Below are 59321 nucleotides of genomic sequence, written 5' to 3'. Positions count from 1 at the left end.
CTTTGGCCTGCCTCAGTTTCCCTCTTCTGTATATGTGCACATATGAAGAGATTCCCCAGGACTCTTATATCATAGAATCAGAGAAAATTAGGGACCTCAGGAGGTCATCTAGTCCAACCCTTTGCTCAAAGCAGGACCAGCCCCAATTAAATCATCCCAGTTAAGGCTTTGTTTACCTGAATCTTCAAAACCTCTCTGTCTAGCCTGTTCCAGTGTTTTACTACCCTCCTAGTGAGAAAAATCTTCCTAATAGCTAAGCTAAACTTCCCTTGCTGCAACTTGAGACCATTGCTCCTTGTTCTGTCATCTGTCACTTCTGAAAACAATCCAGGTCCATCCTCTTTGTAACCACCCTTCAGGTAGTGGAAGGCTGTTATTAAATTCCCCCTCATCCTTCTCTTCTCCAGACTCAATAAGACCAGTTCCTTCAGCCTCTCTTAAGTTATGTGCCCTAGCCCTCGAAACATTTTTGTTCCCCTCCACTGGACTCCCTCTAATTTGTCCATATCCTTTCTGTAGTGTATGTGTGTGTGTGTGTGTGTGTTGGGGGAGGGGGCGGGGGGGCAAACTGGACACAGTACTCCAGATGTGGTCTCACCAGTGCCCAATAGAGGGAAATAATCACTTCCCTTGATCTGCTGACAACACTCCTACAGTGTTGCAGCCCAGCATGCTGTTAGCCTTCTTTGCAACTAGGGCACACTGTTGGCTTATCCTGTGGGGTTCAGCTTACCAACAGGCTGAGAAGTAGACTAGGTGGTCAGGGAGCCCCTGGATCCCTTGGGTGGTGAATTTATTGCTGTGACATCTCATTTTTGGTGACCTTGGTCCTGAGGTGGTTATGCTGGTGGAGATGTTGCAACGCTTATTTCTTCCCATTAAGATTTTTGTGGAAGGTTTGAGTTGCACATTGCACAACATTGCAGAACTGTTGTGCTAGCTAATTAAATCAGCATGATGGGCATACAGAGGACAGCATGGGAGCCATAAAAGTGTAATGCCCCCTATGCTTCCTCACTCTCCTTGCCTGGGTTGCTCTCAGTTCCCCACAACCTATGTGCATTATCTCCCTGTTTTTCTGAATTAGTCCCTCGTCTTATCTCCCCTCCCTGCTGTTTCTGCTTGTCCCACTGGCTCATGTTTCTGCTGCTTTCATGTGGCTTCATTTAAACCAAAACACAACCCACCCCTGAAATGACATAAGAAGCTTTGGTGAGTTTGCCTGTTTCTACCCACCTGGCATCAATCAGTGTAGTAACTTCCCCATGAGAACAGGGCTTGGATGCCTGGCGCTAGGCCAGGGCACTTCAGAAGTTTCTCCTAATGACCTTGAATTTCAGGGCTGGCCTGTACATCACAAGGCCTTTATACCTTCCAGTGATGAAAGACCAACAGGTCCTGGGGGGAAGTGAGGAAGACCTTGCACTGCAGAAGGGAAAGGAGCTTAGGCAACCACACGGCTGCAGGGAGAACCGTGCCAACTTTGCCGAGGAGGATTTGGAGGAGATTCCAGAGGAAGGATGAGCTGCAGTGCAGATTATCAATCCAAAGGAAGACCGCCCCAGTCCCCTGCCCTGCTAAATCCCCTACCTCACCTTTGGGACATGAGGTATGGTGAGAGGAGAGCCAGGGACTTTTCTAGCAGACCGTGACTGGTGTTCATAAAGACAGCCTACCAGAGCCTGCTACGCCCCCTCCCCTTTCACCCTGACCTGGATTTTATTAAGGTAGCTCCCCGGAGGCAAGAAGGAATCCTATCCCAGGAGACATTCCTTTCTAAGCTCTGCCTTCGGAGGGGATCGGAGAGCGGGGAGGGGGCAGGGCAGGGCAGGGTGGGGGCGTTTCACCAACACAGGTTTCTTTTGTGGAAAACTGGCAGGTTGAAAGTGCTACAAGACTGCACTAGCAGTCTTCTTACTGGAGGCTTGAGCCGTAGGCTGGAGCTGAGGCTCTGAAGCGTGCACCTTGTCATACACTCCCTACTTTTCCTCTTCGGTTCCCTCTCGCAGATCAGGTCTTTAGGTCTTGTCCAAACTGCGCTTTGAAAGCATCTCAGCAATGACTGTGCTGGTGATGTCCGGTTGGGGAGACTGCAGGGCCACAAGGTAACAGTGGGGCCACTGACCACGGATTTCATGTAATAGGCTTCCCAGGTGTAAAATACAATGGTTTCCCCAGATGCCTGTGCGTGCCTTGTTGACACAGGGGTTCAGCCCAGCTGAAGGACTCTTCTGATAGAAGTGAGACCAGCGTGTACTAAAGACCACCTCTTACAAACTTCTCTCTCAGCACAAGTCCAGGCTAAAGCATCTTGCCAGAAATAAGAACTGGCTCCCAGGCGTCTGGCTCCCAAGGGGAATTGTGGTGTGTGCTGAGCTTGTGCCAGGAAAGTGCCGGAAGATGAAACTCCATTGCAAGCCAAAAGACTTGAAGATGAATGTGTTTTCCTTTGCCGGCTTATCTTGCAGGCAGCATTTGTCAGTGGAGCTGTGCAGTGTTTGGGCGCACTCCGCTCCTGGCACTAGAGAAGGAGCTGATTAGACAACACAGGGCAGTTGTGGCCCACCTGAGTTTGCAGCTTACCTTTCCCATACTTACCTGGCAGGGGTGACATCATGATCACCCAGGTGGTTTTCCCAGGGCAGGTGATTGTCTCTGATATGTCCTCCATCGGAGGTCTATATTGAGCAGATTCTCTTTGGTGTTGGGTGGTGGAACTGGAGCTTGCTCCATCCACTCCATGCATTGACCTGGTATTGCAGTGCTTCCAGAACCGGTGCAAAAAAACGGGGGGGGGGGGGCAAAAAAAACCTTTCCCATGCAGCAAGCCACAAGCTAAACAGTGGTTTGTGCACTGTGGGGAAAGCCACCCCCTCCTTTGAGGCACCAGCCAGCTCCAAAGCAGTGCTGTTGGTGTAGCTGTGCAGAGATCCAGCTTACCTGAGGCATCATTCCCATCTTCACACACTGGAGAACGATCTTGGAAAGATCAATCCATGGGGTACTGCTGAGAGAACAAGAAATAGGGTAATGCAGAGAAGCACATAGGACAGAAGCACATCTGTCCTGAGGTCCTGAGCTGCTCACCCCACATCTGCCCAGGAAACAGATTGCCACCTGGGGCACAGAGCCCAATGCAGAGTTTGAAACCAGCAGCAGAGAGGAAAGCTGTGAAAGTCACACTATCAGGCAACAAGACCTGGAAAAGGCTTCTGACTCCAGACAGGATGATCAATTTTAATTTGATGAATTAGCCATCATTTCCCTGCTTCTACTTTTCTGTCACCACCAATTGTATCACATAACTTCTGCCTGAAATGTAATGGGCCGATTCTGCTTGGACTGACACCATCTTCAGTGACGTGGCCCTCCAGAGGAGGGAAGAGGCATCCACTCCCACTTCGTGAGAACAGGTTCCTGCCCTGTATCCTCTCTGCTTCTACCTTCTCTTCTTCAGTATCCACATTACAGAGAGGGTTGAGAGCACCCTCCCTCAAGGCATCATCCTCTGAAGCAGCCACACCAGTCTGTCACCTTCAACAGCTTTTAGCTGTCTATGCATATTCCTACTAAGCCCCATCTAAGCAGACCTTCACTCAGACCTGCAAAGGGAGGAAAGGGGTGGGAGGTGGAGACTGGCATTTGAAAAGTGTACTCACTGTGGGGGGTGAGGCTTTTCCTCGATCAGTCCTGACTATGCAGCCAAATGAAGCACATGGCATTACGGGATGAAACAGCCTGCCTTCACATACTGTCTGATGTTAAGGACCTGTTGACACAGTAGAGGCCAGGCCAATAGTCATTACAAAGACCCATGTGATGAGGCTGGAATTTGGGACTCACAGCAGAGCAGAGTAACTGCTACATTGTTGTCATTGATGCAGTATGTGACATGGTAAAAGATGAAACGTCCCTGGAAAATATCCAGTCAGAGGCTGGAATCCTGTGAATCATGCTCAAGTTTTAGCCAAATGGGGATTATCCGGAAGAGTTCATACAATGGCTGAGGAAGGAGAGCAGGAGAAGTCTGTCATGATCTGGCAGGAGGGAAACCCTCCAGTCCAGCATGTGTGCACATGCTTTCCATCCTGCTAAGGACCATGCTGAGCCAACACCATTTATTTTGCATGTGCCTTCCTGCAACAGGCTCAAACCCAGGTTTTCCTAGATGCTTATACCCCCCCTCCCCAGCTGCCTCCCTAAATAGAGAGGGACAGACAACTCACTCTCTTTGCAGGGTTGCATGGTAACTGAGTCATGCTGATGGGTGACAGTGCAGCAAACTGCTCCCCCTTTTTTACCACTTCTGCCTCAATATCTTTGAATCTTTTTCATTGGAGGTGAATGGCATCAAATTGTCTGCAAAGAGCCCTGGTTAATTTAAGCCCCCTAAAGTGAATACGACAGAGTGGAAATGGAGACACCCAAGCATGCCTTACCCTACAGAAGTCCTTTTTATTTGTATACCACCATAGGTGTTGCATGGCAGTTCACAGGCAATTACAAGGCATGGTCCTTGCCCCATGGAGCTTGCACATATAATACATGTACAGTGCACTACATGACAGTACTGACGATGCCAGGCACAGCACAAAAATATTGCCCTCAGCTGAACAGTTTAGTGACTGTGGATATTACACTGCAGTGGCTCTTGGTTTTCTCCAAACTCAGACCCCTTTCCCATGGCCTTTGCCATACTAGGGCCCCTCTCCCATCTATGTGGGATCTAGGCAGGCCCCCCCTCTGATTCAGCAGAACGAGAAAGACAAGATGGTAACAATGATCCCGAGTGAGAAGTCCATTAGGCTTGTACAGAGGAAGATAGATCAGTTAAACAAAGGAGGCTGTGGTTATGATTCATGGCTCCTCTGTACTCAGAGCTTGTGTGCAGAGCCCAGGAAGAATCCAGCAGTGAATCTAGATGGCTGTGTCTTCTTCAAGCTCAGATTAATATGCACATCGTTGCACCTCAGTAGCCAGATGGTCTCTTGGAGCTTGGAGAAGAGGAAATGGGAGATAAATCTCATCTGATTTCTCTTGTCAGAGACGAACACCAGGTTGCTGCAGTACTTGAACTCATGAACAACCCCAACTCCTTCAGCAACTCACAGGAGAGAGTTGGGTGGGAGGCCCAGGATAACACTGGCAACTCAGTAACTTGTTAGGACAGGAACATGTCAAGACAGTAGCAAAGCCAGGGGGCCAGGTGCGGAGGTTGCCGTATTGCTGACGTCAGTGATTCTGGATCAGAAGGGGCTGCGAGGACTCAGCCAACCAGTTGGCAACAAGAAGTGGGAGCAGCACTCTCTCAAGCCTCCTGGCCATTTGACAACAAGCAGGCCTCATGGGAAATGCTGAACAGACCCTTTGCATTGGTACCAGGCCATTAGTACCCAGGTGGCTCCAAGCCACTGACCTGAGCTGCCACCAGCTTGATTAAACTCATCAGGCCAAACAGCTGAATTGCATGCATCGCCCAGATAATTTGCTGAACCCCATCTGTTAGTCTGATCAGTGGAGGAGTCAATTTCCCTTTGAGGCCTGCCTGCTCCCTACACATCCATAGTCCTGTTGTAGCAATACTGGAGCACCCTGATAGCTGTAATGCGGCCTTGTCAGCTCAAAAGGCATCATCTTACTGGTAAAGAGTAACTCACTGTCACACTGGTGCGGATTCCAGCATTAGTTAGAAAATACTATGAAAGATGCAGTATAATTTACTCTTGCATCTGTGCAGGAATGTGAGCCCCTCTGAACCAGAAACACATTGGATATAATCACTGTATGTCTCAAACATGCAAGAAAGGTCTTATTTTTTAAAGGGGGACATCTGCACTACCACTGTTCTGCACCCCTTCAAGAGATTTCTGTCCCTGTACATGGAAAGATCTTGTCAGAGGCTTAGAAAACTCCTTCAGAGGGAGGTGTGGGCTGGACAAGCAGTGCACAGAGAATCGGGAGAGCAGCCAATGAAAGGAAAGATATTCATCCAGAGTCAGGAGGACTCCCTGTGAGCCAAGCTCGTGGATCTCTAGGTAAGGGCCAAGCACCAGTTTCCTCTTTACTGCCTCCATAAGTGCTACCTGCAATCCACTAACATAATCCAGAAAAGAAAATAGGAATGTCTCTGCACATAGGGGAAACTCATTTTTCTACACCATGGCCAGAGCCAGAATAGTAAGAGAAGCCTTGACCCTGCTGCTGAAACTCTAAACCCTTTGAAAATTGGCTCCTTCCATCCCTCCATCCAGCATCTCCTCTAGTTACTCACTTAGGGATGTTCTGATGCAGGGATGAAATCCAGCCCCTCGTGAGAAAGGCAAGCTACAATTTAGAAGCAAAAATGACAGACTTGTTCTCCATATCAGGGCACTCATCTTTCCAGTTAAAAGGTTTTAAGTTTTAGATGTATCTGCGATGCCATGGTCTGTGTGTGATGTCAGGAGCCCTGACTTTGACTCTTGACTCCGATAGTATTGTGCCAGATTATTTCACCTCTGCCTTTGTTTCTCCTGTCTGAATAATTCTCATCCCTTGTGGTGCTAGAGGATTTGGGAGTGAAAAACAGGATGCACGTATTGTCGAAATTTTATTTCTGCCTTTTGCATCTGTTAAGCGTATTTAGTATTTACATTCTAAATGTGTTTCACATAAAACAAAATATGAATAATAATAGATCACAGAAGCGTTACTCTCTAGCAGCAGCCAGTGGAGGCAGACCAAAAAGCTTTATTACTCACGTACATTTCTTGAAACAATTTGTAGTTAAACTCATTGTTCACTCTTAGGGGCTGTTGATAAAGCCCAGGACATCTCCCACTGTCCTGGGGCGGGGACATGAGACAGGAAAGCACAATTTTTACTTTATGAAGGAAACCTCGATATATTGCATGAAGCTGAAGATGACCCAAGAGTAATAAATAGTATGTTGCATACAGATGTACAGCATTATTAATCCCACTCCTTCATGAATTTGGCTTGGTATAGGGGTGAGGTCCTGTCTACACTACAAAATGGACTATGATCTAACTCTGCTGAGAGATACTAGCAATTGCACAAAAGGGTCTTTTTTAGAAACACTCCACAGTGCGCCCTGATTCAGAAAGATGCTTTCTGTAGCTCTTTTGACTTCAGTGAAACTCAGCAGGGATAACTCCCATGTTTGAGGATAGGCACATGCTCAGTAATGACCACAATGGGCTTATCCCACGTGGCTGGCTGTCATATGCATTAGAAACATAATCTAATGCCTCCACCCTCACCCACTGGGTCTGCATTGCTAGTGACCAAGTGAGGACCTGGATGGCAGCAGGAGCACTGCGGTGCGGTATGGCATAGACAGGACTATGTGGCTTTGCTGCTGTGTCTAATCCCACTCTGGAACAATCCTGGCTCAATCTAATATCACCAGGAAGTGAGCAGACTATGACGTGCTAAGATTGTAGTAAAGATTTGATAGGTTCTGTAACAAAACCCTACTCTGCAAAGCAGCTCTAGCTGTCCGTTCCCAGTCTGTCAAGATATGGTCTGAAGCTTAGCGCAAGAGCCAGAAGCCCAAGCTAATTCCCTGGACTTGCTGAAGTTATGCAGTGTGCCCATCAAGGGGCACCACCGGCACACTCAGAAACACATTCGGCATACTCCAAGCAGAAGGCAACACATTAACCCGAGTGGGGAAGAGGTCCAATAAGATACGATGCTCTTGTCCGGTTCTAGCTAACATCCTCCTCAGTGGCAGGAAGGAGGAATAAACAGCTAATGAAACTCAAGGAGAAACAGACTTTGGGAGAAGCTGAACAGAAAGGCCTTTGCAGCGCGATGTGGAGACAAGGGGCTGGTTGCTTCTCCGTCCAGCTCGGCATATCACCTTCACTTCTAGGGGGTCCCTGCTCACCCAAAAGCCCTAGCCCGCACGGGCGGGAGGTGAAGGGACGAAACGGGCACAGCCTGGCTCAGCAGTGACCCAGGCCCCGATCCCACAGGCCTTCACCCGCGCTGCCCCTCTGCCCGGACGCGAGACCCCGCAGCTTACACCTAAGCGAAGAGGGGAGGGGGTGACTACGGGTGGCACAAAGGGGGATGCGGGCAGGAGCAAGGGGTGGCCTCCAGGAAGGTACGCGCAGGCTGGATGAGCCCGGCTCGCCCAGCAGGACCACGGCAACGAGGGATCGGCTCCTCGGGCGCCCCAGGGGCCGTGCCGGAAGCCTCCTTCCCTGGGGGGCCGTGAAGCCGACGGGGCGGCTTGCAGGCGGCCGGCCAGCGTGGCAAGGGCTTGAGGAAAGCGCTCAAACGGGCGCCGCCGCGGCCCAGATCCTGCCTTCAGGCGTCTGGCCCGCCGCGGGCGAAGGGCTGAGGGCAGCTCGCGCCCCACCGACGGCACCAGCAGCGCGGCTGCCGGCCACGTGGGCGCCCGCCCCGCCCCGCGCCGCCCCGCGCCGCCCGGCCCGGCCCGGCCGCACCTGCTCCGAAACGGTTAACGCCGCCGTGTCCGGGCCGGGCCGGGCCGGGCGGCCGCGGCTGCACGAGCTGCCCCCGCCCCGCCCCGCCGCGCCGCACGTGATGCTGCCGGAGCTGTCACCGCAGCCCATAAACCGGAGCCCGAGGAGGGAGAACAAAAGGCAGGAGCGAGAGTATAAAAGGGGCCGCGGGACGCCCCGGCCCATGCCCGAGCCCGGCGGGACCATGGCTGCGGCGCCGCTGCTCGCCGCCCTGCTCCTGCCCTGCCTGCTCGGCGCCCCCGCGCCCCCGGGCCCCCGCCGCCACAAGGCGCTGGTGAGTACGAGGGCTGGGGGCCCTGCTCTCTCCCGCCTTCCCCTCCCGGACACCCCCGGAGGGATGCTGTCCCCCCCGGGCCCGTGTCCCGTCCCCCGGCGCTTTGCCCCTGTCGTCCCCGCGGGACTCGCCTTTTGCGCGCTTACTTCCCATTCCCTTAGAGCAAAACCCCTCCCTGGTCCAGACATGAGCTCCGGAGACTCTGTTCCTCCTGCAGGGGGACTCCAGACCCCTCCGGTCTCAGCCCCCCAGCAGACCCGTTTGCTTTGGGGCTGGTGTTTTCGGCGGTGTCAGCTGCCCCCTGGTTTGTTGAGCGGGGGACTCTGCACGCTGGCTTTTTGCATGCGGGGATACACTTAAAAACCATGCTCCTCTGTGGAGAGTGAAACAGCAACAGCGCTGGTGAAAAGGAAAGGGGGCAGAGATGACTGTAATTACTGTTTCCAAGATGACAAGGGAGGCCCCCCCCTTAAAGGTAATGCAACCCTCATGCTGAGCTGGCACTTCCCAGATGAAAGCAAGCGTTAAGGGGATACAAAAGTAAATAGATGAATAAAACATGCAGGCAGGAGGGAAGCAGCAGGGCTTTCTCTGCAGACATGCCTGCCAAATCCTTGCACCTGGGATGGGGCTGGGAGCAGCAGGAGGTGCTGATGCCGGAGAGGATCAGTGGCCTGTGAGAAGTCGGGGGATTGGAGAGGACAGAGAGGTCTCTGTGCGGTGGATGCGCCTGTGTGTAATTGGGTTATTATATACATGTGCTTCTCTGGCACGCCACACCATAGCGACACAACTGTGCCCGGTAGCGCTGGCGGGGATTAGCTGGGTTCTGCCGATGTTTTTATCATCATGCTGTCATCTGAGAAGTTTATAACTCGGCTGTTAAATCTGCCGTGGGCTGGAACTTGGCGAAAATGCTCTTGGCCTCCAAAGTGCTTTCATTATTCCAAGCAAGATGTCATTGACCCCAGCACAGCTGTGCCCCCGCCGTGGGGCAGGCCCAGCGCTCCTGCTGAATGGGGATGCGTTTCTTCACTCCCCCCCCCATGGCACAGCCTCAGCTTTTCACTCGCAGCTAAATTTAGCGCCTGGCTGATCCCTATTCCGCCCAGCCAGAATTAGCAATTTATAAACATGGAGCATGGCGCATTCCTGAGGAGACATGCACTCAAGTGGGGGTGAGGGGAGAGAGGTTCCCAGTCACCCCAAACCTCGCTACCTCCGGGAACGCAACGGTTGCCGTTTTTGAACGGCCCAGCAGTGCATTTAGTCATCCATGGCAGCCTGTGCTGGACCCTAGGTTGGAAGATTGTGCCAGCCCTGGATTTGTAAAGTAAGATCCCTTTGCAGCTCCGTGCCCGGCTGAGACTAGGACCCCCCCTGCACCCCTGCTGCCCATGATCCCCACCTCACAGATGCCAAGTGAAAAAAGGTTACTGAGGATTATACAAGCTGGCCAGCACCCTTGGAGCAGAATAGGAAGAGTTTTTTAAAAAAGGTTTTGTGGGACACAGGGATTGCCGTACCACTCAGACTCTCCAGTCCAGACGCCTATCTCTGCCACTGGCCCAGATCAGAGGAAGGCACCCCACTACCACTGGTGTTATCTGTACAGCCACCCGCCCAAGAGGAAAATTCCTCTTTAACACCAAGCAGTTAGCTTTTGGCTTGCGTTCTGAATCATGAGTGCTAACATGCCTGATATGTTTTTATCCTTGCTAGAATACCTCTGGATTATGTCAGTATTATTCCTAACAAATGTCTAATCCTTTTTCTACATCCTAATGAGCATTTTATTCATGAGTTCCTTGAGGTGGGGAGCTCTGCTAGTCATGGTAATTGTGGGGGGGAGCAGTCAGTTTCTACAGGGACATCATCAGCTTCATTTTTTTTTTTCTTTAGGTTAGTTCATTTGATCAAAATCCTTTTCTCTTGACTCTCGGTAACTAATAGTGTGCCCTTCCTGTCATGAGTTTTCCTGATCTGTCACTGTTTACAAGGATCTTCTCTATAACAGAGAAAATATCTGTTCAGTACAAGTAATGAAATGGACCGTGCAGAAGTTGTTCTCAAATGCCTCGAATAAACAAACTGAAATGACAGATGCTGCTTTTCCCCACTGGCCACACTTCTGTCATTGTAGGCTTGTAAATGGAGTTAGTCCTTCAGAGAAATATGATTTGCAGGTTGATGACATCCCTCCTCTACTTCCATTGCCGTTTTAACTGAAATGTGTGCGAGTGCTTTTTCCTGCGTTAAGATCAGGCTGCGCAGACTTTAGGGATTGAGTGTCTCTACACCATTTGGCAGGCAAGGGTCTAAGATAACAGCTTTATTGGACCAACTGTATAGTTGGTCTGGAGGCAGAGTGCCATTCTTCAGGTCTGGGGGGAGAAAACAGTTGCAGCCAACTGTATACTTCTCCCTCATGTTCCTCTCCTCTGGAAACGAATTCATCTGAATGTTTGGAGCCTCTCCCCATGCTTGTTAATAGTTGTCATTGTCCTTTCTCTGGACCTCTTGCTCACTGTGGATGGGTGAGAAAGGTGCTGAGGGGTCAGGGAAGAGCCCCATAGCTGGAGTTCCCAGTTCTGTGGTAAAAGCCACCACCCGAGCCATCAACTGTTGGGTGCTGCCTGTGAGCACTCGGATCTAGGACGCAAGGAATCTGCAGGTAGCAGTGACCTAAATGTTCTTTGCTTGCATACAGTACCATACCATGATGGGGCAAGGGAGGGCTGACGGATTTCCTCCTGACCCCAGCTGGTGATCAGAAGCTTGAGGACTGATAACCCTTGATCACCTAGAGCTCTGCACCAATACCAGATGTTGGGCAGGGCTTGTTATTTCGTTTTGTGTTTGTACAGCGCCTAGCACAATCAGGCCTTGGCTCATGACTTTGGTGAAGCACGTAATGATAATGATAATAGAAGCAGCATTAGTTTATTAGCTCTGAGGCTGAAGTTTGTTACCGTGGAGTTCTCAGAGCTGTGGTTGATGGAGGCTTCATCTCTGCTGTTAACAGCTGCAGAAAACAAAAAGTCAGGTTTGGCTTTTGCTGTCTCCAGTGTCTCCCACAAACACCCTGAACAAAGCTCTTTAATCCTCTGGGCCTTGCACGCACAAATGTGGTTCCTGGAGATGGCCTGGCTTAGGCTTCTATGGGAAATGGAAGTCAATGTACCTTACTGAGACACTTACCATAGGGGGATGGGTGGCCTCATGCTCAGCTGGCTGGTATAGGTCCTTGCCTAAAACTCTGCTCCTCTCCAAAGCCAGCAGGTCCTACCTGGAATGAACTGCTCTCGGGGAGAGGAGCAGAGGGAGTAGTCGGGCTCCTCTGACGTGTACATGGAGGATTTGATCTATGCTGTTTGTTTTCATTCTTTAAATATTGAATTGGGTGTCCGGGGTAATTTCAGAATGTTTATCTTCAGCTTCAGCAGCAGATCAAGAGCCCGCGTAAACATTTACTCTCGTTGTCCATCCTTCCTTTTCATACACACGCACTAGCCACAAGCTGCTGTTACTGAAGGCTTAATGTTAGCACCTGGCCTCTGGCAAAGTGGATAGGGTGGGGGCTAGAGAGAGAGCAGGGATCAGAGAGCAAGCTGGTGTATTCAGGGCTGTGTCCCACACTCTAGGTCACTCACGCCTGGGCCCCAATGCCCTGCCTCCAGCCATTATACTCGGCTTTCCAAGGACACAGTGATTCTCAACCGAAGTGCCACGGTGCCTGTTACAAGGCACTCTGGTTTGGCTCCTGCTCAAAATTAGCACAGCTGGGCAAACACCTCCATGTAATTCACAAGATAAACCCAGAGACTGCAAACAGGAATCCATAGTGTCAAAACCATTCTGACCTTTTGTGGGCTTTCGGAGTTCTTTTGCAACAGAATTGCTCTAATATTCTCCCGTAGTCAAAAAAACAAGTGAAAGCCAAGAGCTTGCATTTTCTGAGGGGTGCCTGGAGTCCAACAAGCTGAGAATCACTAGTCTAGTTATATTTAACAAGGGGCACTCAGACTGTGTGTGTCTCCACATGTGAAATGAGAGGGTTTTTCCCTTGATTTTTTTTTTCTTCCTTTATAGCCCTATGCAAGAAAGTAAAAGGCTGACCCTTAGCTGCCCACATCTGCCACCTGGCCAGGGCAGACATGGATAGGGAAATAAAGTGTTCTTAGTTGCCTTGTCCCATGAGGGAAGAACTGTAATGCATGAAATGGCAATACACAATTAAAAAAATACAGGGTGGTGCTGTCTTTAACCAATGTGTAGTTTAATTTGTGAAACTCACTGCTGCAGGGCATCAAAGGCCACATAGGAAATCAGGTACAGGTTTAACAGTTATATTCTTATGTGGATAAGGAATAGGAATAGGTACTAAGAAGGTTAAAAATAATAAGGCCATCCAGCCTCATGTTTCTGGCCATGGAGGTTTTATTGGCCAGTGTCCAAATAAATGCCTCATCATCCCCTGTCTGCAGTATAGGCCTAAGGAATGTGCCTGGGAGGATGGTGAACAACAAAGAATTGTATCTGAATCTTATGGGCTTAGCAATACCCCATTGTTCTAGAGATGGGACTGGAAATTTCACAAGAACAAGCTCTCTCTGCAGATTCTGCTCAATGTGGTTCTGGCCAAAGCAGTTGGCATGGGTTGTGTTCTTGCGATACCTGCCTGTCTGTGCTGCAAGCCTGGCTGAAACAAGGAAGCAGGAGTACATGGAAATGAAAGAGTGCACGAAAATCAGCTGAGCATTTGCAGGCTTTGGTTTGGGTTCAGTTCAAGTTTAGAGGGAAGATGCGAAGCCAAAGCATTCCAATCGCATTCTCATGCCTCGCTGCTTTGGTTACTGAAGAGCAGATGGGACAGGTGGTGTCGTGGGATGGCAAATGGTGGATTCCCTGGAGAACCCATCAAAGGGCTTTGCTCTGTCCAAACTAAATGAGGGAATGATCAGGCTTGTGTGGAGCCCACGGGGTTGACAGTCTGTCACTGCATGTGAAGGCTGCTGGGCTTTTATGCCTCTGCATGTCAGCCTACACTCCCACTCTCCATGTTTGTACGTCTGCATGTGACCAGATACCGTAGTGTTAATCCACTTGGTTGTATGACACTTGCTGCACTCCATGGAGTTTCCATAACAAAAGGGACACGGAGACCTGAGTCTTTCCAGAAGAACCTCTTAAAATCATTGTGTGAGGATCTCGAGATTTGGGTGCCTACCAAAGGGTTGGGAAGGGAGTGTCGGGGAATCTTGGTCCCTTCCCCAAGTAGGATCATACTCCCCTAGGTTGGGTTCCCCAGTCCCAGGCTATAGCAGGCATATGTCTTTGTACATTTGGGCTATCCCCATCCCAGTGCACCTAGGCATGTATCTTTTGAGGTCCCAGTCTACAACCTGAGGGAGATGGGCCTCCTACAGCATAGGGATGATGATCCTTGGCCAAGTGGGTGTTTGCTGATAGCCGACTCATTTTGAATACACAAGGGAATATGAAATCCCTTCTATGGCTGGAACATGCTGAATCCCAGAGAGGGTCCCTTGGTCTCAAGGGGACTCCAAAGTCATCAGGCATGGGGCTCTTGAGACCTCACGCTCCCAGGCCTCCCAGGGTTTATTTGCCTTGCGCCTTGCAAGTCCGCTGGCCTCTGGTCAGCTGCCGCTTCCCCTGCACTGACAGCTCTGCGGTGGTGCCACTGATGGTGTGAAGCCTTGAACTGTCACATAATTAAAATGTCTTTGAAGGAAAATAACCCAGTGGTGTTTATTCCTTTGCCTTCCCTCTTTCAGCAGCCTGTGTCTTCTTGCTCCATCCCTGCGCATAAACATATGCCTTTCTCAGTGTTTCATGTTCCACATTGCTTAGGAAAAATAAACATTTTCTTTCTCTGTTGCCAGCAACAACCAGCACCAAATAATCCGGAAACAAAGTCTGGTCACAGGGAGCTTGCACTGGAGGATTGTGAGGGAGAATGTGAAATAGCAGAAAAGGGACCCAGGCCAATGCCTACAAGAAGCCAACCCCGCCTCCCTCATCTTCCCCTACCTCAACCCTCCTGACATCACACTTTTCATAGCTCCCACTTGAGCCCAGCACACGGGAGGACATGGGCCAGTCCTGTTACAAGAAAGCTCAGTGTGTGTAAAGTGCCCATAGATAGAGAGACAGTAGGTGGTGCTCAAGAATGGCTCTGGGGTTTCAGAGGCTCATGTGGCTTCCTTTACACTGCGTTTTTCATTAGCTGTTGACAGGTCCCACTGGACAGAGTGAGAGAGTTCACACAAGCAGGGGTCAGACTGGTTTGCAGACCCATGAGTCCTTCCAGCTGAGAAGCGTTGGTATTATTATCCCCTTTGAATGCTGTCTGGGACCACATCTCTTCCACATGGCCTGGTGCCTCAACTGTCTCACTGCATCAGTGAGGATGTGGCTTCCTCTGATGAAGACCTGTCAGAGGTGATGTTCTCTGAGAACCTGTTTCCCTCTATATGTATCTGTGCTGAAGCAGCCCTTTTTTTCTATAGCCTCCCTGTTTAGGTTACCCGGGGGGCTGGCCTGAGACCAGTGCAAGACTCTCCCTTTCCCTGTTGATTTTCCTTCTCACCCTGGCACCGGGGACACTCTGCTTTCTCTTGTCCTGTCCAAGGGCAGCTATAGTTCCACCTCCCACATCCCCAACTGACTCTGCTTCGGGAGAGCAGGCAATCTGGACTTGTGGAAGTGGATCAAGGACCTGCAAAGATCTTGTAACCATGACAGTGAGCAACCTTTATTCCTCAAAGCCCAGCTTAGGAGGAGTGAAATGACAGAAGGGCTGGATAAACCTAAGGGCATGCTCAGGTGTTGCTTCCTCACAGTTCTGTAAGGACAGCTCTGCACAGAGGAGTAAAGCTAGAGCCAAGGGGCTAGGCATCCTCTGTGTGCTGACCATGTCTGGAAGGGGATCTAGGGCTGTCAAGGAAGTCAGGCTGCAGGAGAGCTCTTGAGTCCCTTGTGGGAGGCTGGATCATGGAGTTGCACCTTGAATACAGTCACAAGCATAGGTAGCAGGGTGCTGGGGACAACACTGCTGAGGCCCTGCCCTCCAGGGCAGGACGAAACCTCACCAGTATGGGAGACCTCCATCCTTAGCCTGAGCTGAGGCAAGTAGCTGGCCACTCTGGCTGACTGGGAACAGGTATCTGTGTTGTGTCATGGGCATTATTTATTTATTGCATGGTGGCAGCTCCTGGGAGCCCCAGTCACAAACCATGCCTCAGGTGGGTAGAAACACAGAACATAAAGATTATGGTACCTGGCCCAAAGAGTATCCTTTAAGTGTGAGAAAAGTGGCAATGGACAAAGGGGGGAGGACCAAGAGACTATGCCCAGCTCTTGTCATGTTCTTTGTACCCAAAAAGTGTCTTGGTTGGTTGATGCTTCTTTCTGCCTGTGGCTCTTCTGCTCTGCCTGCCACCTCCTACCCCATCTCTGTTTGGGCTCTGCCTCCAGCGCGCAGGCAGGTCTTCAGAGAAGAGCCCTGCCTGACAGGGACCCACCCAAAGACCAGTTCCCCAGGCCTCTAATCTGTGAGGCTAGAAGTGCCCCAACCTCCTGCCACTGCCTGGGGCAGGTCTTGAGGAGCTTGGCTGCTTCTCAGGTGGCCTCTGCAGGCTGGAAAGTGGAGTCTGTTCTGCTCTGAGATATACCAAAGCATGAGTGATGACGAAGCCCTGCAGCGCCTGGAAGAAGATAGCAGGCAGTCTCTGCGTGTCTGCTATGGTTTTTCTCTCCCCTGAGACCTGGCCTTTTCCTCCTTTCATTCCTGCCTGGACTTTCACAGCCATCTGCTGGGAAGCCACTCTTCCTCACAGGACACCCTGCCAAATGTGCTGCCTAATCCTGCTTGCAGACTATCACAGCCTACCCCCAAAACTGTCACCAGAGCTCTCCCTGGGGGCTTTTGCTCATGTACCTTTGAGTCTCCAAGTCGCCACACTAGAAATTATTTGCTTCTTTCTTTAGTCAAGAGACATCAACCCCCAAATGGTGACTGTTCCTCTCACCTTCATTGCTCATCTCCATTCACTAGTGTGGGAGTCCTTCAAAAGCCGCTCCATCCTCCCCATCCTGAGTGGGATAGACTTTGAGTTGCCCTTCCTCCCAGCTAGTAGCAGCCTTCTCATGCAAGGTCACTGGGGTTTTTTGCAAAGGAAGATGTTCCTGCAGGCGTGAGTTGGGGTCTCACAGTCCCTGCCTCTTTGAGCAGTGTCCGGGGAGTAAGGTGATGCCTGGGGTGAGTGAGGTTGGCAGAAGCTCGCCCCTCAGCTCCTGTGTTTGCCGGACGAAGGGGTGTCCTCTGGAACCCTGCTTCTTTTTCCTCCTATGAAAAGCCGATGCTGCACTGGTCTGTTCTCATCTCCCTGCTCTGTTGGCTGGAGAGGATTGCTTGAGAGTGATGTAAAGCATTCTTTTCCCAAGACTGTGTCGATTTCCCATATCCCCTTGGCACCGGGGGCCAGGGAGGTGGAGTGGGGAAGCTCTGCTCTCCCTCATCACTAGCTCAGTTCTGTTCCCAGCCTCTCAGAGTAATGAACTCTTGCTCCCCAGCTGCAAGGCTTTTGGCCCCCTGGAATTTTATCTTCCTCCAGATCGGCGGAGGGGATGGGCAGGGAAGCCTGGCCTTAAGTGGTTTAATGCTTTTCTTAGCCATAACAAATCTGCTAGGGGAAGGTCCTGAGCAGTAGATTTCTGGCCTTATGGCTTGCAAGAGACTTGCAAACAGCTCAAGCTTCCACTGTGTCTCAGCTCTGGTGGGCAAAGCAAGCCTTTTCTTACCCCACATTGCCCACCACTCGTTGCAGCTGGGGTTGGGATCTGCCACTGGTAAGGAGGGCATGTTACTAGAGCTGCCTGTCTCACCACGGCAGGAGTGCCTCTGGGGGAGCTGAGTGTACAGTTACTCAGAGGCCTGTTCAATTGGTACACGTCTCGGGACAGAAGAGTCTCTAGAGAATTCCTTGGTGAGTGGTACCAGTCTGTCAGATATTTTTCTCTCCCTCCAGCTTTGCACATCTGGCTGTGTCCACACCAGCAATTGTCAGGGAGTTTCCTGTTGTGTCCAGGTAGCCCCATCTGCAGCAATGGGATGGGAGGCTCATTGCAGTACAGGTATTTTCCACCAGCTTGCACATAGGTGACCCAGAGACAGGTGCAATGCCCTTCCCTGGAAGTTGTTGTTTTGTTTGCTTGTTTTTAATAAATTTGTATCCAAGGCCAAATTAGCCAAAACTAATTCCCAGTCCAAAAGTCCAGAACCATAGGTGGCCCTACTACCGGCAAACATCCTCCACCCACACCTGGGGCTTCAGGTGTTTCCAAATCCTTTGGCGGGCATCCTACTTGCAGGCCCGAGCCTGGAGGCTTGGTTTGGATGCCCCCGAGTTTTACTTGCCCTTAGCCATAAGGCCCTTAGAGCAAGCAAGGAAGGAGACTCCCATTTGCATAAACTGGGCTTAATGCCACTACACCTCGGCAGGTACTGAACCACACCAGAAGAGCAGTTCTCCTGCGGTGCAGTTCAGGAAAATTGCCTTCATGGACACAGGTACATGGTATTTCCCCTGCCAGGTTAAGAAGCCACTATGCTTGTCCTGAGCCTTCTTGATCTGAGCCTCCCTGACAGTATAGGGACACATTAGGGGCAGGGTACAGCTAGCATAGCATGAAGTGCCACAGGCTCTGGGTGCTTCCAGTGACCCAGTGCAAGGGGAGCACCAGTGACTCAGACCAGCCCCTGAATTGGGAAGGTGCACACTGCACCGCCAACTGCCCTGCAGTAATGAGGGTTCCTGTGCCCATGGGAGGGCTCATATGTAGGATCCATCCACCTTTTCCCCCCCCGGCCTTTCACCCATGCTAGCTGTTGCCATGGGGCTGTCCCTGCACAGGTGGAATGCAGACACATTTATCACCGCCTGTTTCAGTGGAGTACCAGGTCCTGCCCTGAGTCACAGGTGAGCGCCTTTCAGCCTGTGCAGACGAGCCCCCTTCAGTCTGGGACTGTCTCAGGTGACAAGTGTGGGTAAACAGCAGCGGTTCTGTGCTCAGCAAAGGGTTTGATTGAATGCTAGAGCCTGTTTGCTGAGACGGGGGGGGGGGGGGGAGGGGATGGGGGGGGGGGGGGACAGCCAGGATGCCAGGCTTATCTACTGCTCTCTTCACAAGTGCCTTGCAGCCATCAACAGCTCCCAGCCCAAGCAACAGCACAGCCACAGTCGGGAGACCCGTCCCATGGAAGTCAGGGTACCTCTCACTGCAGACCTGTAATCCCAAGAGCAGCAGCAAAAGATGGCTTAATACCAGCCCTTTCTCACAAAGGAAAGACCCACAGCTCTACACCTTCTCTATGTTACCAGCCAGATGGAAGCATCACTGGCTCTCGAGGGTCTGGACCTGGTGCTGTATCCATCCAGCATTGCTGTGCGGTGCTTGGCAGGTACCAGGTCCTCCACAGGTTCCTATAACTTTCAGAGGGCCTTGGGATGCAGGTGGGTTAGTTCACTGCAATGACTCTCAGGCATGGGTGGCAGTGGGTGATGGCTGTTGAGCCTGAGGACTATCCAGCTGGGAAAGGGCAGGACAGGTGAGTGGAGTAATAACAGCAGCAAGAGTGGGTGATTACCTGGTGCCTCGCATGACCTCCCAACCCCTGGTTGGTCCCTGCAGCCTCGCTCAAAGGCACAGGACCGATACATAGATGTTAGCCGTGATAGCGGAATTAATGCCAAGGGCTTCACACTTCATTACAGCCCACATGAATGGAACTATTGTCCTGGAACAGAGACATGGCAAGTCAGGATTAAACAGCAGCTCTGCCCATAGGAAACCAACTGGCACTGTGCCAAATTGACCTTAAGGCCCCTGGTGGGATGATGGTGGGAGGACAGTCTGTCTGAGTGCACCTCAGAGACTTGAATGTGCTGGCCTTTGGGTGAGGGGAGGTATAGGAGTCTCCTTTCACCCCCAAGTCACCACAAGCTACAAAATAAGACATAATGAGCATGTGGGGCCAAACCTGGAACCCAGGTGGGAGGGGGCACTCAACTGGCCCCGATTCATTCAGCACATGGGCAGCTTCCCTGACTCCACATCTTGCCCTGTTTGTCCTTCCTGGCCAGGGGACACTGCTAGACATCTCTCACACACGAGCATGGCCCTTAACTCTTACAGGCGCTTAGGTACTTTCCTGCAAAGGAGTCTGTTGGGTGTTGCTTTGTTACCAGAGGGTTGGAAAGGCTCTGCCACTATGAGGATGTGCTGGTAAGGAAGAGCTCCCATCGGGGAAACAGTTCCTTGAAGTGTGCCCACAAACTTATGAGGATCTGAGTGTGTTCCTCTCCTCCCCCCAGGTTGGAAACATTGCCTTTTTAGCTCTCTGTGTAGCAGCTGTAAGGTAGGAAATCATAATCCTGATTGAGCTGTTTTGGGGGAGAGGTTTGGCCTATGTAGTGATAATAGCACCATGGGAGGGAACCCTCTCGGGCTTAGCCACATCAGTTGTGATGGTGTTCTTGATATCCCTAGGTACTTGGTGTGAGTTGTGCACTGCCCTGGTGATCTTAATGAAGTGCTCCTAGCTTTGCTCTGGGTTCTCAGCCTAGGGGGCACAACTTTCAGGGAGGGTCACACCAAGTACCTAGATGTGTCTATGTCCAGCATTAGGGAGAATGAAATGCCTGATTAAACTACGCCCCGAGCACTGTGCACTAGGGGTTAATGACAACAAGCAGCCAACTGGAAAAAAAAGAACAAAAAAAAAGAACAGCAAACGGGAGGCAATTCGCTGCCCAGAGATTTTTGTGTCTGGCTTTGAGGGTCTGGCTCCTGCCCATAGTTGCAAAATTATTTCCTGCCGACCAGCTGCCTGGGAAAAGCAGACCATAATAACCCGGGGCCAAGACACTGCTGTAGTTCACATGGCATCACAGCCCTCCTGTGCTGGAAAGCAGTGGAGCCCAGCAGATGGATCATACCACAGACACGAGTGTTGGCTGGACAGGATGGAGGACAAGCTTCCCAGGGGAGGTGGTGTTGGCTCGGGGTAGGACACATGGCCTAGTGGGGAGGCATAGCTGAGAGACCGCTGTGGTGCAGGTGAGAGGAAGGGTTGTCTCACCATGTGGCTTGATTTCTTCTGCTGTGTGCTGCCGTAACAGCCCTGCTCCTCTTTTGCCTAGGATGGGGCTCGAAAACACCACACCTGGAAGGAACAGAACCCCTGGGTTTCCCCCTCAGTTAACACCTTGGAGTCAGGAGTCCCCTCCAAGGGCTTCTCCCAGAGCACCGAGGGACAGGCGGCGCACTGGAACCCGCCCCGCTGCGGCGTGCCCGATGTGCCCATCCTGCCAGATGGCCAGAACGGGCGGAACCGACAAAAGCGGTTTGTCTTGTCGGGAGGGCGCTGGGACAAGACGGACCTCACCTACAAGTAAGACGGGTCTGGAGCAGGACGAGAGTTCTCAGTGGCTTCTTCCCACTAACGGGACCTCTCCATTCACTGCTCTCCTGAGCAACAGAGGCTGAGCTGGGCTGGGCCTCTACCAGCATGGGCCTGTAAAGGCTGGGGGGCTTATGCAAGAAGCAGGGTGCACTATTCCCAGAGACAAAGTTGTAGTTTACTGGTTTAACCAGGGTGTATTTCCCCACTCACACTCACAATGTGTCTATCCCTCTATACCAGTTCTCAATCTTCTTAGCCTCAAGGCACCTCTTGGAAAATGCCAACTCTTAGTTTCAACTCATTTTGACTACAGAGACATACTAGAGCAATTCTTCTGTAGCAAAGAACTCAGCAAGACCAAAACAGGTCAGAATGGTTTTAATACTGTGGATTCCTATTTGAAATCTCCGGGTTTATCCTGTGAATCGTGTTTGCACCTAGTAGTGCTAAGGTTGTGTGACACACAAGGCACCCTTGAAAGGATCTCAAGCTTCTGCAAAGGCTTTCATAGACGACTTGCGTGAGATTTTGTGGGCCGCCTCAGAATTATACTGCACCTAGCGCGCTAGGTGTCAGTAAGTGCTCTACACAGTATGCAGACTACCCAGTGTACTCAATGCTCGAAGCACTCAATCTGGACCCAGACTCAAGTCCTTTTCCTGGTATGTTATTGGGGTTGGACAACAGCAAGCCAAGCCATGTTGTTTGATAGATCACTCATAATAATGGAAAGCGGATGGTGACTTTTCTGAGGGGAATGATCAATGTGACCTAGAGAACATATGATTTATAGGCTGTAGAAAAGTGACAGAAAACTGATACAGAAAAGACTCCTAGATGAAGTGAGTGTGGAGGGTACTGGTGACTGTGATGATACTGTGGCACTTGCATTAATGGTGGCTACACTGACAGTTAATGCAGTGAAAAGGATGCTAGTGGTGATAAGTTATTTACAGGGGAGATCTGGTATCATTTCCTGACTGGGATGGGGGTTGCCATGAGATGTTGATCCCACAATGTTTTGACATTAACAGAGGAGCAGCAGCTCTTTCCACAATGCTAATGACACTTGAGCTGCTGCAGCTGCTGCCTCGAATGCAATGATCCTACCTGAAGTGCTGGTACCTCAGCGATGGCTGCAGGACATTGGGTGACTCTTGCTGCTTTTTAGGATAATCAGATTCCCTTGGCAACTGGTGAAAAGTAAAGTGAGACGCACAGTTGCAGAAGCCTTGAAAGTATGGAGCGATGTGACACCACTGACCTTCACTGAAGTGCAGGAAGGCCGAGCGGACATAGTCATTGATTTCACAAGGTGAGCATGGAAGGAGAGGAAGCTCTAGTCCAGAAGGGGGTGGTCGTCTTCTTCCAGTGGGCCTAACAGGACAGGGCCAGAGCCCAAACTGTTCACAAAAGCTGAACAAACTGTCAGCAGCAATTTACTTATTCACTGAATTTAGTCCCATTTTCTGTTTCCCAAGCATTCGCCTTGGCTGTTCAAGGACAAGCCATTATTTTGTCCCATGCTTGTGTAGCACCTCACACAATGGGGCCTGGATTCCTGGCTGAGAGCTCTCTACATCACTGCCTCACAAATGTTTTATTTTATCAGTTCATGTGCCATTTGAAAACCACTTGCCCATGAATTTATGCCAGTACTTGTTCAGCTGTTGGGTCTTCCACAAAGCATTTGCCTTGTCTGTCTTCAGCTACTTTAGTCTCTGCCCTTTGAGAGACTACCTAACCTTTTGCCCAAAAACAAATATAGTTTCTTGGTTAAATTAATCTCGGCTCCAGGCCTTGAGATTCACTTTCTACAACGTATTTATGAGAGCAAATCTTCACTCCAATGAATGTTTGCACAGAGCTAATAGAAGGGATTGTGGAGACTGTTCAAGGGATGATGCGGGTTGCAGTCAGTATGTTTGTGCTTTGCCGAAGTGTTCACATCTCCCTTGGGCTTCCCCAGTTGACAGGAGCTGGGCCTGGGTGAGGCCTTGAGGATTTGGCCCAGGTACTTAGTGGTCTGCCACTCCTTTTACCCTCATTTCACCTAGGCTGCCTTAACTCATGGTTTGATGAGTCTTCGCCTTAATTCTGAGGGCTCAGTGGTTAGACCTCATCTTTTCTCAGGTCTGTAGCTTTATTTAAGTGCTGCTTAACTGACCCGGATACGTGCATCCTTTCCAGGTACTGGCATGGTGATAACCTGCCTTTTGATGGGCCAGGAGGGATCCTGGCCCATGCGTTCTTCCCCAAGACCCATCGTGAGGGAGATGTCCATTTCGACTATGACGAGACCTGGACCATTGGGAACAACTTGGGTACGTTGCTGATGCAGATGAGTTGTGAAGGGCAATGACTCCTGATGAGGAGCCTAGAGGAGCAGTGACAGCAGGCTCCCCACACACAGCACAGCACATGGATCATGCCCTGCCCCCCGCAACCTCATACCTTACAGGCTCTTGTCACGTTGGAGCTGCAGTGAAGTCCAGTTCTAACACCAGGTCACCTGAACACCCACCGCTAGAAATAAAACAGGAGAAATGAAGGGAAACTAAGGCACAGATGCCAGGTGAAGAGCTCCTTTGTCACAGTCCCACGTAGTGGGCTGGGATCAGTCCCAGGTCCCCTGAGCATTTCTCTCAGTCCGTTCCCAAAATTCTTTTCTTGAAACAGTCCATAAAGGGAAACAATACAGAACAACTGCAAATCTGCCATTTGGCCTGGGAATAGTCTGGCCGTAAACAACATCTTCCTGCTGGCATGGGGGAGGGGGTGACCTCAGTTCCAGATCAAGTAAAAACCATGGGGCTAATAATAAAGCAAGGCCAATGTCCTATCTCACAAGATAGGTTACATGATCTTGGGATCCAGCAGGATTATTCCCTAAAGCCTGCCTTCTCCAGCAAGATCTACAGAAAATAACCTGCATCAGACACTGTCCCCCTCCCCCAGCCATCCATGATCATCAGGGAGAAGGAAATGAAGAAAGGATTTTAAAAATACTAAATTAACACCCCTTTCTGGGCCGCAGCATCCATCTCATCTCGTCTCTGTTACGGTTTTAGCACTCACAAATCCAGTCCTGTGCCCGCTGAACTCCAGGGCATTTTCCCCAGTGACTCTGAAAGCAGCATTAGGCCTTCATCAGTACACCCCCTGGAGCAGAGACTGTCCTTATTTTTGTTGTGTACAGCTCTAGTTTCACTGCAGCTCCAAGTACCAACTGACTCACTCCAGTACCTTTTGTAACATTACAAAGATACTTTCTGCCACCTGCAGTGGGGCAGTCTAGGAAACACCCAGAATTTTCAACACACTTCCCAGGTTTCAGTGTGCTATATGAAGAATTGCCTTGTGTGCCAGGCTCATTGAAGCCAATGTTTGAGGACAGCTTGGAAATTTGCTAAATCAGACGATGCCAGTATCCATCCTCGTAACAGAGCCCAGTTCTTACCACCTTTTCTCATGTGGCTTCAGAAATGATTAGCAGGAACATTGTGTATCCCCTCACCATTTAATAGCCTAAATTGCTTGCCAAGCCCTCATTAATCCTTGCAAACCCTTTGGGAGGTAGAGAAATCTCATCCTTCATTTTTGCAAACAAGGACACAGAATCATAGAGAGGTTTCAGTGATTTGCCCAAGTGTCTCATAGCAAGTCATGGTCAACAACAGGATTTGACCTTGGGAGTTGCTGGTTCCCTGTTGCCTCTGTGATGAATGTGATGGCACTTCTCTAGCACAGATTTTTTCAGATGTGCCAAATCTGACCACAGCACAGGAGGTCTGCCAGTCCTGGAAAGCAGAGTGCGAAGAGTCTGCCAAACTAAAAAGCATTGTTTGGAAGTTTTTAATAAGCCACTGGTGTAGAAATCCCGCAGCCTCAGCTAACCTCAATGTGTTTAGGTTCATGGTGTTACCGCTGAGCAAAATTTATTCATGTCTTTGTACTGCTAATAGGAAGATAAAGCCAATGCTGCACATCTACCAGACCTATGCAGGTGTTCCTACTTCATGGAATATTCCACCGCATGGCCATACCCCTTGGGAGCTGACCCTCTCCCCTATAGGCAGAAGTGGATGAACTAAATATAGCAGCTCTTGTGGTTGACTCTGACCCCGACTCTCCTCTTTCCTCTCAGATTGCAACATGGAGGCTTTCTGACTGAAACCAGGTGCATGCCTGTGGTCAGAAACAAATAAGCCTTGTAACTTAGTTTGCTTCTCTCCTAGAATTTAGAACCTGAAACTGGTCAGCTGGGAGCTACCTGAGGTCTCCTGGATCCCATCTTTATTCTCCTTTTTAAAGATGCTTTCAAGTAGTTTATGCTTACTTGAAAGTTATTCCCTTATGCCTACTTGAAGGTTACTCCCTGAATTCTCTGAGTCTAGCAAGGAAGAAGCAGACGAGCCTTTATTTATCTTTAATGTCATGTTCTTGTTACAGTCTACTGCAAAGCAATGTGTAAGCTCCCCCTGCTGTCTGTGCAGTAGCCATCCTGAGCACAAGCTATTCTCAGAGTTATTTCTTCATAGCAGCTGAGGTTGCAGTTCTGCTTCCCTGCAGCTGTCACAGCAGATGTGATCTAAATGTGACCTGTCAGGTTGCACTTAACCATCAAGGAAAGAGGCCTCCCTTGCAAAGTTCAGTTTACCTGGAGACAATGTTAGCATCCTTCTACCTGCTTCCTACCAGACAAATTCCCACGTGTGTCAAAAGCAGAACCCTCCATCCACTGGCAGGTGTGAGATACTCCTGGGAGCTGGGACCATTCGTCCCTGTAGCTGGTCATGTGCAACCCACTGAAGGCAGAACTGAAAAAAGCTGATATGTTCGGGTGAACCCACACGTGTATAAGAAAATGAGTTGCACATGCACTGACTCCCTCATGCAGCTACAACATTCAGGAAGGAAAACCCAGCCCACCCCTTTCACCAACAGCCTTTGTAGGCTTGCTAGAACTGCCTTTTTAAAGAGCGGTCTCAGGGTCTACTGAATTCAATCCTCTGTGGAGATGCTTGCCATCTATAAGCCATGAAGCACATCAGTAGACTCCTGCGGACAACTGTTACCCTATCGAGAAATCTAAGAAAGAAACAGAAACCCTCCTGAGAAGCGGGTTCCCCCTCTGCCTGCCTGTTCCCAGGCCCACCAGAGTAGATAAGCAGAGAGGCCTCTGCCCGTCTTGGGTTCCTCACCCCCTTCCTGGACACTGAAGAACACCTTCCTCCTCCTCCCTTTGCAGGGACTGACCTTCTGCAAGTGGCTGCTCATGAATTCGGCCATGTCCTGGGCCTCCAGCACACAGCTGTCTCCAAGTCACTGATGTCCCCCTTCTACATCTTCCGCTACCCACTAAGCCTGAGTGAGGATGACAAGCAAGGCATTCAGTACCTCTATGGGAAACCAGAGCTTCAGCCAGAACCAGCCCCAACCCCAACCCCAACCCCAACAGCAGAGCCACCCCAGCCAGACATTGAAACAAATGAGATCACCAATGAGGAGGTGAGTGAATAGCAATGCATGTACCAAAACCCCAGAGAATACAGAGTCAGCATTAGTTTCTTTCTCTGCATCCTGCTGAATCTTCCCATAGTAAGGCACTGGGGCAGCCACAACAATCGTAGAGAAGCTGGGGAGCAGGGGACCCATTAAGGATTCTCACTTCATTGGGGCCTGGTTATATAAGGCTTCCTCTTATACAGGCAGCCTGAGGTTAGATGACAAGTAAAGCATGTCTGAGGGCTGTAGTTGGTCCCCTGCCGCCACCCAAGCTTGGAACAAGTTGATGGAGAGAGCTCAAAGACCTTCCCTGCAGAAGCAATAGAGGTCAGGGCAGGAAAGTATTAACAGAGCCGAGTAGGGAGCTGAGGAGCGCAGCAGTGATCCAAATTGGGGCACAGTGGCAGATCTGTGTGGGTAGGCTTACATAGCACCTGGCCAGGCAGTGCCTGGCTATAGCTAGGGCTATTGACTGGTTGCTTTAATAAACTAGCTTCCAGGTCCTTCAACAGGCAACGCAGTAAGTCACACCACAAATAGGAAGAACTCCTGCTGTTAAGAGCTCCTCCTGCCTGCTCACTCCCAAGATGCTTCATCCAAGCACTTTATCAGTGGAGAACAGGATAGATTTAAAAAATGCTGGGGAAAGTCACAGCATATGATAGAATATCTCCAAGCTTCCCCTGCTGAGACACCAGGCAGGGTGTGGGGCACCCACTATGCCCAACACCTGATCGACCTGCGGTGTTCTCAGTCTGTGCAGCCAGATGCCTGCGACACAGATTTCGACGCCGTTTCTACCATCAGGGGGGAGCTGTTCTTTTTCAAGTCTCGCTACGTGTGGCGGCTCCGGGGGGGAAAGCTGCAAGCCGGCTACCCCGCCCTGGCTTCCCGCCACTGGCAGGGGATCCCAAGCTCTGTCGACGCAGCCTTCGAGGATCCTCTAGGAAATATCTGGTTCTTTCAAGGTAAGTGAGAGCAGAGCAAGTTTGGAGCAGAAGAAAGGATGAGAGTCTGTAGAATGGGGAAATGTAGACTTAACAGGTTTCTGGGGATCCAGACATTCTTGGCAGCTTTGAGGAAAGGTCCTAATAGGATGGTCCCTTTATCTCCCTCTCTTTAGCGGTGGGGAAGGGGTGCTTTTACATTAGATAACGCCAAGATACCATATTTTCCTCCTCTAGAACAGTTGTCTCCAAAGTGGGGTGTGCAAGACGATCCATTGGGGTGTGGGAAGAAAATATTAGAACTTCTATTTATATTTATATAAATATACATATATTGGGGGTGCGTGCTCAAAAATTTTTTACTGATAGGGGTGTGCAATCAGAAAAGTTTGAAGACCACTGCTCTAGAACACAAGCAGTTATTGGGTGAAAGGCTCTGCCTAACAGGCCTGAAACCATGTACAGTAGAGCTGTGAGGGGTGAAGGCAGCACTTCCTTTCTATCATCTTTTAGATGAAAATTGGTGAAGTGGGCCAGGCAGCTTTTTATAAAATGGCACCGACAAGCTGACAAACATTCTTGTTTCAGTTACTCCAAATCAGAAGAGTTTCACTGATTGACCCTACTGAGCCAAAAGAGTTCTAGCAAGCTCATTTATGTCCTGGTGTTTGTAGCTATTTATCCATTTCTGCATTCTCACTGACTCTGCGTCTCAACAGATGTAACTCCACTGGCTTCCAGGAGTTGCTCCTGATTTACTAGAATTCCTAACAATAGTCAGGCCATGGTCCTACGCACTTCTGCACCAGCCATCAGAGGAGGGCTCATGGTGGGTGATCTCTCAAAGGGAGTCATAGCCTTCACACCCCTGGCAACACTGAAAGTGTGGAGGCATGCCTGCACCCTTCTTCCCTATCCCCAGGTGGGGCTTGGAGTTCAACAGCAAGAAGAAAACTCAAAGATCAAACAAGATGCTGTCATTCCTGCCACCACTGCCTAGAGCCAGACCTACTGTATTCTGCAGTGGGTGCCATGACTTTTAAAAACAATGGTGTATGCACTGTTTGCTCATGATGATCCTGGAACTAAGAATGATCATTTCCTGTTTCATCGGGCAGAGCAGGCCTTAATGCCCTTTCTAAGAGACAGGACTGAAAACAGTTGTTATATAAGTGCACATTTTTATGTGCCTGGTCTCTGCTTCATCAGACAGAGTCTCAGTGCATCAAGTGGCTCAGCAGCCAGCCTTTCTCTATGTGGATATTACTTGTAACCTGACCTGCAGACAAGGGTTTATGCTACAACTGGCAGACGACTCTTACCTACAGCAGTGCTGTGGAGTGTTGCTAAAATGAGAACTTGAGAAGGTGTTACATGCCTATGAGTCGTTGTGGAGATTACACATGTAATCTAGACTCAAAATATTCTCCCACTATTTCATTTGGGCTATTGCTTGTCAGCTCCCGTAGAATGTCAATGAAACCACATGCCCAACAGTGTAGTTCTTCTTTCCTTCACTACGCATTTTTTGCACATGCAGGTACATGTACATTTTGCTTCAAGCTTGAGGCTTAGATTTCAGAGCCAGACTTGAAGGCATGAGGAACCCACCTCCTCTCTGAATTCTCTCTTCCACATCAGTCAGAGCTTAGTTCATTTTCCTTCTCTAACCACACCTGGCAGCCTCAGGTCCATAGGCAGGGAGAATAAAATATACCAAGGTGTGGATGAGTTGGGGTTTATTCCTGGCAACAATACGTCATTGATTCCCCACTTCTCTATATCATCAGACTAGCTGGGATAATGCAGTGGGTACTAAATGCCTCTCAGCATGCACAGAGCAAAATCCTAACCATGCTCCTTTGAGCAGCCTACCCACAATAGCCACTTCAGAACAATAACCAGCAGCCAAGTCGTCACCAACTGGAAAGGGAGAGAGAAGCTTATTTTCATGTTACACATATTCATTACTTGGGACTCTGACCCCATTGGGGTGGGCACCATTTGACTGTGAACAGAAAGGACTAGAGACTGAAATCCTCCCTTAATTCTCAAAACTGGCAAAGGAAAGGCAGCAGGTAGACGAGTTCTCTCCACATCACCCCGTGACACAACCTCAGCCTTTTGTAGGGGTAAGATGAATGTTTCTTATCCCTGTCCCTTTGATGCCCAGCATCCCAATCACTATCAGCAAAGGGGCCTGTGGTGGTGGTGGCAGTGGTTTCCCTGCCATGGACAGCTTTCCCTCGACTGGGCTGACATGCTGGCACATCCCACCTCACAGACATTAGACAGGACATTCCTTTCAGTCACGCCTGCCCTGACATGTTCTTCCTTTTTCTCCTCGTCAGGCCCTCAGTACTGGATTTATGATGGTGAGAGACGTGTCTCTGGCCCTGCACCTATCATGGAGCTAGGCCTTTCTACTTCTCCCGTCCAGGCAGCCTTGATGTGGGGAACTGAAAAGAACAAGATTTACTTCTTCAAGGGAGGCAATTATTGGCGCTTCAACCCTAGCGCCCGCCAGGTGGACAATGTCTACCCACGCACAGTGGCTGACTGGCGTGGCATCCCTCAGGAGATTGATGCTGCTTTCCAGGATGAGTCTGGTGAGTGCAGAAAAGAGGAAACACATATCCCTGCATGTGTGTTCTCACCTAGTCCTGTCTCTTCAGTGGGAAGGGAATCAGCAGGATTTGGAGTGTAAGGATCATGTGTAAATTAGCATTCATAAAAGAAACATGAATGAACACTGTGTATACTGAACATGCAATCAGTGTCCAATGTGTATGTGACTGATGCATTTGTAATAAGCTTTGCAGAAGACCAAGTAATTAAGTAATCTGTGGCCTCCTGGATATTAGCATCCTTTGGGAGAAAATGCAAGGAGAACCATGTAGACACTTTTTTTTGGTTAGAGAGACTCTACATCAGTACTGCCCTCCATTCTCTTAGTCACGTGAGTTTATATGACTTAGTTTATATAAGCTGTATATGCGCTGATCAATGCTTGTATTAATCAGTACTCTAACAAGGTTACAGACTAACACAAGGAAAAGTTCCACATTGTAAACACTCCACAAAGAAAAAATGCATACCAGCATTATGAACAGCACTTCCCTTTGCTTTGGAGGATGGTCAGAATAGCAGGGAAGTACTGTCATTATCAGCTGGTTCCCCACACTGGAGTTCTTTGCTAAAAAATGGCAGAGCAATGCCACACCCTCTTTATCCAGAAATACCTTGGGAGCACTTGACAAGAGATGCGTTAACCCTAACATCTTTTCCTTCCAAGGGAGTCCTTCACAATCAGCATTATGCCTGAACTCACAGTAGTGACTTGAATCTCAAGGGAAGGGCATCTCTCAGTGGTAATAGATTCCCATCACCAGAATCCTACCCCTACTTGCATATCGAGTAAAGGTCTAATTCTGAGCCCTTATCTCCCATTCAGGCTGTATTTCTCTCCTCACCTCCCTCCTATATTGTTACCACACTTAAAAAAGGCAGCCTGATTTGCTAACCTAGCGAAGCAAACCAATGGGAAGAACATTTCTGGGTGACACAACTGACACGTACAGCTTTCTGCTCACCCTTCTTTGCTGTTTAGTTCCTGGCCTTTGGCGTGGCTCTTCATCCTCTGAAAAAAATGAAAGGTCTCGTCAGTAGTCTATATTCTGTCTCCTTTGACACTTCACCACTCTATCTCCACAGGTTTTGCTTATTTCCTGAGAGGCCGACATTACTGGAAGTTCGACCCAGTTCAGGTGAAAGTGCTAGAGGGTTACCCACGCCAGATCAGCCAGGACTTCTTCAGCTGTACGCCTTCCTCCAACTCCTTCCGATGAAGAAAGGGGTGCTAATGGCCCCCAGATTCTTCTCCTGCCTTCACATATCACCACCAGTCACCTCAAGAAATGTCCCACACTCTGACAAAGAAACCCCACTCCTGTCATGCTCATCACTTAACACCATAGGTGGCACAAGTGGCTTGAGGCAGCTGTTGGCCTAAGGTGGAAACCTTAGATTCCAGGAGTTTGTACTCACAGCTTAGTATAGACATTAAAGATGACTGCAGCCTTGATGACTACCAGCTGCCTGCATTAAGGGTTGAGTGGCTGCTCTAATATTTTTTTGGCACTGACATCCTAAAGACAAGAAGCCAACTTGGAATGGGGTCTGCTTCCATAATTATCTGGACACCATCCATTTAGAAAAGGGATTCCACTGGTATTTCTTTTGTTTACAGTGTGTACAGCGGGGCTTCACTTACTGATGTTGGCGTCGGTGAGAACAGATTCCATGGATAATCCTTTCCTTAGCCTTGACTGGGAGTTTTAACAGTCAGTTGACTATGTGTTGAGAAATTCAGATATGTGCCCATGTTGCCAGGGTTACTTCAACAAGAGGAGTTGGGCTCCTGAATTTCAGCATCTTGTTCCACGTCTAATGATATTTCTGTTTTTGTATTGCGTTTTAAGTATGTATTTTCATTTTATATGGATTTGTGAAAATACTACGTACTTTTTTAAGGAAAAAAAAAAAAGATGTTAGGTTTCAGTGCTGGACGCTGCCTTGTATCTCCATGTATTGTTACTAACTCTGGGGTCTCAGTAGGCCACTAGATCACCACACGACCTGCAGAGGGTCTGAAACTTCATCACCAGTTTCAGAACTGCACTTAGCCAATGTCCAGGTCTTGGTTCAGCTCTTTGTTCTCTCCCTATCACTGCAAACCACTGTGCAAACGACGACGGTTTTGTTCTTTTTTGTTCCTCCCTCTTTCTACCTCTCTCATCCATGCCATTCCTAGCCCTCCCCCCATCTCTCCAGTTCATTCCCGTTGCATCTGCTTCCCAATCTCATCGTTTCTGATGCTTGGTACAGATCTAAAAAAGAAATCAACAAAACAAATTTTTCCCGGTTGTTAGAGTCCCAGGTAGCACAACGACGTCCCATTACTGCTCTTCCCAACCGTCCTGGGAAGGGTAGTCCAGAGGGGGTTAAGACCTACTCAGTTATCCTTTCCATGTATCAGCTTTCCTTCAGAGCTAGTCAGCAGAGACAAGTAGGATTTAAACCTATCCACAGCAAATAAGGGATGTGGTTACATGGCCTGTACCACCCCTAGCCTGCACGGTCTGCCTAAGCACTTCAAATTTACCTCATTCATTTTTCAGGTCAAGGTTTTTGACTTCTCAGTACCCATGTCTACAGCCGTTCTTATTCTATATGTAAATGTGTAAAATGTGTATAAACCCTTTTTATATATACTGTGTATATATTTATATGCTGTTCTATATCAATGAATGTGATCTCTTTTCTATGCTCTGCCTGGTCTGAGTTGCTCAACATCAACAACAGCTTTAAAACTGGTCCCAACTCGAGACCTCGTCTTAGGCAGTGACGGAGCTGGAAACACAAGTGGTATTTTTGTAACCAGGTCTCAACATGCTCCGCTGACCCAGTTTCATCAAATGCAGCGTTGTGGCTACCAATTATCCTCACCTAATATGTATCATTGCAGTAGTGTTTAGAGGCCTTTGATCAGGATGTAGGCAAGAAACTATGCCCTTGTGCCGAAGAAAAAAGTGAAGGAAAACTATAGCAAACATTGAGGACAGGCAAAGCCTGAGGAAACCCTGCAGAGAGCTGCTAGTAATTGCTCATTGCCAGCAGATCCAGGCAGATAATTATTCCCCTCTATTCAGCACTGAGGAAGCCACATCTGGAGGACTGTCCAGTTTTGCTCCCCCCCCCCCCCCAGGGATGTGGGCAAATTGGAGAGAGCCCAGCAGAGGGCAAAGAAAATGGTTCAGGGGCTGGGGCACACGACATACGAGGAGGGGCCGAGGGAACGGGGCTCATTTAGTCGCAGAAGAGAAGACTGAGGGGGATTTGAGGGCAGCCTTATAGTTTCATAGTTTCATAGTAGCTAGAGTCGGAAGGGACCTAGGTAGATCATCTAGTCTGACCCTCTGCCTTGGCAGGAAAGAGCACCGGGGTCAGATGACCCCGGCAAGGTGCTCATCTAACTTCCTTTTAAAAATCCCCAGGCTAGGAGCCTGCACCACTTCCCCTGGAAGCCGGTTCCAGGCCCTAGCCGCCCTGACTGTGAAGTAGCGTCTCCTAATATCTAATCTAAACCTACCCTCCGCCAGCTTGTGACCGTTATTCCTGGTCACTCCTGGCAGCACACGGGGGAACAGGGACTCCCCCAATACCTGCTGATCCCCCCTGACCAGTTTGTAGCAGGCCACAAGGTCCCCCCTTAACCTTCTCTTGTGGAGGCTAAACAGGTTCAGGTCCCGTAGCCTCTCCTCATAAGGCCTGCTCTGCTGACCCCTGATCATACGAGTGGCCCTCCTCTGGACTCTTTCCATATCGTCCACGTCCCTCTTGAAGTGTGGCGCCCAGAACTGGACGCAGTACTCCAGCGGCGGCCTGACCAGTGCCGCATAGAGGGGGAGGATCACCTCCCTGGACCTGCTCGAGATGCATCTGTGGATGCATGACAGGGTACGGTTGGCCTTCTTGACTGCCTCCCCACACTGCCGGCCCATGTTCATCGTGGAGTCAATGACGACTCCAAGATCCTTTTCCATCTCCGTGCTGGCAAGAGGGGAGTTCCCCAACCTGTAAGTGTGGTGCCGGTTCTTCCTCCCCATGTGCAACACCTTGCACTTATCAGTGTTAAACCCCATCCTATTCTCATCCGCCCACCGTTGCAACCTGTCAAGGTCAGCTTGTAGCCTATTGCACCCTTCTAGTGCACCCACATCCCCCCACATCTTAGTGTCATCAGCAAACTTGAACAGGGTGCTTTCTACCCCCTCATCCAAGTCACTGATGAAGATGTTGAACAGCCTTCAACCACCTGCAGGGGGGCTGCGAGGAGGATGGAGCCGGACTGTCCTCAGCCGTGGCAGGTGACAGGAGTCGCAGCAAGTTGAAGTTGAATATTGGGGAAAACTTCTCCCGAGGAGGGTGGCGAAGCCCTGGGACAGGCTGCCGGGAGGGGTGGGCTCTCCATCCTGGGAGGCTTTTAAGGACCTGCTTGGTAAAGCTTTAGCTGGGGTGATCTCGCTGGGGACGGCCTTGCTCCGAGTAGGGGGCTGGACTGGATGCGGTCCCCTGAGGTCCTCCAGCCCCCGGTGTCTGCGGCAGTAACGAAGTGATCCCTCGGCGCTACAGACGCCCGCCCCCCCCCGCTGCCGGCTGGCGCCAGACGAGCCAGGCAAACACCGCCTGCAAAGGGGCTCGGCCCGCGAAAGCCGGCAGGGACTGCACGAGCCCGGGGGGGCCTGCCAAGTGCCCGGGGACATGCTGTGGAGGCGGGTGACAGCGCGAGCGGGCAACCCCCGCGCCCCGCCGGCTGGCCCTAAGGGGCGGGGCGGCGCGTGCGCACTGAGAGCGCAGAGCAGGCCGCAGCCCGCCCAGCCCAGCCAGAGCCGCCGAGTCCCGTCCCGTCCCGTCCTCGCCGCCACGATGATGATGATGGCGCTCAGCAAGACGTTTGGGCAGAAGCCCGTCAAGTTCCAGCTGGAGGAGGACGGCGAGTTCTACATGATCGGCTCTGAGGTACCGCCGGGGCCGGGGCCGGGGCCGGGAAGCGCCCTGCGGCGGGGGGGAGAGGGGCTGTGTGAGCCCCCGGCCCCGCCCCCGCCCGGACACCCCCGATTGGGGCAGGGGGTCACGGTGGGCACGCACACCCCCCGATTGAGGCAGGGGGTCACGGTGGGTACACACACACACACACCCCCGATTGGGGCAGGGGGTCACGGTGGGTACACACACACACCCCCGATTGGGGCAGGGGGTCACGATGGGTACACACACACACACACCCGATTGGGGCAGGGGGTCACGGTGGGTACACACACACACCCCCGATTGGGGCAGGGGGTCACGATGGGTACACACACACACACACCCGATTGGGGCAGGGGGTCACGATGGGTACACACACACACACCCCCGATTGGGGCAGGGGGTCACGGTGGGTACACACACACACCCCCGATTGGGGCAGGGGGTCACGGTGGGTACACACACACACCCCCGATTGGGGCAGGGGGTCACGATGGGTACACACACACACACACCCGATTGGGGCAGGGGGTCACGATGGGTACACACACACACACCCCCGATTGGGGCAGGGGGTCACGGTGGGTACACACACACACCCCCGATTGGGGCAGGGGGTCACGATGGGTACACACACACCCCCGATTGGGGCAGGGGGTCACGATGGGTACACACACACCCCCCCCCGATTGGGGCAGGGGGTCACGATGGGTACACACCCCCCCCCCCCCCCCCCGATTGGGGCAGGGGGTCACGATGGGTACACACACACACACCCCCGATTGGGGCAGGGGGTGACGGTGGGTACACACACACCCCCGATTGGGGCAGGGGGTGACGGTGGGTACACACACACACCCCTGATTGGGGCAGGGGGTCACGATGGGCACGCACCCCCCAGTTGGGGCAGGGGTCATGCTGCGCGCACACACACTCTCGCGCGCGCACACTTTGGTCACTCACCCTGACTCACCGACCCCGAGCGAGGATAGACGAGGGGGGGAGACTCCCCATGACAGCACCAGGTCTCTGGGCACTCCGAGCCGTTAGCAGCCCCTGCTGGGCCTGCCCTACGGGGCTCGGGGCCTGATGAACAAGACTGGATGGGGGTGAAAGAGCTGCCCCCCACCCCAACCACCACCACCGGGAGAGGGGCAGGGGCAGGGCCTCGCTTGGCTCGCGGCATCCCCCAGACCAAACCTCCATGCTCTGGGCCCTAGGTGGGGAACTACCTGCGCATGTTCCGGGGCTCCCTGTACAAGCGGTACCCCTCGCTGTGGAGGCGGCTGGCCACCGTGGAAGAGAGGAAGAAAATCGTCGCATCTTCTCATGGTAAGGCCCCGAGCATCTCATCCTAACACCTCACACACAAAAGGAGTGTCTGGGAATGGGACCGGGCAAAAACTGTCTAATCACCCCTCGCCCCTGAGAGAGCTCTCGTTGAATGACAGGAGACTGAGGCTTTTCTGACTTTTCTCAGGTGAATTTCATTTGTTGTAGCAGGCATCTGATCTGGTCTGCTCGCTTGCTGCTCCTGTGGTAACAGGGCAGGAGGGTCATGGTGCTTGTTCGGGGAAAAAAAATATCCCCCTGCTTTGTCTCCTCTCTGGGATCTCCCCATGTGAGACAGGAAGATCAGTGCGAATGGTCGCAGCTTCTAGAGCTGTTGTAATGTGAGAGCTGCACCAATAGAAACAAAGCAAAGTCAAAATTTTGCTGTCTTGGGAGTTTGTTTCCTTGTTTCTCTCATGAAGGAGAACAAGCTACTTGGGTTTTTTGGAAAAAAGAAACATAACCTTTTAGAAACAACAGGCCTGGGGCATAACAAGCTTCTGTCTCCTTCCTCTGAGGTTCCTGCTGACTTGTCGCTTTCTGTTTTTTTTCCAATAGAGTCACAGCGGTCTCACAGTCCCAGAAGATGTAAGTCTTATCAGCCTATGTTATTCTTAGTTTTGCTGGACAACGAATCCCTGCTCTGACCCCTACTGCTGTACAAGCATATTTGCCGCCTCTGGGTCATTGGACTCATGTGCCCTCTACTTTGGCTCTTGCTGTGTTGAAGAAGGATGTATTTTTCTTAGTGGTCGTACTGACTGTGTTTGTTCACAAGCTTTACTCATCTTATGTGTGGGTTTTGTGGGCTGTCTCCAGATATGAGGGGGGCTGCCAAACAGTCTCCCAGTTCTTGTTTTTACCTGGTTTTTCAGGCACTTGTCCTGTCTGCATTGGAGCCTAGCTTTGACTAATGCTTTTGATTAGTGTATGCAGCCTAATGCTCTTGATTAGTGTGTGCAACAAGGGCACACTGCTGGCTCATATTCAGCTTATTGTCCACTGTAACCCCCACGTTCTTTTCTGCAGAGCTGCTGCCCAGCCAGTCAGCCCCCAGCCTACCCTGGTGCATGGGATTGTTCCATCCTCTATTCTGCATTTAGCTTTTTGCCTCATTTCTAGCCCACCCTCCAGACCTTTGTGCATCCATTCAGGCCTCATTAGTTTCTAGGATGTCTCTCCTGCAGTGGGAGCAATCAAGCACCTCATTGAAGGATGCTACATGAGCATCAGGTCTTAAGTCCGTGATGGCACTTGTGGATTTGTGGTACAGGAGTAAAGCTAGGTGTCAGCTCATTTTCCTGTCTGTAGTCATTTTATGTTCAAAAGAAGGAACAAAGAGAGTGGTCTTTAACTTGTTGCTGAGGTGTGGTCCCAGGTAAGCAGATTAAGAAGATTTTTTTTATATATCTACAGTGGGAACTCCAGGATAAAAGACATTTTCATCTGATGCACGTTAGATTTAATATTTAATGAGGACTTGGACATTTCCAGTCATTTTCTTGCAGGAATATTAAGGTTTGTTATTAAATAGCTCAAGATATTCCTTTTGTCCTTACAAAGAGTGGTGCTTGATTATCTAATAATAGGCCTTAGCCTTCTGCTCTAGAAGCACTGGGTTCATAGCTGAGCTGTGAAAAAGTTTAATTCTGGCACTCTGAACTCTTGTTTGATATACTGATATCAGAGCAGAGGTCTCCACTGTCTTTTGCAACAGGCCTAGTGCTGCACAGCAAGGTTACAGCATAAGGTCAATTAATTACATTTGTAAGGACAGATGCGAGAATCTCTCCTTGTCCCTACCCAGTAGCAAAATAGCAGTATTTTTGTCAGGCAAGTTCTAACATAGCAAAACCCAGTCAAATAAAGAGTAGATGTTCTGCCATTCGCGAATTTTGTTCAATCACCAGCATTCAGAGTTTTGTACATGGGGTCTACATCCTACTCCTCCCTGTCGCTTCAAGGTATTGAGTAGGGTGCCATAATATAACCCACTAAAGAAACAATTTTGCCTCACTTGACACCAGAATTAGAATGAAAGTTTTAGAGCAGAGGCAGTCCCTTGCACTTGGGTAGGGCATGGGACAGTCGGGCTGGAGTGTTTTGGATTTGCTGTAGTATGAGTGTTTCATGTGTGCCCTGCGTAAGAACATAAGAATTGTCATTTACTGGGGCAGACCTTAGGTCCATCTTGCCCAGTATCCCATGTTGCACAGTGGCTGAAAGGGAGAGGAAGGGGATACACTGCATACACAAGTAACAGATCAAAAATCTGCTTTAAAATGGAGCTGTTCTTAAACAGATGAGATGAGGGAATCCAAGCTACCAGCAGCTGTCTAGGGTCTGAAATAGGTTGCCAGTAGAAGTGAAGGTTGAGTACCCCAGAATGCAGGAGGAGCCCATTAGAACAAGTTTTCTGCTTGACAGTGTTTCTCATGCTAACCAGTCCCATGCTTTCTGGTTACAGATCATGGTTATACAACGTTAGCCACTAGTGTGACGCTCTTGAAAGCATCTGAAGTGGAGGAGATCTTGGACGGAAATGATGAGAAATATAAGGCAGTGTCTATCAGCACAGAGCCTCCCACCTACCTCAGGTAATGACTGTTACTGAGGGTAGGATCACTGGGAGTACTTTGGAAGAGCTGACCTACCCTTTTGGAACTAACATCAAGCCACGCTGTTATTTAAAGGGCTATTGCAACTTTTCATTGCTCAACATGGCTAATGGTAATAAGTTTCATTACATGGAGATCTGTTGATAGGCAAGGATTTGTCTGCTTGTGTGAACAGATCTGGTCAGCTGGAAAACCTTGATACTTGGTGACATTGGTTATTCTCACTCGATTCTAACGTGCGGCATATGCAAAATAAACGTATTCTGCACTGTTTGGCCATACTCTGAAGATGTTGTTTTCTCAGTGGTCCTTTTGCCACATACAGGAACAGAACCCAAATGTTAATCTGGTATTTAAAATCAGTTGTATGGGTGTATATCTCTTCTGGTAGGGAAGACAAAGTAGGCAATGATCCTGGTGTGATGGAGAGAGAGATTGCCTCCTGAATAGAGTGGGAGACAGATGTGGGACTTCAGCTTCTAGTCTTAATTCTACCTGACCTCAGACAGATCTCTTAAAATTTCTTTGCTTGGGTTTTCCTGTCTGCAGATGGAGGGTCATGCATGATTGGGCTAAGTCTGTCATGGGTAGCTTATGAAGAATTTTGGGAACTTTGGGGAAGAGGCAGTACAGAATGAGCAAGTAGCATTAGTTGTCATTTGGATCCTTCATTCCTGGCAGGGACCGGTAGGGATAGGTGAGTGCCTGAAACAAAGTAAAATAAGAGGAAATGAAGAGGTGAAGTGGAACTAAGATATATGCTAAGTAAACTTCTGAGATGGTATAGTGATGCCTGTTACAGCTGGCTCAGATAAATTTTCAAGATCACTAGACCATCACTCCTCTAACTGGATAAGTGTTCTCTTCCTTACCAAAAGGAGATTTCTGAAAGGAACCGTGCACCATTTAGCTTCCCCAGTCCCATTGTGGGAGCCCCCATGCTGGTGTAGAGTGACATAGACCTACATGCTATAAATAGTGGTGTTCCATGCTTGAGCATTTGCCGCTTTAACTTACTGTCTCCTTCCTCAGAGAGCAGAAGGCCAAGAGGAATAACCAGTGGGTGCCTACCCTGCCCAACAGCTCTCATCACCTCGATGCTGTGCCGTGCTCAACCACCATTAACAGAAACCGTATGGGCAGGGACAAGAAACGGACCTTCCCACTCTGGTAAGCTGCTCACTGCATGACACCCCATCAGAGAAGAGCTGTGTATTCTCTGAAACAATTACATTTGCATCAGTGTCAGTCACCTCAGATTCTAGAATGAGCTGATTTGTGGTCCCACTGTACCTCCTGCCTTGGTGCATGTGTTCTAGTAACATCATACCTGCTTTCTCTGTGGCTGGCAAATGTGTTGCGATTGTTTTATCTCAGAGAAAGCTTGACCCAAGCATTAAGAGAGGCAAACCTACCAACCCAGGAAGGACTTCCTCATTGTATTGATTGTCATAGTGATGCATCTGTTAACCATAAAGCAAAGGCATCTGCTATCGCCCTATGCCTGTAAGCCATAGTTGCAGAGTTTGCATAAAGACTGATTGTAAAGGGGGGGTGGGAAATGCTCGTCTAAATTCTTTCCTCTCCCATGGATGCCAGTTCAATGTTTCATATACTCTGTGTCATTATCTTTTGCGTTCAGCTTTGATGACCATGACCCAGCAGTGATCCATGAGAATGCGTCGCAGCCAGAGGTTCTGGTTCCAATCCGGCTGGACATGGAGATTGATGGGCAGAAGCTCAGAGATGCATTTACGTGGAACATGAATGGTAGGTAGGAGGCTGAGCTTTATCTAAGGCACTTGAAGGGAGCGGGGAGCATCCATTCTAAAGTGGCTTTTGAGACACAGAGTGCACTCTTGCAGAACATAGGCACAGCTTTAAAGGCATCGTGTTTCACCAGGGTCTCATTTTCTTGTCACATCCCTTCCGGTCCCCATGTCATTCCAGCTGATTGTAGTTATCACTGGGAACATGCTTGTAACCTAACACTATCTTTTGTAACGGGTCTGTTTTCCTTGCCCTGAGTCATGCACAGTGACTGCCCACCTTGATGTGACAGTCTCCTCCAACCTTCAGAGGCCTATATACAAAAGCATGACAATAAATTCCTCTAGTCCAGGGGTTGTCAACCAGGGGTACGGGTACCCCTGAGGGTACTTGGAAAGGTGTTAGGGGGTACGCACAGGCGGGCAAGATTGAGAGCCGCCACCCACCACCCCGTGCCTCCTGGGAGCAGGTGCTGGGGGAGCTTGCACGCAGTGGCCACTGCCGCGTGCAAGCCCCCTCCCACTCTGCATCTAGCTGCCACCCCTGCCCTGCTCCACATCTGGCTGCTGTGATCAGAAGGGGTACACTCCTTAAAAAAGGTTGAAAACCCCTGCTCTATTCTCATTCCTAGGTGTCCTTTACTTGATTGCAGCAATTATTCCCATTGAACAAATACAAGAAGTTGATGATTGCTTAAGTACATTCATTGTTTAACACGGCAGAGTCTAAATGCCCTTCACAAGAGAGAGGTGAGAACGTGGTTAAATATCCCTCTGTACAGAATAGGCCTCATGACTTAGAATCAATGAACAAACGGAAAACACCCAAATGGTGACTGCTTGCAATGAAGTAAGTGAATATGTGTTTTTTTCTTTCTCCATTGCCCTCAGAAAAGCTCATGACTCCAGAAATGTTCTCAGAGATCCTCTGTGATGACCTGGATTTGAACCCACTGACCTTTGTCCCTGCCATTGCCTCTGCAATCCGACAGCAAATTGAGTCTTACCCAACTGACAGTATCCTAGAGGACCAGTCAGATCAACGAGTTATTATTAAGGTAAGAAGGGAGGGAGACTTGACCAGAGCTGGATTACTTTGTAGCAGCAGTCTGGTGTGCTGGAAGGAAAAGCATGTGGGGTTGGAGAGCCAGGGATTTGCTGCCTTCCCCTCCTGTGTCTAGATTTTATCTCTAGCCTTTTGTGTCAAGGCCCTGGTGGCAGATTGGTGAATGCTGCTGGTCCGTGCCAGGAACTGATAACAAAGAGCTCAGTTTCCTTTAATATACAGAATGCTGCGGTCCCAAAGGAAGGAACACAGCTGCATCTAGTGCAGGGGAGAGCTGGGACTCCTCACGTTGTGGCAGGAAAGAGCCCAAATACAGGAGTTTGAGGCACAGACAACCATCTTTTTTGCCCATTGTTCTTCCTTTTGGTTACCTTTACTTCCCCTCTAAATGAGTGCAGCCTTGGTGGGATAAATTTAAAAAAAATGGGGGTTTAAGAAGCAGAGTCTGATTTAGTCTCTGGTATTGTGTCCAGCTAAATATCCATGTAGGGAATATCTCCCTGGTAGACCAGTTTGAATGGGACATGTCGGAGAAGGAGAATTCACCAGAGAAGTTTGCACTGAAGCTGTGTTCAGAGCTCGGGCTGGGCGGGGAGTTTGTCACCACCATCGCCTACAGCATTCGAGGACAGCTGAGCTGGCATCAGAAGACTTACGCCTTCAGGTACAGAACAACCTCATTAGGCATATGGCCTCTACAGAGCTGTTGGGGAGGTGGGGTGGCTGGGGCTCTTAAGTCTCCTTTTTCTGCGTTTCTGCAACCCTTGGTGAATGTGTTAAATAGAGAGCATCTTGTATAGGAAATCAGCTTTGGAGGCTATTCAGGTGTATTTTGTCCTGACTCCTGTTCTGTTCTACCAAATAATTTTTGCTTGGTAACAGGATATCGGTTTCAACTCCTGGGTTCTTTTTCAGCATGTAAAACCCTCTCTTCATGAGACATCTGGTCTCTAAAGGGATGCTGATCAGCTGAGGGATAAGCAGGAGGGAGGTACATGAATCCCCAAGTAGTAAAGACCTCTTTCACTCAAATATCTCCTCTTGCACATTCAGTAAAGCCAGTGTTATGCATTGGCCATATCCTAGGCAGTGTTGGCAGCTTCCTAGAGTGCCTCACTGCAAACCCTACAGACGCATCTCTTTTCTTCATTGTCTTGTATGGTTCACTGGCTTAAAATGGCTGCTGCCACAGTGTGTCTGGGAAGTGGACATCTTGTTCTGCAGAACCCAAATGCCAAGGTTGCTTTGGAGAGATGCTGTTTCCGTGCAGTCCTTGCTGATGTAATTCATTTCAGATGTGGTGCCCAGTTTGGAGAAGTTGAGCATACCCTGACTTGTATGAAATGTGCAGGCCCTGATTGGCACGGCACAACTTAGCTGTATCAGGGCAGCACTTAAAGAAAACCTGACATTGAATGCTGCACCCCAGACCCATGCAGAATCCAGGACTGTTATCGGCTCCGGAATCTGTTTTGCGTTATCTAAAATAGCAAATGTGTTGCCTTAAATGCCAGCCAATGCACAAAGCACCATTTGGGTTTAGAGCCTCATTTTGGCCTATGCATGTGCTACATCCAGTCTACAGATACCCCTAATACAAGTGCTGTGTTGCTGACATCCAACCAAATTCTGGGTTACCCAAGCAGTAACGGTTTCTGTTTCATCTTGGTGATTAGAGGCGATGCAGACCTGTCAGTCATGCTCTCTTTTTACAGTGAGTACTGCTGGCTGTTTCTGTCGGCTTCCCACACATTTGGGTTGCCTCTGCCATGACTGACTCACTAACTCAGATATCTTACAATCTTCTTCAGACACAAAACTCTGACTAAAATAGCAACTGCAGTTCTGTTCACTGGCCAGACTTGAAGCTGTCATGAATCCAAACCTTTATCGTGGCTGGGGTACAGCAAGTTCAACATTGATTTATTGTCAGGATTCCTAACTCATCTCTGGTGATAATAGTTTCCAGTTGTATTACGAAGGGCCCTGGTGAGTTACATTGCTGAGTGTGCAGGTTCTGAACATGTATTTATGAGGTGGTCTCTGGCTTGGCCTGGTGTTTGATCTTGGTGCATTATATTATATTAACTGAAAGATTGGAGTTCAGCACCTTGGCTCTGCAGAGGCTGGGGGAAAGGAAGTGCTTTCTTTTGTTTTTTTATAATTCCCTGTGGCAAAGTCAAGCTGTCAGAATAGCATCCCCCAGTGCTTGGAGGAGAACCACATCCAGCCCTTCTCCTATAAGGGAGGGGGGCCCCACATGGACTTCATTGGGAAACAGGAGTGTGCAGAAATAAAGGGGCATGCCTCTGGGTTTGCTGCTGGCACAAGAGGCTTCTCCATAGAAAGATGCTTCATAATGGAGCAAACAACAGCAACTCGGTTCTGGTACTTACTGAGTCTATCATCAGGCATAGCACAGAACCAGCAACCGCTCAGAGAGTGGTTACTGCCATCTGCTCTGGACTAAAAGATTTTTGGTCAGCTTACTGGTTTTGAAGAGCCCTAGCCAGCCAACACTGGCTTTTCACAGAACTGGTTTTGATCAATGTACCATTGTCCTTTGCTCCTCCCAGTCCTTGTGGGCTGTTCTGTAGTCCCAGGTTGCCACAGCTGCATTGGAAAATAGGCACCGGAGTGCTCTCCGTGTCCCTCTTGGCACTCCACTTTCCCTCAAGATTATATCAGAGCCTCCATCTCCACTTCACAGTGGAATTCTGCAGTCCTCTCCAAAGCAATATGTAGTATTAGAAAATGGAATGAGTCTCCATGTATACCGAGATCAGCCGCAAGAGGACTGGGTATACCTGAAGTTTGAAGAACAGTCTCTCCTGAGAGGAGTTCTGGGTTTAAGCAAGAGTAAACCTCATTTCTTGGCTATATGCCTGCCCCAGGGATATCTTGTCTCTTGTTACCACACCTGCAGCTGGTGAAGGCTAGCTCATGTCTGCTGATGCAGTTGGGGACTGAATCAGTGCAGATCACTGATTCTCAACCAGGGCGCCTTGGGTACTGCCAGATCCTTTGAAGGGTGCTACAAGGTGTGAAAAGACGAGCAGATAATCCAGGTTCAACCTCCCCACCCCCACTGCTGCCCAGCCCCTGTGTAAGGAGGTGAGCACTATAATATGTAATTTTGCCTTTGAAATCGGGAACCACTCAATTCACAGAAGTTATAGGGGGGATGCCTCAAGTCCAGTGAGGGATGCCTCAAGCCCAAAAAGATTGAGAACCACTGGTGCAAATGGTACTTCTGGCCTTGTCTGTGGTAGAAGAGGTAGGAATCCTAGCCTCACTGGGAGGCAAACCCTTCTGCAGCACTGATGGAGAACAAACCAGTGGCTGTGGGTGAGCACACCCAGGGGCTCAAGCTTCCTTCTCTGGCTTCTCCTCGTAGTTCGTGTTTGTGACAGTGCTCACAGTAAGATGGATCATGCTGCCCGATCAGCACACTGGGCAGGGACTCTTCTGCATGGGCAAGGAACCATTCTGCTCAGTTTAGCTGCTCTGCAATTCCCTGTAGCAGCAGATCCCATACCTGTGGAGTGCCACGTTTCTTGGCACTTGGCTCAGGCTGTGCTGGAGTAATCACAGAAAGCTGCTCTCCTCCCAGCTCTGCCTGCAGCTCTGGTTTGGATGCCAACCACTTGCAGGTTGATTGGCAGCTCTCCCCAGGGGGTAGCTTGCCCAGTACAAAACCATCACGCCTTTTCAGTCATCCTAGCCTACTTCAGATACGGTTCTACTTGCCCATGTTCAGGCAGTCGGGGGCCAGAGTTTACTGTCAGCCTGTTCTACCCAGAACACTTGCCTAGCCTGACCTGTTACAGAGGGTTTGTGATGACGAGTCCAGTTTGTAGACAGCACGTTCTTCAAAGAGAAGACAACCCATACAGCAAACAGGGAGATGGGCAGCCCCATGAACAGAAGAATCATCAGTGTCTGAACTCTTAGCTCTTGTTGGAAAATCCCTAATTAAAACCTGGTTTTCCTTTGTTGCCGCATCCTTTCCTTCCGCTTCTCCTCAAGTAGCTTTGAAACCTCACAGCCCTATTTTTCTGAGATTCTGTGATTAATGTTGTTTGGGTTCTGTGGTCAGTTTGTTCCTGATTTCCTAAACCACATTGTTGGTGTCTGCGGGAGAGACATTCCACGGATGTAGGGAAAGGGGCTGCCTCAGCAGTATCAAAGCAACAGCCTTTATCTCCAGGGATGGAGTTGGGGGAATCATGCGGGCCTTAGTCATCAGGGGGAGAGGTGAAGCTGTCTTGTTGTGCGACCTCCAGTGGGATTCCACTTTTGCTGGTCAGCTCTGTTTGTGCAAAACAAGGGCAGAGTCTGGAAGCTCAGTGTAACAGGACAGACCTAGGAGCCCTCAGGCAGAGCTGTTCCAGCCTGTGTTTTCAGGCAGCTAGAGAGGTGAGGTTGGAATGGGACCCAGGAACTTCTCTGGTCCCCCACCCCTGTCCCCACCCCTGCTGCCTTTAAACAGGTGTTCTGCCCTTTCTTGTCTTGCTGGGGGAGCTGGTTCTGTCTGTCCCCAGACACTCGGGCCTCTCCCTGGCTGGCTGTGTCGATGCTGCCCAGGCAGAGAGGTCAGAGCTTTGTGGCTCACTCCAAGTCCCTGTGGTAGCTGGTGCGCTACATGGTCCTTCCCTTGGCGTGTTGGCAGCCCTGGCCATGGAGTGAAGCGTGTGGAAGGCCAGGGTGTGGTTAAAGACCCCTCCCTCTGCCTCAGCTCGTCCATGAAAACATAGAGGCCAACACAAGATTGGTGCTGGAACCATAAATCCTTTGGTCCCACCTTGTAGCTCCACCAGTGTCTTCTGGGCACCACAGGGCTGGGGTGGTGGGAAAGCAGGGACTGCTTCACCAACTAGGAGGCAGCAGTTGGCTCTGGACAACAGCCCGCTCTGAGCTGAGAGAGGGCTGTTCATGTGAATGACTTGAGTAGATGGCAGAAGGACTGAAAGTACCTGTGACCTAGACATCCATTCGGAGCAGGTACAAGAGGCCTTCAGTGGTGCCAGGCCCTGTTTCCCTAGCATTCAGCAGTTTGGCTCCTTCCTGTGGCTCCATGGGCTGGGATTGGCCAGGTGTGTGGGCCTGATCTGGCACAGGAATGTGCCCCCAGCAGCCAGCTGTACCTGCAGGAGAGATGCCTTGCCCACACGTCCTGCGGCAGCGCTTACTGCTGGAACTTGGGGCAGGCGTTTGCGCTGTGAGCCCTGTTGTGTTTCCAGCCCAGCTGCCTCTGCTCAGGATCCCCTGGCAAGGTGCAGGAACGGAGAGTACACGGCAGGACCTTGCCTGGGTGCCGCTGCTTGTGCCCCGGGGTGGGGGCAGGGACTGCTCGGACAGTGCCCAGCTTAAATGGGCCTGGGGCCACGGCCTCACAAAACAGCTGCATGACTAGTGGCCATGCAGTGGGCCAGAGTGAGCAGGCTGCGGTGTCATCGTGGCTCAGTCATTTGAACTGAAGGAGGTAGCAGGGGCTGCCAAGGGACAGGATCCTCTTGGTGTGCCAGGCCACTCAGCATTTCCACTGGCAGCTGAGGAGCTGGGTGATCCCTGTCCATAAGCACTTGCTGGAAGTCCCAGAGCTCTCAAGTCCCCGAGCTGCTGTGACCCTTCCTCAGCCTTTCCACCAGGCAGTTGCAGGACAAGCCGTTGATGGGAAGGGAAGGGTTGAAGCTGGTCAGTTGCTTGGCCATAGAGGGAGACTAAACCAGGCTATTGCTGCAGCCCTTGTCTGATGATTGTTGGCATTACTCATTTCTCCTCCCCCCCCCCCACCCCAGCCCTTCATGAAGTGAGGGAGAATTGTTCCATCTGCTTTGAAGAATCCCCTCTTGCCAGCGCTGAAAGGAGATGTTCACTTTGAAGTAGCTGGATTCTGGGGAATTGCAGGCGCCATGTGAAGCCTGCCAATGGGGTGCTGTCAGGAACTAGACTGAATCAAGCAGGCTGAGGAGCGAGTGTCCAGACAGGGCTGAGAGCCATTAAATGCCACTCCCTGCTTTTATGCCTCTCTCCAGTGCCTGGGTCAGTGCCAAACAGTGGAAGGGCTTGTGGTTCTGTAGTGAGGTGCAGAGTGGCCTTTGCTGATCTCTGTCTCTGTGTTTCAGTGAGAACCCGCTGCCAACCGTGGAGATCGCCATTCGCAACACCGGCGACGCTGATCAGTGGTGCCCCCTGCTTGAGACCCTGACAGATGCAGAGATGGAGAAGAAGATCAGGGACCAGGACAGAAATACAAGGTGCCACTGCCCGGTCCAGCAGCTTCATTCTGGCCCCACCTGGGGCTGGAGCTTGAGAGCTTTGATGTTTGCTTTTTCCTGCCAACTGGCAGGAGTTCAAACTCCTGCGCCAAAAGAAGCGGTTGGGTCTTTCCTGCTTCAGGATATTAAACTGTTATCACATCACTCACAAGTGTCTTCACATGTTAATTTAACCCTCTCCTGCTTGAAGTGAGCTTTTCCTAGTGCTGCCCCCTCATGCACTGCGATCTGCTGCTGCGGGAAAGCGTTAATTTAAAAATAGCCAAGCTTGCCATGCTGTGATGCCAGCGAGAGAGAATCCAGCACCTCCCTTGTGCTGCTTGAAGGAGGAGTGGACATGTTGCAGGCTCCAGCCTGATTAGCCTGTCTCTTTGTTGGCACAGATGGGAGCACTGTGGATTGCAAGAGCAGGTCTGCCCCATTTAGGGAAGGAGCTATAAAGCAGCAATCTAAGGGTAGTCAGATGAGGGGAAATTTAAAGTGTTAGCAGTACAGATGACAGAAGATTAACAGGACCTTGGACAGTGTGTCTGCTAAGGCATCTCCTAGTAGCATCCTTAGTACCTCCTTTGGTTCTGCCAGTGGCAGATACACCAAGCCCTCCTGGGGCTGTGGGGATAAGGATCTCTTTGTACACACCAATTATTCCATCAGTCTAGGATGCTGACTAGCAAGTAGCAAGTTTAATACCCCATACGCATAAGGGGGATCTTGCTCTTCAGTATTTATGGGAGCTGGATTGGTACACTTCTTCTGGAGCATCATTTTTTCCCCCATCACTTACTGTGCCCTTTCCTCTCTCTCTCTCCTTACAGGCGTATGAGACGTTTGGCCAACACTGCTCCAGCCTGGTAATCTCCCCCAGCATGACTATGGTGCTCATCTTACAGGTTCTATCCCTCCTCCTCTCCCCGGAAGGAACTGGGACTGGCAAGGGTTCGTCTCGCATCTTTTTGTCTCAGAGCGGGGACTCACATTCCACTTGCCGAGTAGTCCATTGTACTGCCGGTTTCTGCCCCCACCTGTTTGCTTTCATGCCATGTGCCAAGAAGGTTGCGGTAGCACGTCAGCCAGCTGAGACCTGTGGCAGCTGTCAGAGCCCTCCTGTACCTCTGTGTGGACTGTGTAAGGATCTTTTGTATAGGTGCAGTGTGCACTGTTAGGATAACTTTTTAAATAAAAGGAATGCGTAACACCTGGTGTGAGCTCAGTATTGCGGGTGCATGGGAGTTCAAAGCACATTCCTTGGTGTCATGGTTATTTAGGAAACTCCTGGCCTACCTCTAGTGCTACTGGATGCAATGCTGAAGAGCTGCTCTGGTGGAGTCCTCTCCTCTACTGGCTCCTTTTGTCAGGGCTCTAATACAACACAGGACTGGAATCTAAGATTGGGCTGGGACTAGTGAGGCTCATAAACCATGAAAGTAATGAAGACTGACAGCGTAGTCCGCACTGTGAAAGACTGGAGCATTAGCAGAGTCTAAACCAGCCCTGGCTAAATTGAACCTTCAGGGAGGGGTACTTGGCTGGCCTGCTGGGTTACCATGGTACAGGTCACAGCTCCTGTTTAAGATGTAAAGCTGTCTCTGTGTAATGTCAGCTCTGGAGTTGGCTCTTCTCAGACTTAATGCTTGGAATCCCAGGTTATGGAGAACCTGGCAACCCCAGCACCCCAAATGAGCATGAAGGACACAAAGGGAATTTGTATGTCAATTGTTAAAACTATATTTTTCCTTCAGGAAGAAGCTTTGCCCCTGGTCACTAATCAGATTGGTTCCAGAGCAGTCAGGTCCTTGCTGGTGGTAAAGAAACTGATCCTGATAACTAACCCAAGGCAAATAAGAGTATGTGTTCTCCAGTTTCCTTAATACTTTCATGTTGGGATTCTATTTTGCTGGGCAGCCAGTAGAGGCTGACCTATCCCCAGAAGTCAAATTATTCATCTGCTCTTACGGCATAAGCCAGGTTCTTTTTAAAATGATTTTATCTGCCCACAGCCAAAAACTGGGTTCATGTGGAATTAGGTCAAGAAGTGAAAGGGCAAAGCCCAGAAAATCCTTGATGGGGAGAAGGGAGATGCAAATGTAAGTCCTGCTGGGGCACTAGGCCTAAAGCTGGTGCCCTCATAGCCACAGCACCTGAGGACAAGGCAACAGCCGAGGGGAGAAGTGTGTGTGAAACTGCTGTGGCCTTAAAACCTGTAACTGTAGCACTTGTTTCAATTGCTGAGGTGTGTAGGGTTACTTACAGCTCCAATGATACCAGATATGTAAAGCTGTAGGAAGCTGACAGTGTCAGTCCAGTTTGACAAATCCCTGACTGCTCCATTCCAGAGATGAGCTCTAGCCTTGACACAGGCTTCTTTCCAGGAAGTGAGAACAGAGACCTGCTCTGAGCATGGAAGTGAGATCAGTCCGGGTCTTATTCCTGCTGAATTTCATAGGGCTTGTTTAAATCAGGAACACCTTGGAAAGACTCTTCCACACTGAGAACCTTTGCGCAGTTTGGAAGTGCAACAAGCAAAACCACAGGAAAGGTCCTTCACACAGGACAGCTACTGGGTTTGACAATCAGACCCCACCTTCCTACTTGAAACCAGAGCAGTCTCAGGCAGGTGCCTCGAGGCAGGACTGCATTGGGGAGTTCACTCTGGTTCAGAGTGAGAGCCTGCACCAGCTCTGCGATAGGGACAACAGTGAGACCTTCCACTTATGGACACATTCCTGTTCTAGACTCCCTGCCAGAATATCCAGGTGCCTTCCAGGAATGCAATTAACTGCATGTGTCTGTCTTGTTTTCTCTCCCCCCAGGCAACTGCTGTATGTAGATAAAGGCTTAGTTTGATTGTCGTACTGAACCAAGGCCAGCCTTGCTATTCAATAAGTGCCAGAGGAGAGCGAGTAGGAGATGGCCAGACCTAGTCACGGGGCCAGAACAAGCCTGTAATCTCCACAGTCAATCTGCAGGGCCCCGTAGCTTAATTTCCTCTTCGTGCTGCACTTAAGACCTCCCCCATTCATTCCCAACACTTCATATGACACACAGACTGTGAAGAATCAAGGTGCCAAGCAGACATAAATCAAAACCCATTTGTCTCTGTACCTGAGGCATGGCTGCCTCCTGGCAGCAACAGACATTCTGCTGAAAAATATAGATTTTAATGTAAAGAATCTTTGGGAACAAAAAAAAAGTCAAAGGCTAGGGAAGGAGGAGAAAGCAGATCAGGAGGAATGAGATGTTTAGGATTCTCCAGTCTTGGCAGTGCTTATATCTTGCCAGAAATAAGTAACACAATGTAGCGCATTGATGGAAAGCAAACAAGGATCAGCATCCTTGGGAAGGAGGGCGGATAAGTCCTTGGACAGAAGGGGGTGTCTTGTCAAACAAGAAGTCTATAACAGAGGAGGAGCAAGGGGCTTCTGAGGCCAGTTGCTACCTACTCAGGGTTGAGTGAGTTGTTGTGGCTTTTTTGCCCATATCTACAGCTCCCACTTCTCTCACAATCACTTGCCTAAACAAGTTCATGCTCTTCCATCTGTTCAAACACACAGTGCTCCAGAGAACAACTCAGAACAGAGAGCACAGGCTACCCATATGGAGAGCAAAATGTTACAGAAAACAATGGTGGCCAGAGCCATTCTTCAGACAGGAGCTGTCTGCAGGGTGCAGCATTACTCCAGTGGGGAGGCAAAGTCTGGTCGCGTGGGATTTCTCCCCCCACTACTGCGGATGCTGCTGGTCCTCTTGATGTGCTGCTGGCTGGGTTTCTGGCCGGTCCTCAGGGAGCGGGTTGTAGTTGGGATCCTCTTCAGGGGTGTCAAATACCATCCTCCTGGCAAGAACAGGCCCACCAGAAGAGCAAGCTGAGCAAAGGCATGGGCATACACCCCTTGTAAACACTTTAAGGAGGTGGGGGGAGGCTGCCACTTAAGAGCATGGATCAGCTCTTGTAAGTCTAAACAATTCTGTGACAACACAGGTTAGCTATACTACCCTGCCTTTGCCCTGGCAGAAGTAGGGTTAATCCTGTAGTGTTTTTGCTATATTTGCATGACTACAGAATCATAGGGGTGTTACTGGTTGGCTCCTAACAGCTTATATCTCTATCCTCAGCTACCAAGATCTCTCTGTTCCTTCTATCTGGACCAAGGCCTGACAGGGAAGAAACCTCCCCAGCCTCCTGGGAATCTGCCCAGCCCAGACAACAAGACTCAACCCCTGCTGTCTTAGGGAAGCAGCAACTTAGCACAGAGCCTTGTGAACCCCCTCCCTCCCTAGGCTTCCCTGGCTCAGTGAAATAATCAAATCACTAGCTATTCCCCCAACATCCAAAAGCATCTTACTGTTCACAAGCTCCAGGAACCTCTTAGAACTGAACTCAGGAATGCTTCCCTGACTTAAAACATGCAAATGCAGTGCCAACGACCACTGCAGGAAATAAGAAACCTCGACTCCTACTAACAAAAGGAATGAGCCAGGCACAAAGGCAGCAAGGTGCACAGATGTGGTGCTTTCCATAGCTGCAACACCCTGGATTGAGACCACGGGCATGCATTCAGATGCTGGGTCTTGCCAGGAGCAGGTGGCAGGAACAGCCCCTGTGGTAAAAGGCAGACTAGCTGGCTCCTGCTCTGCAGATGACATGGGTGGGTGGTATCACACTAGGGTTCAAAGAGGAGGAAAAACCTTGAGTGCTGCTTACAGGAAGCCTGGTGTAAGGAGCAGTTTCTTCCCTCCTGGCTGGTTAGGAAAGACGTCCTCAAGGAAGTAATAGATGTGGCCCACTGCAATTCCTGTAGAGAAAGAAAGGCATGGGGTGACCCTTAGGTATGCCTCTTCTTCAGTGAGAGACAAATTCATTGTGATGTCCAGGAAGAGCTGAGGAATCGGCATGTGAAACACTCCTCCCACCAGCCACGATACTATGTGCACCCCATGGCAGAAGCCCTTGTCACCTATTGCCATATGCATGCAGCTTATAATCCAAAAGCCTGCTCCCTGGAGGTCTCAGGCAGGTAACAAATTACTGGGGTTGGGGCAATACTAGTGGAATACTGCACTGCTGGCAGAACTGCAGGAACAGGATGCATCAGCCCATTTTCTCTCTGGCCCCACCAGCTATGAGCCAGAAGCGGACTGCCAGCTGGCACCGCTGCCAACTGCAGACAGCTGGAGGCTCTGCCAGTGTTGACCAGCACAACACAGAGGTGCTCTCCCCAGTGACAACTTATTCACAAGCCAAGCTAGCCAATGGTCCTCATTACAGGGCCACTGTGTCAGCTGAGACAACCCACTAAGGCTTCAGCATGATCCATCAGGTAGCGGTATGCACACAGGAAGGGCCCTTTTCTTACCCAGCAGGTCAATGATAATGGAATTGCCCAGCAGCAGTGAGAAGCCCATCAGAACCCAGGGCAGGAAGGGGGCCTGGAAGTTAAGCAGCCCAAAGAAGTTCATGCGGATGTAGGGGTTCCTGCGGCTCCACACGTACACCAGCATAATGGTGAACGCCTGGCCCAGGAAGAAGAGGCTGGCAAAAAGGCCAAAGAGCTGAGAGCTATGGAGTCAAGGAGAAAAGCAGGCTCAGCACATGGTATGTACCAGAGCTACAGGAGAACTGGAGAGACTCACAAGGCCCATCACATGCAGGAAACTTTGAGACAAACAGGCCCAGAAGATACTAGGCAGCTAAGTACAATACAGTGCCCACAACTCCAAACCCTTCCCAGGCAACTCAAGGCACATCAAGCCCCCTCGCCATCCTCACACCAGTCCATCATCCTAGGACAGGAAGGTGAGCAGTGTACACCCACAGCACCATTTACATTTCAGCCACTCCATAAGCAGCTGCTATAGGCACCTCGAGAGCACTGGGAGGAGGCATCTCTCCTCAGCAGCACGATCACTTTGGTTGCTGAGGACACCAGCCTCTTGGCAGAGGCAGCAGCTGCATTCTTGTACTGGGCACTTTACAGAAAAACCAGGGCTTTCCCTAGCCTGGAAGGCGTATTGCCCTAGGCACCTTGTTTATGGGGCTTGGTCAGGTTAGGGCTGCAGAAGACTCCAGACAATGGAGCCTGGACACCTGATGGTGTGCAAATCTCTCAAGAGGGTCTGTCTTAGCTGCCAGTGACTTGATCACTCTGCTACCCACGTTACCAGCCACACCCTGCACCTCTCAGTCAGGTAACAGGGACAGCCATGGGGCCCTCCCTCATCCCTGACCAGCCTCCCGTAAGACTGGCAGAGGGCAGTGAGGCTTTCCAGCAGTCATGCGGTGCTCGCTCTGTATGGAACAGCCCTTGCCGCTCTTGGCAGGCAGTGCCGCACAGCTGCTATTCCCTGCAGAAGCCATCTGGCTTGGCCAGACCACTGCCCACAGTGATGTTTATTCCCTCACTGCCAGCAGAGCAAGCATCCAGCCTTGCCCCATGTGGCTCACCACAGCCCTCTCTTTCTGCCGTGCACTACAAGAGTATGGAAACTTTGTGCTGGCAAGGGGGGCCTGAGGACCAACATCCTCCAAACTAAGGGAACAGCAGCCAGCTGTTCACTGATGCCCTAACCCACTGCCCTTGTGCCAAGTGTCAGTGGTGCTAGAGCTGCTTCCTCATCTAGTGATCTCAAAGCAGTCTGCAGGAATGGTTAAATTCAGCTGCTCCCTTCTTACCTGTGGGGAAACTGGCAAGGAGCAGCTAACTGCCTCGGCTCACAAAGAGTCAGTCAGTGTTTGATCCAAAAATAATGGTGTCCCCCCACCTCCCTCTACTCTGCCCCCTCTGCCTTCGCAAGCTGCTGGAGGAAGAGAGTTGGTTCCCCTGCCAAGCCAATCCTTGCTCTGAGCCAAGCATGCCAAAAAAATACAGTGAGCTCCTGGCTGCTAGGGCCTGAACTGAGATGACAGCTCTCTCACTCCAGCCACCAGCACCCCAGGTCTGAATTGTAGCCGTGGCAGAAAGAGATTCTGTACCTCACTGCAATGGCCAGGAGCCAGCCAGGTCTGCACCTTCCTGAACAGTCCTCCAAGGTCCCAAGGAGCAGCCAACACTTTTGCAGTAGGTTTTGTAGAAGATAAACAAAAGCTCCTGCTGCTTGGAGCCCTTTCCCCAGGTCCCCACAAACCTCTGAATACCCAGTGACCCTAAGGCAAAGGTCTACAGAAGTAAGGTTTTACACAGCCTCATCCCCCTTCTGCACTTGAGACTTAAACCCAAGCTTAAACAGTTTCAAAGTGTGGGCCAGACCCTGCTGCTTGTAGGAGGGTTGGCAAGTGACTAAGCACTTAACACCTCTGTAGCAAGGCGCACGTCTGCTCAGGCAGCATTTGCTTGTGAAGATAAGCACAGCTCTATGGGAAGAGGGCATCATGCGGGAAATCTCTTTCCGGATGGTGGGCTCACCAAGCCCCAGACAACAGGGTCCCCACCCTTCTCAAGGCAGATTTCTTGTGCTTTGAGATGGCTCCAAAGCTGAAGGAGACTGCGTGTAACAGGTACCCCATCACACACCGGTTACAAGCAGTACTGCAGAAGCTTCTCGCACAGTCTGCTAGATTCAGGGCCAGGACCTGCTTTCAGCTCCATGCATACACACAACACCTCTTGTTTTTGCCACTCAGATTTCAATACTAAGGGTTCTCTGTTTCGAGTGCTGCCAAGTCCCCACGTGCCAATTGCCTGGAGACACTAACATGCCATTATCGTGCAGTATCTGCCCCCGAGATGGAAACTCAAGAACAAGAACTCACTGGTTTCATCTAATGATGATCTCGGGATGGCTTTCTTTCATGCTAAGCCTACTAAACTGCTTGTTTCCTGCCCCCAGGATCATGCATCATTTTTACCCCCAGTCACATACATCAGCACTCCTGCCATCAGTTCAAGGAAATCGTTTCCCCCTTTATCTTTTGCTCGATACGCAGACAAGCCCCTTCAGGGGCACAGCACGGCCAACAGAATTAGCCACCAGGGCTGCCCATCTGCTGGTGGCAGCCCGACATCCTGCAGCCTCGGTACAGAAGGGCCCTCCCAGGCACGCAGGGCATGTGTCAGACGGAAGTGGCACCAGGCCTCAGACCACAAGGAAACCGGCAAGCTGCAGTCAGAGTTTTGGCCCCTGTTTTCTCTGGGAAGCCAGGCTCTGGGCAGGGGCTCCGGCTACCAGAGAGCGCAGGAGAATTTTGAATGAAAGAAGCGAGTGGGCAAGTGGCCTATTTATACCGTCTCAGAGGAGACAGGACCAGAGGGCCTCCACCAGCTCAAAGGATACTGTCATGAGAAATCCCCCGAAGAGAAACATGAAGACAAAGTCTGCCGTCCTTCCCCGGAAGGAGCCTTCCTCTAGCATGCGGCAGTACCTGTACCTGGGAGCGGGGGACAAGGGAGGGGTTGCAGTATAGGAAATTAACAGCTGGGTGCCCTGCGCGCCCGGCCACTGACGAGCCCGCCACGGAAGCAGTTTCACCAAGGGAGCTGCCAGCCAGACGCCCACCCCCAGAGCCAGGCGTCGCCATCGATCTTTTGCCTCGAATGACCAGTCCCCAGGGAGAGGGCAAGTGACCTGGCTGACAAGGCCTTACAGCCCCCCTCGCCGCCGCACCCGCTGCTCCTGGAGGAGCGTGGTAGGGTCACAGCCGTCAGGGCTGGACGGGACCTCGCAGATCACCGGCCCAGCGCCCCCCCGCTGGGCGGGGAAGGCCGCCGGGGCAGGTGAGCCCGGCTGGCAAGCGGGTCCTCGGGAGGGCGGGGCGGGCGAGGCAGGAGAGCGGCTCCGGAGACAAAAGGATACAGAAAGATCATGTTGAAAAAGAAACTGAATCCCAGGGGCCCAAAAAAGAGGAAGTTGGTGATGAGCCTCCAGACCTGCAAGAGAAGAGGCAGAGGCAGAGGCAGAGGCAGCTGGAGCTGGGGCCCCTCCCCGCCAGGCCCCAGCACGGGCCCCGGCCCGGGGCGGGGTGTGGGGCTCACCTGGAAGCGGCGGAAGATGAGCTCGGGGTTGAAGTAGAGCTGGAAAGGCGTGATCAGCTCCAGCTGCTGCAAGAGGCACATGGGTCGGGTCGGGTCGGGTCGGGTCAGCCCGCTCCCCGCCCCGCCCCGCCCCGCCCCGCCCCGCCCGCACACTTACTACGGCGGCGGTGGTGAGCACGCAGGCCGTGGTGTAGGCGCGCGTCACGGCCGGGATGCCCATGTACTCCTGCGCGAAGCCCTGGTAGGCCATGGCGCCGCCGCGCCGGCTGCAGGGTGCGGGGCGGGCCGCCGCGGTCCCTTTAACACATCGGGCTCGTGACAGCGCCAGCCGCGACTCGCCAATTGCTGGGCCAGCTGACCGTGACGGGCGCACCACTCAGCCAATCAGCGGCGGCATCCCGCCCCCCAACCCGGAAGGGCCTCTCGGGGACAAGCGAGGAGTCACCGCGGACAGCGCAGCGGCTCGCGGCCGGGGCAAGGCGGAGAGCGACGGGGCTTTGGGCCAATGGAAGTGGGCGGCTGCCGCTGCTCTCATTGGGTTATTATTGTGGCGGTGGTGGGCGCGGAGAGGGCCACGTGTCTCTAACAGGCGGCCAATCGGCGAGCAGGGCGCGGCCCAATGGGAGAAACCTACGCGCTGCAGGGGCAGGTGTCTCGTGCCAGCCCAGCCACGCCCCCGCGCACCTGTCAATTACCGTAATGCCCCGTGTATAGCAGGAGCGCCTGCGCCTTCTAGGCCTGAATGTCAAAGCCCCTTCAATCGCCCACCGCCTCACACCTCGCGTCTGGGCCACAGGCGTCATCAGCTCAGCCCTGCGTCCCCTGTGCCCTGCTGCTCACCAGCGATCCTGGTTTTCTCTGATTTAAAAAAATCCCAATTTCCAGGTAAAAAAAGTAACACCAAATCCACCTTTTTCCACAATTAAAATGAAACACCTCTGTGTATATAGCTATATATGAGTGGTCTTTCATTTAAATCATGGGAAAAGGTGGATTTGGGGTTAATTTTTTTAACCCGAAAACGAGGGAATTTTTAAAATCAGAGAAAACTGGGATCCATGGCGATCGCCTTCCAGGGAGGTTATTAGTACATGAACCCCTGCGTCTCCCTGCCGTCATCCCAGAGCACCTGACGTAGCAGTGGGGGGAGTGGGAGGGTGAGCAGGAATAGGATGCCTGGCTGTAGGGACAGACAGGGGCTTTGGTCCAAGGTAGCAGCCGTGCAGCCGGATTCGATGAACAGGCCTTTCTAAAGGGCTCTGGAAGACCTCCTGGTGCGCGGTCTAACCCAAGCAGCCTCAAGAGATGCTTCAGTAACAAAATGGGCAATGGCAATGCAAAGACTGGGGATTCTCAGCCAGGGTACTACGCCCTGGGGCTCCTTGAGAGCCTTTCCAGGGTGCCGTGCAATCTTAGCACTGCTAGGCAAGCAAATGTGATTCACAAGATAAATGCAGAGATTTCAAGTACAAACTCCTAGGGTTAAAAACATACTGACCTGCTACGGTCTTGCTGAGTTCTTTGCAATAGAAACATTGCTCTAGTATTTTTCTGCAGTCAAGTAACAAGTAAAACCTAAGAGTTGGCATTTTCTGAGGGGTGCCTCAGGTACAAAAAGGTTGAGAACCACAGGCTTCGTGCAGAGGAGAGAAGCGGAGCATGTATCTCTGAGGCATGAGGGTCTGATACACACACAAGACCCTCAGAATCCTCCAAAACAGGACTCGGATAATCATCTACTAAATCTCTGGGTATTTTAGAGAGCCAAGAACAAAACCAGCAAGTTAAAGCATGGGCAATTTCTGCTTCTTTCAGGGTGACTTGCCACATAGAAAAAGCCAACCCCATATCTATGCACTTCAACCTTATTCCAAGGGCTCAAGTTTACCTAGGAGTTCCAGCTCCTGCCAGCAAAACATCACCCTGAAGCTCTTCTGGAAACAACAAAGTAAACAAGTTCAAAATACAATGCATGAAATGAC

General features: G+C 50.7%; 3 protein-coding genes and 1 pseudogene across 4 annotated transcripts; 3 read left to right on the top strand and 1 right to left on the bottom strand.

The window, feature by feature from the left end:
• The first annotated feature begins 2616 nt into the window (after positions 1–2616).
• On the top strand, positions 2617–2787 carry LOC149857676 (U2 spliceosomal RNA; annotated as a pseudogene).
• A 5277-nt stretch (positions 2788–8064) lies between these two features.
• MMP11 (matrix metallopeptidase 11) lies at positions 8065–33043 on the top strand. Its single transcript, XM_090062718.1, has 8 exons — positions 8065–8772; positions 21000–21250; positions 22434–22577; positions 23453–23586; positions 26514–26773; positions 27525–27738; positions 30069–30326; positions 31432–33043. The coding sequence occupies exons 1-8, from the start codon at positions 8080–8082 to the stop codon at positions 31563–31565; spliced, it is 2088 nt and encodes a 695-aa protein (XP_089918844.1). The 5' UTR covers positions 8065–8079; the 3' UTR covers positions 31566–33043.
• A 2071-nt stretch (positions 33044–35114) lies between these two features.
• Positions 35115–49568, top strand: SMARCB1 (SWI/SNF related BAF chromatin remodeling complex subunit B1). The gene is made up of 10 exons (XM_090061947.1): positions 35115–35298; positions 36528–36639; positions 37198–37227; positions 39107–39236; positions 40290–40427; positions 40900–41027; positions 41918–42084; positions 42566–42756; positions 48221–48352; positions 49189–49568. Exons 1-10 carry the CDS (start codon positions 35206–35208, stop codon positions 49226–49228), a joined length of 1161 nt encoding a protein of 386 aa, XP_089918073.1. The 5' UTR covers positions 35115–35205; the 3' UTR covers positions 49229–49568.
• On the bottom strand, positions 39249–57735 carry DERL3 (derlin 3). 2 transcript variants are annotated; one of them, XM_090061949.1, is made up of 7 exons: positions 57497–57735; positions 57340–57405; positions 57161–57234; positions 56642–56735; positions 53728–53923; positions 53076–53166; positions 39249–39962 (listed from the first exon to the last, which is right to left on the bottom strand). In XM_090061949.1, the coding sequence occupies exons 1-7, from the start codon at positions 57587–57589 to the stop codon at positions 39926–39928; spliced, it is 651 nt and encodes a 216-aa protein (XP_089918075.1). In that variant the 5' UTR covers positions 57590–57735; the 3' UTR covers positions 39249–39925. The 2 variants fall into 2 exon arrangements, with proteins under 2 accessions (XP_089918075.1, XP_089918074.1); XM_090061948.1 differs by lacking the exon at positions 39249–39962 and adding an exon at positions 51516–52205.
• Positions 57736–59321: the final 1586 nt, after the last annotated feature.

Source organism: Crocodylus siamensis, chromosome 9 (assembly GCF_052110815.1).
Source record: "Crocodylus siamensis isolate JL-2025a chromosome 9, ASM5211081v1, whole genome shotgun sequence".
NCBI classification, from domain to species: Eukaryota; Metazoa; Chordata; order Crocodylia; family Crocodylidae; genus Crocodylus; species Crocodylus siamensis.
This window is presented reverse-complemented; position numbering and strand designations above follow the sequence as displayed.

Excerpts from the sequence above, each read along its gene's own strand:
- MMP11 (XM_090062718.1), top strand. The coding sequence starts at position 8,080 with ATGCGGGCAGGAGCAAGGGGTGGCCTCCAGGAAGGTACGCGCAGGCTG. Across the intron at positions 21,251-22,433 it reads AAGACGGACCTCACCTACAA|GATAATCAGATTCCCTTGGC; the intron begins GTAAGACGGGTC and ends GCTGCTTTTTAG. Across the intron at positions 26,774-27,524 it reads ATGAGATCACCAATGAGGAG|TCTGTGCAGCCAGATGCCTG; the intron begins GTGAGTGAATAG and ends CGGTGTTCTCAG.
- SMARCB1 (XM_090061947.1), top strand. The coding sequence starts at position 35,206 with ATGATGATGATGGCGCTCAGCAAGACGTTTGGGCAGAAGCCCGTCAAG. Across the intron at positions 36,640-37,197 it reads AATCGTCGCATCTTCTCATG|AGTCACAGCGGTCTCACAGT; the intron begins GTAAGGCCCCGA and ends TTTTTCCAATAG. Across the intron at positions 42,085-42,565 it reads ATCAACGAGTTATTATTAAG|CTAAATATCCATGTAGGGAA; the intron begins GTAAGAAGGGAG and ends TATTGTGTCCAG.
- DERL3 (XM_090061948.1), bottom strand. The coding sequence starts at position 57,589 with ATGGCCTACCAGGGCTTCGCGCAGGAGTACATGGGCATCCCGGCCGTG. Across the intron at positions 57,235-57,339 it reads TCATCTTCCGCCGCTTCCAG|GTCTGGAGGCTCATCACCAA; the intron begins GTGAGCCCCACA and ends CTTCTCTTGCAG. Across the intron at positions 53,924-56,641 it reads TCGGGGGATTTCTCATGACA|CTCTTTGGCCTTTTTGCCAG; the intron begins GTATCCTTTGAG and ends CATAGCTCTCAG.